Genomic DNA, 60,948 nt, shown 5'->3' with positions numbered 1-60,948 from the left:
TGGATGGATGTTTTCTACTTTTTTGGTTATATGCCTAGAAGTAGAATTGCTGGGTCATAGGGTAACTCTATGGTTTAACTTTTGAAGAACTGCCAAATTGTTTTTCGAAGCAGCTGTGACATGTTACATCCCCACTAGCAGTGTGTGAGAGGGTTCCAGTTTCTCCACATCTTTATCAACACTTGTTATTGTCTCTTTTTAGTATCGCCATGCAAGTGCCTGTGAATGGTACTTCATTACAGTTTTCATTTGCAGTACCCTGATGACTACTAATGCTGAGCATCTTTCCATATGCTTATTGGCCATGGTATACCTTCTTTAGAGGAATGTCTGTTCAAACCCTTTGTTCATTTTTAAATTGGTTTGTCTTTTTATTGTTGAGTTGTAAGGATTCTTTATGTATTCTAGATACAATTCCCTGATCAGATACACAATTCGTAAATATTTTCTTTGACTCTGTAGGTTTTTTTAATTTCTTACAGTATCATTTGGAACCCTGTGTTTATCATGAAAGGGTGTTGGAGTTTGTCAAAAGCTTTTTCTGTGTCTACTGAGATGATTGTGTAGGGTTTTTTCTTTTACTAATACAGTGTATTATGTTGATTATAAATGATTAATCAATAAAATATTGATTACTACATGGTGTGTTATATTGATCATTTTCAGATTTTGAACTGACCTTGCATTCCTGGAATAAATCCCACTTGGTCATAGTATATAATTCTTTTATATGGTGTTAGACTGAGTTTGCTAGTATTCTGTTAGGATTTTTGCATCTATATTTATAAGAAATATTGGTCTATAGTTTTCTTTCTTTCTTTTTTTTTTGAGATGGAGTCTCACTCTGTTGCCCAGGTTGGAGTGCAGGGGTGCAATCTCGGCTCACTGCAAGCTCCACCTTCCAGGTTCACGCCATTCTCCTGCCTCAGCCTCCTGAGTAGCTGGGACTACAGGTACCCGCCAACATGCCCAGCTAATTTTTTTGTATTTTTAGTAGAGACAGGGTTTTACCATTTTAGCCAGGATGGTCTCGATCTCCTGACCTCATGATCCACCCGCCTTGGCCTCCCAAAGTGCTGGGATTACAGGCATGAGCCACCGCACCGAGACCAGTGTTAATTTTTTAAAAAATGTTTGGTAGGATTCATCAGTGAATCCATCTGGTCTTGAGCTTTTTTTTTCTTTTTCTTTTTCTTTTTTTTTTTTGAGACAGAATCTTGCTCTCTTGCCCAGGCTGGAGTGCAGTGGCACGATCTCAGCTCACTGCAACCTCTGCCTCCTGGGTTCAAGCGATTCTCCTGCCTCAGCCTCCCAAGTAGCTGGGACTACAGGTGCGCACCACCATGCCTGGCTAATTTTTGTATTTTTAATAGCGATGGGGGTTTTACCATGTTGGCCAGGCTGGTCTTGAACTCCTGACCTCAGGTGGTCCCCCCCACCTCGGCCTCCCACAGTTCTGAGATTATAGGCATGAGCCACTGTGCCCAGCCTTTTCTTTTCTTTTGAGACAAGGCCTAGCTCTGTGTCAAAAGGCTGGAGTGCAGTGGTGTGATCTCAGTTGACTGCAACCTCCACATTCTGGGCTCAAGTGATCCTCCCACTTCAGCTTCCCGAGTAGCTGGGACTACAGGCGTGCCACCATGCCTGCTGATTTTTTTTTTTTTTTTTTTTTGGCTGGGAAGATTTGGTAGAGATGGGGTTTCTCCATGTTGCCCAGTCTGGTCGTGACCTTCTGGGCTCAAGTGATTCACTTGCCTCTGCCTCCCAAAGTGTTGGGATTACAGATGTAAGCCACCATGCCCAGTTTCTGGGCTTTTCTTTATGGGATGTTTTTGATTCCTAATTCAATCTCTTGTTACAGGTCTATTCAGATTTTCTATTTCTTCTTGAATCAGCTATTATAGCTTGTGCCTTTCTAGGAATCTGTCCATTTCATCTAGGTTCTCTAATTTTTTGACATAGAATTGTTTACAGTATGTCCTTATATGCTTTTTTTGGGGGGTAAAGTCAGTAGTAATATCCCTGTTTCATTACTGATTTTAGTTCTCTTAATCTTCTTGATCTTAATTTCTTTCTTTATTTTTAGTAAGACAGGGTCTTGCTCTGTCATCCAGGCTGGAGTGCAGCGGCATGATCATGGCTCACTGCAGCCTCCACCTCCCAGGCTCAAACTATCCTCCTACCTCAGCCTCCCTAGTAGCTGAGACTACAGGCATGCATCAATGCACCGAGCTAATTTTTAAAATTTTTTGTAGAGATGAGGTCTTGCTACGTTGCCCAGGCTGATCTGGAACACCCAGGCTCAAGTGATCCTCCCGCCTCAGCCTCAAAAAGTCCTGGGATTACAGGCATGTGCCACCATGCCTGGCCTAATTTATTTTTAATTCCCAAGGTTATGAATTAATACATTCTTGTAAAAATTCAAACATTCAGCCTGGGCAACATGGCAAAACCCTGTCTCTACAGAAAAAAAAAAAATAGTCCGGCATGGTGGCATGCGCCTTTAGTCCCAGCTACTTGGGAGGCTATGGTAGGAGGATTGCTTGAGCTGGGGAGGCGGAGGTTGCAGTGAACCAAGATTGCACCACTGCACTCCAGCCTGGGTGACAGAGTGAGACCCTAGCTCAAAAAAAAAAAAAAAAAAAATTCAAACTGCAGATAAAATGAAAGCCTTGATTGCCACCTGCAGCCTCAAACACTTCCACAGAGATAGCCCTATTATGGGTTTGGTGTAGCATGGTTACTATGTAGCATAATTAAATAGTTAAGCCAGTGCATTCATTTCTATTACTGCATAACAAATTACTATAAATTTAGCAGCCCAAAACACCAATTTATTTTCTCACATATTCCATGAGTCCAGGTACTGGTTGGCTGAGTCCTCAGCTCAGGGTCTTATCAGGCTGAAATCAAGGTGTTGGCTGGGTTAGCGATCTCATCTGAGGCTCTGTGTGTGTCCTTTCCCAAGTTCAGTGGTTGTTGCCAGAATTCAGTTACTTGCATTTGTAGGATTAAGGTGCCCACTTTCTTGTTGGCTGTCACCCAGGAGCCTTTCTCAGCTCCTAGAGTCCACCTGCCATTTCCTGCCATATGGCAGTTTGCTCCTTCAAGGTGAACAGGACAGCTGTGCTGTGGCTTCAAATCTCTTAGATTCTGTCTCTGACCTCTAGCCCTGATTTAAAGGGCTAGAGTGATAAGACGAAGCCCACCAGGATAAATCACCTCCTTTTTGACTGCCTTAAAGTTAATTGATTAGGGACTTTAATTACATCCTTGTCATATAAGCTAACCTAATTACAGGAGTGATGCTCTATCATATTCACAGTCGTGTTTTCTTTTAAGGGGAGAAATGTATACAGGATGTGTACACCATAGGGTACAAATCTTGGGATACATCTTAGAATTGGGCCTCTCACAGCCAGCCATAAGAACTGTCCAAGTAAGCAATAGAGGTAATTAATATGGCCTTTTATAATCAATATAGATTGTTTGAAAATGTGAGATGTCCATGGTTGGCCACTAATAACATTCGTTTCATGGTAAACATATATTCAAGTAGGAGAGATGGTGTTATAGGCAGAAAAATCAAATGATGCTAAACAAAAGAAAACTGTGCTTGATTTTGAAAGAATTCAACTTGCTGTATATCTTTTGCCTAAGCCTTCAGTCAGCCTTTGCTCTACATTTACCAGTGTGATCACTGCTTTTCCTTCTGACTTCTTTAGGTGGGTCAAGAGTTTGCTTTTCTCCCCATTCATGAGTGTAAAGTTTAATGCCTAACTGAACTTGCTTCCTTCTTTGACTCTTGTGTAGACTTGGGCACATGGGGCAACATTTTTTTGTGTTTTGCTCTACCAGGTCATCCCTATTCCGTGGGACTAGTGTCTAGCCCCATTTCTTCAGCGGTGGAGCCTAGGATGTAGAGCTGCATGTTACCATTAGAAGGCGCACCCTCAGGCCTCGGCTCCGCGTTCTTTATGTCTCTGGACCGCTCTCTCTCGCAGCTCATCTCTATGGTTTCCGCTGTGTGTGCGGGTTTTTTTTTTTGGGTCCGGAATAGGCGGAGCTTCCGGTTCCGGTGGGGGGCCGTCCCTGGCGGCGGAGATGGCGGCTACAGCGGCGGAGGCTGTGGCCTGTGGCTCTGGAGAGCCCCGGGAGGAGGCTGGAGCCCTCGGCCCCGCCTGGGATGAATCCCAGTTGCGCAGTTATAGCTTCCCGACTAGGCCCATTCCGCGTCTGAGTCAGAGCGACCCCCGGGCGGAGGAGCTTATTGAGAATGAGGTGGGGGGCGGGGCCGCGTCTAAAGGGAGAGGAGGAAGGTACCAGGTAGAGAGGTCAGAGGTGAATGGTGAAAGAGATGGGAGACTGGCAGGGCTCTAGACTAGGGCCTGTGGGAAGATGGAGAGAAAGGCGAGGAGATACGGAACTTGAGGGGTTCGTGCTGATTAACGGGAGAAATTATTCTTAAGTCGAGAAGTAGTTGGGATCATGGAGGCCAACTCACCGGCTCCTTGGCATTACTTCATTTGGTGTTTTTCACCTGTTGTTTTCATTTAGGAGCCTGTGGTACTGACCGACACAAATCTTGTGTATCCTGCCCTGAAATGGGACCTTGAATACCTGCAAGAGAATATTGGCAATGGAGACTTCTCTGTGTACAGTGCCAGCATTCACAAGTTCTTGTACTATGATGAGAAGAAGATGGCTAATTTCCAGAACTTTAAGCCGAGATCCAACAGGGAAGAAATGAAATTTCATGAGTTCGTTGAGAAACTGCAGGATATACAGCAGCGAGGAGGGGAAGAGAGGTAAATTCCCAAATCTTAATTTTTTGTTGGATTTAGGGCACTCATTTTTCTTTCCTATACTTGTTTGAAGGTGTGGCAGAGTTGGGTCAATTAGAAATTGGCCTCTCCCATCTCTGGATTCCTGTTGAAGGAGTAGTCTGGTCTTCCAGCCTTTAAGGAGTTTGAGTTCTTAGTGGTTCTTGGTGCTACAGCCAGCTAGTTCTGTAACTTGAGGGATGAGGGAATGATTAAACTTGAGCTAAGAATCTTTGGGTTCCCATCTTCCTCATAAAGAGTTGCCTGGAAGGGTCAGGCAGGTGAATGGAAGGAGTAATATCGTCTGTGTGAAATCAGTGATGAAGCTGAAGGCGTAAGCCCTGTTCAAAGTGAGAAGCCAAGGCAGGGTGGCGTAGCTCATGCCTGTAATCCCAGCACTTTGGGAGGCCGAGGTGGGAGGATTGCTTGAGCCCAGGAGTTCAAGACCAGCCTGGGAAACGTGGTGAGAGCTAGTCTCTACAAAATTAAAAACTAAAACAACCATGGTGAGAAGTCATTACTTGACTCTGCTTGCTTCAGTTTTGGAGTGCAGTTCTAGGGTTGCGAGATATTCCAGTTTTCAAGAGAAGTTCAAAATCAGGATTTTTATTTAAAATCTTTTGACTTTAAATGTGAGCAACTAAATCAGATTTAAAGAAAAAAAGTTGCAGGGGCCAAACAAAAATGTTTGTCACTGGATTTAGCTCTGAAAATGCCTTTGTTTGTAGCCATTGTCCTTAAGTATTGTGATGACTGAGGATAGTTCAACCTAAAAAGTTGTATAGTTTGTTGTGATTTTGCAGTTAAGAAGGTCAGGATTCTCTAGCTTAGGGAAGATCAGATTAAATTTGTTTTTCCTATCACAACAGCAACACAAGACACACAAGAGAGTGATTCTTCCTCTCTGCTTTTATTCCTGCCTATGAGGACAGCCTCTTATGTGGGTTCCAGACAGTATTCAGTCCCACACAATAACACTGCCTCTGGGGAACTGCTTTCGCTGAGTACTTCACGGTGAATGACCCTCTCGCATTTGGTGTCCAACCCTGGGTTTCTCTCTAGTCTCTTGCTTCACTCACTCCTGTTCCTGACTCCTTATTAGCAGTCTGTGGCTAAGTGAATGGATTTGAAATATCTTTTTTGCTTCTTCTTAACACTTAGCAGTTGTCATAATGATGGGATTTTTGACCAGAAGAGTTTCCAAGATATGAACTGTGGTCGATCTGTCCATGATGTCTTAATATATTGGTTCAGTTATCTCATGCATTAAGTTTCTAAAATTTAACACAGTGTGTGTGTGTGCACACTTCCATACACACACACCCAACATTGAGAGAAAGATTGATTTAAATGATGCTGTTGGATTGTGTAATTCCATCGAATGAACTTATACCCAAGAATAAGCGTAAGATATGTGAATCTTTTGGTTCTTCAGTCTCTTGAAGTTTCTTGCGTCCCATAGTGAGAGCATTTTGTGTAAGAATGAGTGTAATCTGTACTTTGTGGGTGATTAAAGAGTTTCCAGGAAAATCTTTAATTGTTTGGAAGTTTTGCCCTATCAGCTGACTTTAGCACTGACCAGCTTCACTGTATGATTGGACAGGTTGTTGTGATTATGGGGTGAAATGTATTAGGATCCTCTGAGCTATTTTGAGCATTTACCATTCTGGTGTAGTCATAATATTGTTTAGATTCATATTTGGGGAGTATCACTGATTCTTTCAAAGTTACTTGCATATTTTTTGGGTGAATATATAATTATTATCTTTGGGGAGAGTTGGATTGAGTCTTGAGGATTTCATGTTCCTACAAAGGTAGTGTTTACAACTCATCAGGATTTCCTATTAAGGCTGGGCATGGTAGCTTACACCTGTAATCTCAGCACTTTGGGAGGCAGATCACCTGCGGTCAGGAGTTCGAGACCAGCGTGGCTGACATGGTGAAACCCCGTCTCTACTAAAAATACAAAAATTAGCTGGGCATGGTGGCACGTGCCTGTAGTCTCAGCTACTTGGGAGACTGAGGCAGTAGAGTTGCTTGAATTCAGGAGGCAGAGGTTGCAGTGAGCCGAGATTGCACCACTGCACTCCAGCCTGGGTAACAGTGAGACTCCGTCTCAAAAAAAAAAAAAAAGATTTCTGATTAACATTGCCTTAAACATTGTGATTCTAGGCAGTGAGATGAAATGCCTTTGAACCTTTCTTTTTTTTTTTTTTTTTTTTTTGAGACAGGGTCTTGCTCTGTCATCCAGGCTGGAGTGCAGTGGCATGATCTCAGCTTAATGCAACCTTCACCTCCCAGGCTCAAGTGATCCTCCCACGTCAGCCTGTCAAGTAGCAGGGACCACAGGCATGTGCTGCCATCACCATGCCCAGCTAATTTTGTGTATTTTAAATAAACAATTTATTTATTTAAATATATAAGGTTTTGCCATGTTGCCCAGGCTGGTCTCGAACTCCTGAGCTTAGGCAATCCACCTCCCTTGGCCTCTCCAAGTGCTGGGATTACAGGCATGAGACACCGCACCTGGCCCCTTTGAGCCTTTTGAAGTAATGATCTCAGGACCAGGACAGAGATGCTTCTGTCTTTCTTTTAGGTTTGCACACTTATTAAATGTCTCTTGTGGGCTTGTTCAAGTGTGTCTGGGTTTTCATATCTCTTAAGTAACTTATGACCTTCCTCAGGTATGTTAGGAGCCTGAGGCCTTTACCTAATAAGCTGTCTTCCTTACTTTAGCTGTAGAAGGCTGCAACAGGATAGGTGGCTGAATCAGTTAAGATACAGTAGGCTTCAAGCCAGATCTCGGGCTAGAAACAACAGAGGCTTCTCACTTACTACATATTGATCATGGGTAATGTCATATTGTTCTTTACATCATCTTACTCGCTCTGGCACCCAGATTGCCCGAGCAGCTACTATCTGGAACTTTGGAGTTGCTGTGGCAGAGGGAAAGAGATGTGGTAGTGGTGACTTGTTCTTAAATTACAGTTGGAAACAACACAAGTCACTTCTGTGGACATTTCCTTGGCCAGAGCAGGTTAAATAAGCAAGCCTCGCTTCAAGGGGATGTGAAAGAAAACTCCCACACTGAGGGAACCAGGTGTTGGTGAACAGTAATACAGTTTACCACATGGTCATCAGGGGCCAAAGGAGATGTCTCAGACTCTGCGAGTCTCTGGAGTAAGACTGATTCATCATTCTACGGTCTATGGATAGGCTTCTAGGAGTCTGAAATTGTATGAAAGTTCTGGGTGTATGTGCATTTTTATGGGGACCCTCCGTGGATTCTTTTATTTTTATTTATTTATGTATTTATATTTTTTGAGATGGTGTCTTGCTCTTGTCACCCAGGCTGGAGTGCAATGGCACGATCTCAGCTCACTGCAACCTCTGCCTCCCAGGTTCAAGTGATTCTCCTGCCTCAGCCTCCTGAGTAGGTGGGACTTTTTCTCCAGGTTTTTTTTTTTTTTTTTTTTTTTTTTAATTTCATTTTTCATCTCACTCTCCTACTCTTTGGATTCTTAAAGGAGTCATTCTGTGACCCAAAAAAGGTTAAGCATCACTTCTTTAAAGAAAAAGTTTGGGGGCCAGATGCAGTGTCTCACACCTGTAATCCCAGCACTTTGGGAGGCAGAAGCAGGAGGATTGCTTGAGCCCAAGAGTTTAAGACCAACCTGGACAACATAGTGAGACCTTGTTTCTTTAAACAAAACCAAAAAAAAAAACCCAGTAAATTAAAAAGTTTGGTGTTGAACATAACTCAATGAAGGATAAGTAAGAATTCAGTTGTATGAGAATCCGTGTTGGCTAAAATTTGCCTGACTACATCTGTTCTCTGTGGGAGATGCTGGTATGGATTTGGGCTTGGATTTTCAGATGTGGAGAGGCCATGCCAGGGGCTGTGTTTGCATGCACTAATAGGATTTTCTTCTTGGGGAACGTAGGTTGTATCTGCAGCAAACGCTCAATGACACTGTGGGCAGGAAGATTGTCATGGACTTCTTGGGTTTTAACTGGAACTGGATTAATAAGCAACAGGGAAAGCGTGGCTGGGGGCAGCTTACCTCTAACCTGCTGCTCATTGGCATGGAAGGTAAGAAATCTTTCAAAAGCAGCATGGCTTGGAGTCATATGAACCTGATTTCTAATCCTGTCTCCACCGCTTATTAGCTCCATGACTTTGAACAAGCCACTTCACTTTCTTGAGCCTCAGCCTACTCAGCTCTAAAAGAAACATAATAGGGGCTGGACGCCGTGGCTCACGCCTGTAATCCCAGCAGTTTGGGAGGCCAAGGTGGGTGGATGATGAGGTCAGGAGATGGAGACCATCCCGGCCAACATCATGAAACCCCGTCTTTACTAAAATACAAAGAAAAAAATTAGCTGGGCATGGTGGCACGTGCCTGTAGTCCCAGCTACTTGGGAGGCTGAGAGGGGGGAATTGCTTGAACCCAGGCGGTGGGGGTTGCAGTGAGCCAAGTTCATGCCACTGCACTCCAGCCTGGCGACAGAGCAAGACTCTGTCTCAAAAAAAAGAAAAAGAAACATAATAGGGCCAGGCATGGTAGCTCATGCCTGTAATCCCAGCACTTTGGGAGGCTGAGGCAGGAGGATTGCTTGAGGCCAGAAGTTTGAGGCTGCAGTGAACTATGATTGCATCACTGCACTGCAGCCTGGGCAACAGAGTGAGATCCTATCGCTTAAAAAAAGAAAAATGGAAAGAAATGAAACATGATAATGTCTTGTAAATAGTTGTGAAGATTAAATGAAACAATGTATGTTGAGCCTTTTTTTTTTTTCCTGAGACGGAGTCTCACTGTGTTGCCCAGGCTGGAGTGCAGTTGTGCGGTCTCGGCTCACTGCAACCTCCGCCTCCTGTGTTCAAGTGATTCTCCTGCTTCAGCCTCCCGAGTAGCTGGCACTACAGGCGTGTGCCACCACACCCGGCTTATGTCCAGTTTTTAAGCTAGTTTCGTATATTCTAAAAAGTTCCCTTTTCCCTTCCTCAGCTGTTATGTGAGTGTGTATACTGAGATACTAGGGATCTCTCTGAAATACAGACATGTGATGCTTAATGTCAGGGATACGTTCTGAGAAATGTGTTGTTAGGTGACTTCATCATTGTGCGAACACCATAGAGTATAGTTACACAAACCTAGGTTGTGTAGCCTGCTATATGCCTAGGCTATATGGTGTAGCCTCTGACTAAACCATGTACTACGTGGTGTTAGCATATTACTGTACTGAATATTATAGTCAGTTCTAACACAATGGTATTTGTGTATGTAAACATACCTAAATATAGAAAAGGTATATAGTAAAAGTATGGTATCAAATACTGCAGGAAAAAGGTGACAAAAGAAAAAAATATATAAAGGATAAAAAGTGGTAGTTTGGGAATTTTTTTATTGACAAAAAAAAAAAAGATAAAAAATGGTATACCTGTATAGGGCTGCTCCATTATAATCTTATGGGAGCACTATCGTAGTTGCAGTCTGTTGTTGACTAAAATGTCATCATGTGGCACATGACTGTACCACTTTTCTCTCCTAGATCTGTCTATATTCAGAAAATTTTTATCCCTGTAAAAGAGGGGAAACTCATTTTTTTAGTATAAATTCAACTTTATTATTTTTATTTATTTATTTTTTTGAGACGGAGTCTCGCTCTGTCGCCCAGGCTGGAGTGCAGTGGCACAATCTCGGCTCACTACAAGCTCCGCCTCCTAAGTTCACGCCATTCTCCCACCTCAGCCTCCCAAGTAGCTGGGACTACAGGCGCCCGCCACCACAATTGGCTAATTTTTTTTGTACTTTTAGTAGAGACGGGGTTTCACTGTGTTAGCCAGGATGGTCTCGATCTCCTGACCTCGTGATCCACCTGCCTCGGCCTCCCAAAGTGCTGGGATTACAGGCGTGAGCCACCGCACCTGGCAAATTCAACTTTATCTTTTAAATAGATAATACATTTATGGAGTTCAAATTCAAAAGGTGTAAATAGGTACGTAGTGATAACCACCCCTGTCTCTTAGCCTCCCAATTTCCTCCCTGGAGGTACTGCATATTATTAGTTGCTTGTGTTTTCTTTTTTTTTTGAGACAGAATCTCGCTCTTTTGCCCAGGCCGGAGTGCAGTGGCGCTATCTCGGCTCACTGCAAGCTCTGCCTCCCGGGTTCACGCCATTTTCCTGCCTCAGCCTCCCTAGTAGCTTGGACTACAGGCGCCCGCCACTGCGCCCGGCTAATTTTTTGTATTTTTTTAGTAGAGACGGGGTTTCACCATGTTAGCCAGGATGGTATCGATCTCCTGACCTCATAATCCGCCCGCCTCAGCCTCCCAAAGTACTGGGATTACAGGCGTGAGCCACCGCGCCCGGCCAGTTGCTTGTGTTTTCTGCTAGAGAAATTTATGCATACACTAATAAATATGTGAATGTGTTTTTTTTGTTTTTTTTTTCCTTTTGAATGAAAGGAGAGGCCCTTAAACTCCACTCAGGAGAATGAGAGCTTTTTATGAGACGGGGTCATTGTCTCATTCTTATTTTTATTTCTCACAATAGCTCAATGCCAGGCCCATGGTAGGTACTTAGTAAATGGTGAATAACCTGGGTTGAACAAGGAAGCAGAGAAGTTGTTTATTGTCATTCGCCACTGAGCTCTTTGGTTTCTTCTCGTTTGATTGTCCGTTCTTCAGATTTGGATCCTTTGCTGCTGGTACTAATAAAGATTTCCAGCCATGTGGCTTGTGAATTCACACCACCTGCCTGTTTTTTTGTTTTTGTTTTTGTTTTTTATTGAGACAGTGTCTCACTCTGTCACCCATGCTGGAGTGCAGTGGCATGATCAGGGCTCACTGCAGCCTTGACGTCCCAGTCTCAAACGATCCTCCCACCTCAGCCTTCTAAGTAGCTAGGACTACAGGCGTAAGCCACCATGCTTGGCTAATTTTTAAAGTATTCTTCTGTTGAGATGAGGGTCTCCCTATGTTGCCCAGACTGGTCTCGAACTCCTGGCCCGCTCTCACCTTGGCCCCCTAAGTGGTCCTCTCACCTTGGCCCCCTAAAGTGTTGGGATTACAGACGTGAGCCACTGTGGCTGGTCTTACCTGCCCCTTTGAAACCAACTCTTGTTTGACCTGCCAAGAAAGAGCCAGTTCTGGTTTACTTGACTTTTTTTTGAGACAGAGTCTCGCTCTGTCGCCCAGGCTGGAGTGCGGTGGCGTGATCTCAGCTCACTGAGATCACCGGAAACCTCTGCCTTCTGGTTCACACCATTCTTCTGCCTCAGCCTCCCAAGTAGCTGGGACTATAGGTGCCGGCCACCACGCCCAGCTAATTTTTTTATAGTTTTAGTAGAGACGGGGTTTCCTGTGTTAGCCAGGATGGTCTCGATCTCCTGACTTTGTAATCCGCCCGCCTCGGCCTCCCAAAGTGCTGGCATTACAGGCGTGAGCCACTGTGCCCGGCAGTTTACTTGACTCTTACGTCTTTCTGTTGCCTGCATTTCCTATGGTAGGGTGCATGGAAGTGGATCCCTCTGATAGAGATGAGAGTAAGTCTCCTTTGAGGATGCACGTGGACTCTCATCACTTAAGAAAGCATCTGTCTTGGCATACCCAGACAGAGCTGGGGAAGATTTTCTAAATTCCACGCCCTGCAAAAGTGTGTGTTCAACTCATGGACTGTGCAAAGGCCAAACAACAGACATGGTCCTAGTTATAAAGGAGTAGATGGAACATACACCAGGGCACAACTAATTCAAGGTGGCATTTAAAATAATGTGCCATATTTAAATTATACAACACTCTCTTCAGTCATCTGATACTCTTTCCACCAATGAAAATCACTTGCACCAGTGAGCCCCAATGTTGCTCTAAGAAGTGTTGTCTTGGCTAGATGTGGTGGCTCACGCCTGTAATCCTAACACTTTGGGAGGCTGAGGCGGACAGGTCACTTGAGCCCAGAAGTTGGAGACCAGCCTGGGCAACGTGGTGAAACTCCGTCTCTTAAAAAAACAAGTATTGCATCCATTGGGTGTATTGAAGTGGGAGGAAAGGTTGAGAGTCTTTGAGTTCCACAGAGCTACCCAAAGTAAATACAGAGCTACATAATCATACAACTTAGAATGACTGGTTAACTCCTCATGTATATGTTGTTGATACCAGTCATTTCTGTTTTGCTTCCCTTGAATTCCTGCCATAGTCAGGAAGCGTACACGGTATACACAGTTGATTACCCTACCTGATTTTTGAGTATCATTTTGATGTGCTCTTGCTTCCAGTAAGGGCAGCAGCCTTCATTTAGGGAAGTTGACTTAGCTGATATTGGACCCTTAACCAGTGATGTTTGCTAGAGTTATTACCATACAAGCTTAACACCTAATTTTCTGAGAGTTGTAAATGGAATTTCCCTGATTCTGCCTAAATTTTGATTTGGAACTCTTAGCTGGGAGGGCAGGCTGGGTTTCTCTTTAGCACTGGGTCCTGTATTCCAGCTTGTGCAGTAGAACCACTGCCCTGCATAAGAAAATGCCTTTCTTCTTACAGGAAATGTGACACCTGCTCACTATGATGAGCAGCAGAACTTTTTTGCTCAGATAAAAGGTTACAAACGATGCATCTTATTCCCTCCGGATCAGTTCGAGTGCCTCTACCCATACCCTGTTCATCACCCATGTGACAGACAGAGCCAGGTGAGCTTGTGTGGTCTGAGAAGGGTATAGAACTCTAGATTCTAGAAATGCCTAGGCTGGAATGTCTTTCCCCCTTCCCCGTAGTGATATGCCAGGTTCGGATTACAGGCTGTTCTTGCCTTAACACACCAAGAGGATAATTTCATTGTAGCTCACATATTCCAGGCTCCCTGGAGTGGCCACCAGATGTTTGTAAGTATAACTAGCCCCACAGCCAATTCTCGGGACAGACCCTGTCATTGATGCTAATGGACTCTGGTTACTCTGTTTGATTGGCTTCTAAGTTCATGGAACAAAATGTGTATGTCTCCATTGGGTTTAATCATTGTTTGCTTTTGTCATGGATGCTATTTCTTTTTGATATGGAGAAGGGTGAATAAAACTGAGCTATGTTGTTTAATGTATTTCCTGGATCTAAGTGAGGTATGTGATTAACTGTGGCCAGCCAAAGATATCCTTTCCTTTCTTCAGAAAGCTGTCTAGCTACTTCATGTGGGAGTCTTTGCTGGTTAGAATATGTTTTTAGGAGAAAGTTTCTGAAGGTTTGGGTGGAGGATAATTCCTAATTCCTCATATCCTCAGCTGTGGAGTAGGTCGTCTGACCTCAGGAGCACTGAAGCCTAGGATTCTTTCTTTATCACTTAACATTCAAATGTGGACTGTGTTATATTGTTCTCTCTCAGAGTTTAATGTGCATTATGTCTTCTGCTGGATATAAATTCTAAAGACTTTTTTTTAAGGCATTTTTTTTGTTTGTTTTTTGTTTTGTTTTTACTGCCAAACTGGTACATAGTAGTTTTACTGGTGAGGATTTGGTGATTGACTGATATTTTTTTTCTTTCTCTTAAACCTCTTAGGTGGACTTTGACAATCCCGACTACGAGAGGTTCCCTAATTTCCAAAATGTGGTTGGTTACGAAACAGTGGTTGGCCCTGGTGATGTTCTTTACATCCCAATGTACTGGTGAGAAGGGGGCTAGGGCTGGGGAGCTTTCTTTTCCATTCCCTAGAAAGCCTTGTCTGTGTCCCTTCTGAGTTATGGCATGATTGGTTTTATGTGGTCTATAGGAAGGTTGGCATATCCAGACGTGAGCGTACTGAACCTGTGGGGGATAGTGGGGGGAATGATAGCCCTGTCTCTAGGACAGGATGACAATTCTTCAAGTCCATAGAGATTCCAGAGGCTTGAGCCTAGAAAACCTGTTCTTGGCTCTTTGGTATGTAGAGACTGAACACCAGTACCTCTAACCCCCCCAGTGTGTGTTTTTTCACAGGATGAGTGTAAAGATACTGTCTTCACTATTTTCCTTAACTGGACTCTATCTAGTTTTTCAGCTCCCCCCTGTCCCCCCTCCCCACCAAAAGTATCAGTAGTAAACAGGAGCCTGTTTGTTTTCTTGCAGGTGGCATCACATAGAGTCATTACTAAATGGGGGGATTACCATCACTGTGAACTTCTGGTATAAGGTGAATATGGTTTGCTTTTTTTGTTTTTTCCAGATGGAACTGGCTCTTGGGTAAGGTAGGTATAATAAATGATTTTCGATGGGATGGTTGACTATCCCTGGAAGTGATTGTCAGGTGTCTGGGGAGATGAAGAGGGACAGGACTGAATTGGGTTTCTTGTTTTTAAATATATTTTTTGAGACAGAGTCTTGCTCTGTTGCCCAGGCTGGAGTGTAGTGGCGTGATCTCGGCTCACTGCAACTTCTGCCTCCCGGGTTCAAGTGATTCTCCTGCCTCAGCCTCCCGAGTAGTTGGGATTATAGGCACACACCACTATGTCCAGCCAATTTTTGTATTTTTAGTAGAGATGGGGTTTCACCATGTTGGCCAGGCTGGTCTCAAACTCCTGACCTCAAGTGATCCACCCGCCTCGGCCTCCCAAAGTTCTGGGATTACGGGCCTGAGCCACTGCGCCTGGCAAGAGTTGGGTTTCTTAGAAGGGAGGATGGTACTAAGAATAGTAGAGTGACACTGATGCCTGCTGCTAAAGGCATTTCCTGAGCTACTGCTTCCTTTGTAGGGGGCTCCCACCCCTAAGAGAATTGAATATCCTCTCAAAGCTCATCAGAAAGTGGCCATAATGAGAAACATTGAGAAGATGCTTGGAGAGGCCTTGGGGAACCCACAAGAGGTATGTGACTGCCCCAAGGTGGCCTAGTGGGTGGGTTGACCAAGGAAAGTCAGGATCACAGCGACATTCTTTACAGCCTCTGTGTTTCAGTATCTGGTGTCCTCTCTCTCCATAGAGGTTATGGGTATGTTCAGAAAAATTCTTGTTTTCTGGTGATAGCTGGGCTTGACTGGCAGATCAATTATAATTAGTTCCATGCTAGTAGTGATGTTCCCCATGGGGCTTGTGTGCCATCTGGGGACCCCCTGAGGGGATTCTTCTGGAACAGGAAGCGAGCACTAACACATCTCCTTGCACTTTCCCAGCTGTGCCAGGGCTGCTGTAGGTAATGTTGAGAGACCTGCTTCCCACGCAGGTGTGCCAGTGGCCCATTGGGTAAATGGGGGAGGTTTGTATTTGTAGGGTTCTTGTCTGCCTCTTGCAGGTAACCTCAGCATCCACAGACACCTGTGGTTTTGGGGGATAGCATCAGCCCCAGTTGCAGGTGATCCTTTTTTGAGGATATGGAGGCAGTTAACATTCTGGAGAAACATGCAGACACTCTTGGGTGTTTGGGGATTATTAGCTTCTCTGACCATGTCTGTCCATTTGGGGCATATTACGGTAAGAGACAGGGTGTTGTGAGAGAGAAGAATAATAGTACAAGATGGACCCCTGAGGAAAAGGCTATGTCCCAGAATACTGGGTTGACCTTCGGGAAGATAGGTGATTAGAGGATTCACAAGACTATATGAAAACATTGTCTCTGTCCTTGGCTGGACATCTGATGTCTCCAGACACACACTGTCCAATTCCAGGGCCAGGGAACAGCCAGTTCTGATTGGCTCCTCATGTTTCTTTACAGGTGGGGCCCTTGTTGAACACAATGATCAAGGGCCGATACAACTAGCCTGCCAGGGGTCAAGGCCTCCTGCCAGGTGACTGCTATCCCGTCCACACCGCTTCATTGATGAGGACAGGAGACTGCAAGCGCTAGTATTGCACGCTGCACTTAATGGACTGGACTCTTGCCATGGCCCAGGAGGCAGGTGTTCGGGCGAGGCAGGGCAGTTGGCACTCCACTCCTATTTGGAGGGACTTCATACCCTTGCCTCTTGTGCCCCAGCACCTTCTCTCTTTGCCCCCCGCCTAAAGTCCTGCATTCAGTGTGTGGAGTCCCAGCTTTTGGTTGTCATCATGTCTGTGTGTATGTTAGTCTCTCAACTTTGGAATGTGTGCGTGTGTGTGCATGCACACGCATGTATGTATCTGTTCCCTGTTGCTTCTGGGTCAGGCTGTCACTTCCAGCTCTCAGCCGTATCTCCTGCAACCTCAGTGCCTCAGCCTGAGAGAGAGAGGAGATGCTCTTGGACTCCCCACTGCATCTGGGCTGCAGGGCCAGAGCTAGTCTGACCATTAGGTCAGTCTGCCTCCTGACAGTTTTTGCATAGTCAAGCTCTAGGCAGTATGGGAATGGCTACTGGGACTCTAATGGGGTGAAAGAGAGGGGAGGCTTGTCTTTGAGAGCCTAGATAGCCTTCCTGTGAGAGAGGATTAGATAGGGTTCCAACTGGGCCTACAAGCTCAAGCCATACATAAAAGGACCTTGGGACATAAGAACCAATGATTGTGCATAAGTTCCAAATTATACATACAATTTCTCTCAGCACCAGCTCTTGTCCCTATGCTGGGTACCAAGGGAGTTCTAGCTGTGGCTTCTCTAGGTTCTGGGGTGCAAGCCTCTGTGTGTGTGTGTGTGTGTGTGTGTGTGTGTGTGTGTCTGTGTGTGTGTATCTACACTGGGGTGCAAGCCTGTATGTGTGCGTGTGTGTATCCACACTGGCCAGCCTCCCTACTTACCAAGGTTCTCCACTGCTTACCTTTTCCAGTGGGACAGTACAGTGTGAGCCCCCGGGAAGTACTGCCTGACCTATCCTAGGCTTTTACACTTGGATTTTAGCCATCATATGTTGGCCAGGTCTCACTGCAGCCTGCCCGAGGCTAACTGGCTAGAGCCTCCAGGCCCTATGATGCTCCCTGCCCGGGCCATATCCTTTATTCCTGCTGAGCTTCCTGGCTGAATAGATGAAATGGGGTCAAGCCCAGGCAGCTCATTCACTACCTGTGATCCACCTCAGGGCACGGGCAAACACATAGGCTTGCCTCTTAAAGCCAGCTCCTCTGCCAGACCCCATTGTAATGTGCCACAACACCCTCAATAGTCAGGGCAACTGGTAGAGCATGGAAGTCGAATTTCCTTTTCTGTTAGGAGTTACTCATGGGAACCCCCCTCAGGGCTGCAGCTTACAGGTGGGCAGCTGTGATTGCACAACTTGAAGGGCCAACATTCACATCTGTTCAGTGGGAGTGGGGCCCCTGGGATTGGGCAGTGTGGTGGCCCTATGTCTCCTCACCTCTGCTCCTGTCTTCATCACCTTCTCTCTGGAAGGGAGGAGGAGTTGGAAGGTCTCTGGTTTTCTTTTCTTTTCTTTTTTTTTTTTTTTTTTTTGCCAAAGGTTTACTTCCAGCATCTGAGCTCTGGCTCTCACCCCCGAAGCTCAGTTTATAGTGCACTGATGAACTGAGAGGATGCGTGTGGATGCGTTTGCATGCCTGAGTATGTTTTTGGGGGAGGGGTGTTTATTTTTAGTACCCCATTCTGGGGTTCTCTGATGCAGTGTGGATGTGAAGACATGGTACCTTCTCAAGTGTAGCTCTTTCAAATATAGTCAATGCTGGGAAATGTGATTGCAGTGATCTCTGTCCCTCCACTTCTTTTGGCAAAGAGGAGCACAGGAGCGGAGGAAAAACTTGGCCACAGTCACACTTGGAAAGATAGTAGATGATTTTCGTTCTCAGCAGGTGTGCTGTATTCCTTGCTCAGCCCTGAAAGATGTGGGTGATGTGTCAAGGAGGCGTGCACTTAGCTGGTCCTTGCTGAGTTCTGTACTGACACAGGTCTCACTAAGGTGGCTGAGGGGTGGGAGGGAGAAGGCTAATCTTGGAACCTTCACAGGATTGGCCTTGATCCTTGAGTAACACAAGAGTGATCCCTGATTTTTAGACATCTAATATGTGCCTAGTGCTTTTATCTTTGTTCCTCACTATCCTGCAAGGTAGGTATTCTCACTTACAGATGAATAAATGGGCTCAGAGAGATTAGGTGATTAGTGACAATCAGTTGTAACTTAGCACTGTTTGGCTGCAAACCCCTTGTTCCTTCCTTTCCACCAAACTATGTTGATTTTCCTTCCTTACCTCCCTCCTTGTACCACAGGTTCTGTCCTCAAGATATCACCCCACTGGGCAGTATCTGAAGGCAGACCCAGCCCAAGATGGTGCAGAATATACAGCTCAGGGTAAAAGTTCTTCTGGGCTCCTGCTAACAACGTCTTGGAAAAACCTCCTGGAAAGCCATATGATGAATTAGTGCTAGAAGAAGCTGTGGGGGGAACTGAGTTCTATCTCTAATTGCATTACTTGTGTGTCCTTGAATAGGACCCGTAACTCCTTCCAGCATGCTTTGCATCTATAGAACTGAAGCTGCAGTTCTAGATGACACTAAGGGTCTTGGTTCATATTCAGCTGCTGCTTCCCCCCAAGGAAAAGATGAGGTTTTCCCCTTCAATTACCTTGTTGAGGGATGTTTAGGCTCAAATTTGCTTGCCACAGAGGAAATATTTCTGCTGTAATTGTTTACCTCCATCCTAGCTGGCAGTGTGGGGGACACACATACAGCAAGTGAAGGTGGGGGTTTGGGCCCGTATAGGGGTCAGCCGCACTGCAGGCTTATCTATTCACACCAGCAGGTACAGAGATAACTAGTGTTTTGTAAAGTCAAATATTTGTTGGGGGGTTGGAGTTCTGGGGATGGAGGAGGGGCTGTTCTGGGCATCAGTTGAACAGATGCCCAGGATGCCTGGGGGAGACCAGCTTCCCCTACAAATCAGAGCTCTAAATTACAAGGTTTTTACCAACGTGAACAGTTGGGGGAAGTCGTCTGCTGTCATTTGCGTAATGGTTTCTGTCACTGGTGATTAGACACAGGATGAAGGAAAAGAAATTTGACAATTAGGAATGAGTGATCATTAATCTGAATCTGTTAAGAGACAGAGGGGAAGGATCCTTATCAGTGGGCCAGCCCAGTATGGGGAGACACTCCCTCCCTCTGCCCCCAGAGACTCCTGGGCTACATCTTCTTTCAGTATTGCCACAAGTGGGCAGAGCTTGTATTTCTTAACAAAGACTAGGGACCCAGTCGCCAGCCTGAGATGGATATAGGAACAGACATCTTTGGGCATGAGCCAACAAAGAAATAGATGGGTGTCAAGTACAAGCTATAAGGCAAAGAATAACAGTGGAAAAGTTTTGACATGTGTTTGCCATTTGTGGAAAATGTTTTTGTAATAGTCAATACCCCTGATAGCCCACCTGTGACAAGTATTTATTACATTCCAGCACTGTAGGGTGTGAGGAAAATCTGGTCCTTATCAAATCCCAGGAGCTTCTGCTTAGTTGGGAAAGAAATTACATGAAGCAACCAGAGGTTATAAGGCCACACATGTATATCATGCACCCTGTGTGGACAAGATTAGGGACTGTTGAGAGAGGAGGAAACCAGTAGAGAGCAAAGCTCTACCCAGGCTCCTCGTAAGCCTCTGGGCTCACCCGAGAGGGCCTCGCTACTCTACACTTCCTAGCAACAATGATGTCCCCACAACCCCACATCAGTGCAGCTGTGGCTGTGTGGAGGGGCTCTGAGGCCAGATGTGTAAACAGTGCTGAGGTTCAGTAATAGGATGAGTCTTCAGGTGTGGAGCAGCCCACCTTGGCTCTTCCCATGTCTCTATGTTACTTCTTATCTTCTGCTGTCCTTTCAAACTTCAAGGACAGTATTAATTTATACTAGTATTTCTTCCTCAGTTTTGTGACTTGAATGCAGTGAGTGCCTTAGATGAGAGGATCCCTCAAGGATGAAGGAATGGGGGTTGGTGGTTCTCTCTTTCAGAACTTCCCAAAAATGGGGCTGTGTCTCACCTCTCAGTAGGTTCCCTACCTCTGGGTCTTCCACCCTTCAAAGTCGGGTACAGAATTTAGCAGGGGCTGCAGGGAATGACCCTCAGGGACCAGTTTCACCCAGATGGGGTAGATGATGAGGTATGCCTAGAAGTAGCTCAGGGCTCCAGAGTCTGGCCTTTCAGCTGGTGTCTTACTCTCCTTTGAGACCTTCAGCTGCTTGTCTTCCACTCCCTGCATACTTCTCTGATGTCTTCTCAAACTGCTGGCTCTAAAGGGATGTTCCAGCCTCCCTCTCCAGAGCTGCCTGCAGTTTCCCTTATTCAGCTGTCCCCTGCCTAGTCTCTCCAGCGGCCTCCTTACCAAGACCCTTTTTCCTAAACAGTTGTCCTTCCCTCAGAAACTCCATGGCTGCAAGTGTTGAATAGACTTGTCTTTAGGATCCCTCTCTCTGGTCATCACTGTTCATCTTAGGGCCATCTCCCTTTTCTGATTTTTGACAGCTCTGTTTATTTTGCCCATGGCTAGTCCTCTTGTTTTGTGTCTGCTGTGTGTTCTTGCCCTTCCATTGTCAGTTCTGTACATCCTGGTTCAGCTTGTCTCACCGTGGTAGCCCCTTCTTGTCTTCAGCCATCTTGGTTTAATCCTTATAGGTCATGGATGAATGGAGCCTTGCTGAGCACTTTGAGGGCATTTCTGTTGGGCAAAACCTCAGAAACTGGAAGTCTTGAGGCCTGGGAGCGTGTGGTCAGTGAGGCCTCCAGAGGTGGGTTAGGGGTGGGCACCTAGAGAGTAGTAGAGAGCCAGTTGAGGGGAGAGGTGCAGGGGTTGCTGAGGAGACTTTCTGAGAATGGTGTCAGGCCTGGGAAGCTGTTGCAGAAGAACTGAGCTGTCAGAAGGAGATACCAATATCCCCTTTGCAGGGTGGTGATGAACATCAAACATGACATGTAATATGCTCCCTTCATGGAGGGTTTCCATCTAAATGCATCTGTGTGCCTTAGGGACCAGTAGTTCAGGAGTGATGGACTTTTTTGAGTGTCTCCTAATTTCTCTCAGGTGTCTTTGGCTCTGTGTCAAATGTGCCTGACCTCTGCATCCCAGTGGTTGCTGAAAGGGAAACAGTATATTGTGTAGTCAGATGTCAGGAGTAGAGATCTTAATGAGAAAAGCCCTGGCAGCTGGAGAGATGAGAGGACCTGGTGGTCAGCTTATACCCAGACTATCTCTTCACTCCTCCAAGAGTTTGAGTCCCATAGCTGATTAAAGAATTTACATATGGGCTCCCCCCTGCTTTCCCACTTAAAATCTATTCTCATATTTTGGGAAGGAGCATGTGTCCTTTAACTTTCAACGGTAAACAATCTAGGATAGCGTTTAAAGGCATGGATTTTAGAGTCAGATATAGTTGGTTTGAATTTCTAGCTTCACTACTTACCAGCTTGGTTTGACCTTGGTTGATTTACTTAACCTCTCTGAGCCTCAGTTTCCTCAACTATAATAACGTGGGTGGAGGGAGGCATGTGGAAAATATCTACCTCAGGGTTGTTGGAGTAACTGAAACAATGTTTGTAAAGCTTTAGCACAGTGCCTGGCAAGCACTTAATAAATGGCTGTGGTGGTGGTGGTTATATTTATTATGTGATTTATTCAGAAATTTGGTTTCAGTGATCTCTAAACAGATTTCCAGTGGTTCTTTCTCTCTCAAGAAAAGCATAGGGAAAAACGAGAAACACCTCAGATAAACCATATTGAGTTGAGGGTAGACAGAAGAGTCTAGTACCTAAACTCACCCTAGAGGAAGAGAAACAGGAAGTGTCTGATGCCTCTTCTGCCTGGGCAGCCAGACTTTACCGCTGTACTACCAGCCCAGGGCCTTGGGTGAGAAGGTTTCAGGTCTCAGCTCCCCTTGCACTGTGTGAGAGGCCGTGGAGCCGAATGAGTCCTTATTACACCTGGAGAAGCTGTTGTCTCCTCACACCATGAAATGCAATAGCAGTCAAATCAGGCCCCTCTTGATTCAATTTTAGTCCATGCCTTTCCATGTATTTAAATTATGTAAGTGTTGGCCAGGTGTGGTGGCTCACGCCTGTAATCCCAGCACTTCGGGAGGCTGAGGCAGGAGGATCACTTGAGCCCAGGAGTTCGAACCAGCCTGGGCAGCATAGTGAGACCCCATCTCTTAATAATTTTTTTGAAAATAATTTTTTAAAAATTACAAGTACGGACCAGACACCTGGGAGGATTACCTCATGCTTGTAATCCCAGCACTTTGGGAGGCTGAGGCGGGTGGATCACCTGAGGTCAGGAGTTTGAGACCATCCTGGCCAACATAGTGAAACGCTGTCTCTACTAAAAATACAAAAATTAGCCAGATGTGGTGGTGGGTATCTGTAATCCCAGCTACTCGGGAGGCTGAGACAGGAGAATCACTTGAACCTGGGAGGCGGAGGTTGCAGTGAGCTGAGATCACATCACTGCACTCCAGCCTGGGTGACAACAGTGAGACTCCCTCTCAAAAAAAAAAAAAACATGTATGAGTATGTTAGGATTGTTGCAGGGGAGAAGGGCAATCAGAAAATTCAGAAAAATATGAGTGGGATGTTAATAGCTACCATTTGTTGAACACTTCTGTTCCAGGCACTGTATTAGTTCCTCCCCATGTGGTGCTCTCAGATCAGTGGGGGAGACAGGCAGGCAGTTAGAATTATGGTGTATAGAGGAGAAGCATTGCACCACGTCCAGTTTTTTATGATAGGCTTCCTGCAGAAAGTGATAAGTCCAAGCTGATATGTGGAAGATGAATAATTAACCAGGGGTTGGGGGGTTTGCCTCTTAGCTTCTCTTTCTTCCAGTCCAACAGTCCAAAACAAACACTGCTTCCCAATGCCTAAGGGTTTTGTTGTACCTTACTCCAGGGAATGGGTGAGACAGTAGATCCCAAGACGAAAACCCTTTGGTTAGTCACAGAAATCTGAAAGTCTTGGTTGCTGGCTTAGATTTGTCCTGGAGTGGACGTAGATTGGACTTGCTCATTTGTAGCCCTCTACCATTCTCATTTGTTTTCTGGCCTCTGGAGCCACCCTGCCATACCCTACTTGGAAGAAATGTTGAATCAAGCTACTCAGACTTCAGCCTGAGATGTATTATGGCTGGCTGGAATGCTCAGCCCTTTCCACATCATGATCCCATTAATCTGTTGGGTCCATCACCACCCCCAGCCACCTCTCCTCCTCACTATAAGCCAAGTCTCCCTGCAGTTCTCTATAAATATTCAGATCCTTTTGCCTCAGACCCTGGTCCCTAGCCTTGTGGGTGAAGAAGATACCTCTTTAGCTTGTGCCAACCCATCCCTCTGGGCTACAGGCCATTCTGTAATCACCTTGCAATCACCTCTTTCCTTCTAGGTAACTGGCTCTGGGCCTTGGAAACCTCTTTGGCTCTAGCTAATTTTGCTGTTTTATTCTGTTTACTTAAAACCTATTCACTTGGTCATTGAGGTCAGAACTATCAGGAAAGCTGTGCTCCTTAACCCATCATCTAAGCTAAGCTTGGGCCAGGTTTTTATTACCTCTTGAATATATATAGTGCAATATAGTGTAGTGGTTGAGAGTGGAGTCTGCATACCTGGATCTGCCATTCTGCATGACTTTGGGCAAATGACAAATTGCCCGAAACTTGACTTGTTTATATGTATGGGGAAGACATCATTTACATTGTCAGGGTAAGGCTTAGCAGAGTGACCGGTCCATAGCAGGGGCTCAGTCTTTCTGTGTCTCTCAGTCTTTACCTCTCGTCCCCATCTAGCCTTCTGACTAAGGTCCTGTTTCTAGTCTCAGGGCATATCTAGTTGTCAGCTCCTGAGCAGAGCAGAGGTATAAGCATCAACTCATGCTCATGTTACCAGTTCCTACCCCTGTCAGTAACCTCTGATGCTTACAAGGATACTATCACCTATGCCATCACTGGGGAATGACCTTCCAAAAATATTTTTAACAATACTAAAAATACCTGAAACATACTGGGTGAAAATAAGACATTGGAGCTGCTGCTCCCCAAGGAGATAAAAGGACAGTTCCTAAAGAGGCATTGAAGGTTTGTGTGAGCCAGCAGCACAGTCAGAAGGCACAAAGGAGACCCTGGGATGTGCACAGGGATGCAGGAGACGAGATTGTCACAGAGGCTGCCATGCTAGTAAGAGTCAGAGGTTACTGATGGGTAGAGATTGTCACAGAGGCTGCCTTGCTAGTCTAGAGGTAGGACCATGGGTTTAAGAACGTTGCCTCCAAGTTTTTGAATTGTGAATTTTTGATGATACTGCTTGAACAAAACCCCACCTACTTTACAGTCTGCATGGTCGTCGTTCTCACAAGGGTTTGTGTGGTGCACTGACAAGAACAGAGGCTTTGGTGGTGACTCCTGGGTTTGAATCACCATTTGCCACTTGCTAATTCTAACCTTAGGTAAGTCAGTGTCTCTGGGTCTCAACCTCTTCCTCTGTGAGGGGTAGGAAATAGCACATAGCTTGTAGCATTGTTATAAGGACTTGTGATAATGTTTTTAAAACACCTGGCTCAAGCACTCAGGAAAATGTTTTATTATAAAGACTAAGTGTCTCTGAAAAGTGTTTCTTTAGTGTCTGGAGAGAAACTACAGCAGCAAGGCTTTTCTGATCCTACTCTGACTCTCAAGATATGGTGCTTGAAGTGAAATCACAGAAGAGATGACTGGGGCAGGAAAAGCAAGATGGAAAAGATAAAGTTTTGGAAGGGACTGAAAGTCCATGAAGTGCTGGGCTGGGGACAGAAAGGGTTTAATAGAGCAGGGTCTTGAAGAGGAACAGAGACCTTGGTTCTGGGTTGCCATCTGATTCCCAGAAGAATAAAGGAAATGGGGCAGGAGGATGTCTGTGGAGGACACAGCGTGGCTGAGTGGAGAGAACACAAGCTTCTGGCCAGTGAACCTAAGTGGGAATGTCAATGGACTTTGCACAGGCTGGGTGCCTTTGGGAGTGTTCATCTCACTATACTTTGGTCCCCTCATTTAAAAAAATTGGTTAATAATATGACAACCTGCCAGTGTGTGTGGAAATACTATGTAAACTGAGCACTATATAATGCTAGTCGTTGAGATATTGGGAGTGGGGGTTTCGGGAGCTTTCTTTTTTTTTGAGACGGAGTTTCGCTCTTGTTGCCCAGGCTGGAGTGCAGTGGCGTGATCTTGTGTCACTGCAACCTCCATCCCCTCCAGGTTCAAGCAATTCTCCTGCCTCAGCCTCCCGAGTAGCTGGGACTCAGGCATGTGCCACCATGCCTGGCTAATTTTGTATTTTTAGTAGAGATAGGGTTTCTCCATGTTGGTCAGGCTGGTCTCGAACTCCCGACCTCAGGTGATCCACCCGCCTTGGCCTCCCAAAGTGCTGGGATTACAGGCGTGAGCTACCACACCCGGCCCTGGATTTCTTAATAGGTCCTCTTATGTGGCTATTGAGAATGAATGAGACAAGTGAAACAGTTAATTCAGAGCTTAGTGCCTAGTAAGTGCTCAGTAAATGTTTCTTTTCCTCCATTTCTTCTTAGGAAGCATCGTTTACCCAGCATAAACAGGAGGACTCAACTGTGCATGTCTTAGTGTGAACAAGTAACATCAGATTTCCCTTTTCTGAGGAGAGACCAGTTCTCTAAGAGGGAGCATGAGTGTGAATGGGGAAGAATCATGGAGAAGGGAGCAGGACTCCACAGTGCTGGAGACGGAGTAGGGACCTCTGGGAATCGTTGACATGGGGGTGCGGTGCAGAAACGGTGATGCCAAGAGGTGAGAGTCTCAAGAAAGAAGATGGGTGTTCTAGAGGGGAAAGCTAAATGATGATAGGCAATGAGGAGCAGAGGACAAAACCCTGAACTAAGGGTGAGGAGGCCAGCATTCTGTCAGGAGAACCTTAGGAATTGTGACCAGAAGTCAAAGTTGTTACAGCAATCCTGCATTCAACCAGGTTTCATCTTAAAAACGTAAGAGTTGCTGGGCACAGTGGTGCACACTTGTAATCCCAACACTGGGAGGCTTGAGTCAGGAGGATAGCTTGAGGCCAGGAGTTTGAGATCAGCCTAGGCAGCATAGTGACACCCCATCTCTTGAAAAAACAAAAACTCTTAAGAGCGGTGGTTCACCTAGAAATAAAAAGCAGAAATGATCAAGATGAGAAGACATTTTGTGTTTTGAGACCCAAGGAAATGTGCCACTGAGACAAGGTATCTGACAGCCTAGATGGGATTCTAGACTTCTGTGAGAAAGTGCAGTTAGGCCCTGAATAGCGTCAAACTCAGGGATGTGAGCTGACTGACTGCCTTTTTATGTAATGGAGGCCGTGTGACAGGGCTTTATGAGGCCGCAAATAGCGCTTTCTGGGTCCTTTCACAGTCTAGTCAGTGGCCCAACCAACATTTCTCGTTGTTCTGCAATCTCGGTCATCTGAGAAGATAACCTCCAAAATACATGCAGTGGCATCAGTTGTTTCCTTGGTAGGTGTGCATCTTTTAATGATGGAGGACTTAGGATGAAGAACAGGTGTGTTTAAAAACATCAAACCCCCACATCATTACTATTTGCTGTAAGGATCTATGCAGTTTGTATTTCAAGTCCTTGACATATGGAAGAGCATTTGTGAGAGTAACAGGTTTGCTTTGTAATGTCAACTAAAAAGTGTGTATTTATACTCGAATTTTAAGTTGAAATTTTGCTTTTTTTTTTTTTTTTTTTGAGACGGAGTCTCGCTCTGTCGCCCAGGCTGGAGTACAGTGGTACAATCATTGCTAAGTCTCTCTGTAGTTTTGGAACATTTCGAACGACTTAAGATTTCCTGTATTTATAAACTTAATTTATTGGAAATATAAGTACTTGATCAGGTTTTGTCTTGGTCAGATAAATAAGTACTTAAGGAAATCAAATACATGAATCATGTAAATGCCATTTAAGTGTTTAAAGGAGTTCAGTAAAATGTAAGTTGGATCAAACATTAAACTGTTTTGTTTTATAATGAAAATAATAAGATTTGTTAGCAGAACTTAAAAGCTTAGAAAAGAGATAGGATTTTGGATATGTAACTTTGAAGAGGTGAATAGTTTGCTCTTTTTTGAGACAGGGCATTGCTTTTTGACGCAGGCTGGAGTGCAGTGGGGCAAGCATGGCTCACTGCAGCCTCAACCTCCTGGACTCAAGTGATCCTCCTGCCTCAGCCTCCCATGTAGCTGGGATCACAGGCGCATGCCACCACACCTGGCTAATTTTTTATTTTTTGTAGAGACAGGGGCCTCACTTTATTGCCCAGGCTGATCTCGAATACATGGGCTCAAGCAGTCCTGCCTCAGCCTCCCAAAGTTCTGGGATTACAGGCATAAGCCACTGTGCCTGGCCTGAATATATTTTTTAACCAAAGTAATTTATGAATATAAATTGTTTCTATATAACCCAAAAGTCACTGTCATTGACATTAAGAAACTCAGTGGGTTCTAAATGTAATATTAACACATACCCAAGTCACTTAGCCTCTACAAGTACCAGGCAACTAGCAGCCGTTAAAAGATGGCCACCACTAGTCCAGTCAGGGCCACAGACATGGTTTGGTTTGGCCAATACAAGTTTTTGAAAGTTTTAAAAAATTGACAGCATTAAAGATCAGAAACTTGCACGTAAAAAGATTTCTTGCTTCTCTGGAAAATCAGATCTGGCAGTAATGAAATCGCCTTTCCCATATGACAGCAGTTGGCTGGAGCTGAAGAGCAACTGCCCCCTTGGCTGTGTTCCTTTCAGTTTGTCAATCTACACTCTTCACTGTTGTACCCTACATCTCACTCATGTGACCTGTCTGGCCCACATAGATATTTGAGTGTATGGACCTGAATTTGAGGCACTCTGGACTTGCTAACAACTTGTGCTGGGTAGCCTAGAATAAGGGCTCAGGAAAAGTGTAGGCCCTACCTCTCTCTGTTCACATCATTACCCCCTCCAGCCAGGCTGTCTTCCCAGCTGACCTGGCTCCAGGACTGATTCCAACCCCTATAGCAACTGTCTAAGAAGTCCCCAGGCTCAGGCTTCTCAGTGTTCACTGCTCTTGTCTGTGACCAGGCACTTTGCCTACGCTCTGACCTCATGTCTCAGTCCTTGTGAACATTCTGGTCACCTGCCTAGTTTGACCGCAGCCTGACTTTGGTCTGTGAGGGGTCTTGGACTCTGCTTTATGCAGCCCCCATATCTGATCTTTGTGATGTGGTTGTGAATCTTACGCTTCAATCTCCACCATCACTGCCCACTGCTTGGTGGTTGCTCAGCTGAGAGATTGGCAGCCCAGATTGCTAAAGGTTTAGGAGACATGAAAGGTGAGTTTGGAAGTGTTTGGATTTTCAAGAGAAGGACAGAGGCAGAAGCCAACCACAGTTTAAGGAGGCAGCTAGTAGAGGGCTTTTTAGGCAAAGGAGGCCACTGCACATTCATAGGCAGAGAAGGTGGCAGGAGAGAGAATTTAAGAGAATGAGGTCTCAGAGGAGGCATAGGATGATGGGATATGAAATAGCAAAGGCACACCCAAGGTGATCCTGAAGCTCAGAAATATGAAGTCATGCAGGAGGGGGCACCATTGGAAATCTAATCCCCTAAAGTTATGAGTAAACAAATGATAGTGGGGTGTGGAGGGTAGAAAGAAGGCCTAAGCTTGATGTGGGGGCCACAGCCTGGGCAAGAGAAATTTCCAGCAAAGCCTCTGACAAATTTCTGACAAAGCCTCTCATGTTATCTAGTTGTGGCAGAAGCATCTGAACCAAATGGCTAGGAAGCTTGGTGAAGAGCCAGACCCAGTGAGGGTTGATTAATGGATCCATGTTAGCCTAGACTAGAGGGAAGTCTCCAGCGTATGCCTTAGGGCTCAGTCTGGGCCTGTGTCCTCTCTGACATTTTTATTGACAACTGACCGAAGCAGCAGACTCATCAAGTTTGCAGGTGATAGAGCTAGGAGGGGCAGTTAATACTTTGCATGAAAGAGTCAGGATTCAAAACGATTTCAACCGGCTGGAACACTGGGCTGGAACCAACAAGATTAAACTTAACAGGGATAAATGTAGAGTCCTGCACTTAGGTTAAAACAAAATCAATGACATAAGTACCGGTTGTGGAGGCTGGCCCAGCTTGACAGCAGTTCATGAAGAAAAGACCTGGGGGGTTTAGTTGACTGCAAGCTCAATATGAGTCAACTGTGTGATGTGATTGCTAAAATCCTAACACAGTCATGAATTGCATTAACCAAACGGAGCAGCCAGATCAAGGGAGGTGTTACTCCACTGCTTTCTGAGATGGTCAGGCCACCTCTGAGCACTGGGTCCAATTCTGAGGCCTTTTTCCCCTGCGAAGGTCAGTGACAAATGAGAATATTTTTGATAGGAAGCCACCATGGCAGTGGGCCTGAATACTGCCCGAGACTTGCCAGTGATTCTATGGTGCTGAAATTTCTGGAATGAAGGACAGGAGTCTATAATCTGAACCCAGGCAAAGACTTTTATCTGGAGCATATTTCTAAGATTTAGGGGAAAATTTGGGGTCTGCATTTCCTCGCTTCGTATGGCTGCCCAGAGGCATTGGCCTGTGACTCTCATCCCTGGCCTTCCTGAGGTCAGGGCATTAGCGATTAGTTAGATAGGGTCTAGGGTAGAGGTCAGCCTGAGGGGGCGGCTATAAAACGAGTCATTGAGGTGGGAGGGAACCTGGAAATTGGGATCTCACGCACCATATTTCCCGCGCTCTCCCTTGGGACGTGCCGTCCCTGCTGCAGTCGCAGCGTGGCGCCCTCGCTCCACGCAGGGATCCTGAGCCAATGGCGGAAGCGAAGTGCGCGGCGAGGCCGCAGTTGCGTTTCTCGCACTCCCCACTGCGGGGAGCCCGTGGGTCCCGCTCTGCAGGGAAGCTGCCGGCCCAGGTCTCCTGGGTGGCAAGAAGACGCCTGTGGTGTGGAAGAACCTCGCCCGCAGCCCAGCACGCTTAGAATCCAGATGTGGCTTTTGCTGGAGCCACGTGTTCCGGCCTGAGCGACGTCGCACGTGGCCTCCGGCCACTCTTCTGACGCAAGGGTCTGTGGGGCCGCGGAAGAGCCTGGGGCCCCCGACCTTCCACCGACTGGCCGTGGGCTGGCCGTAGCCCAGCTCGGCTCTGTCTCGAGTTCCTTCGCTCCACAAAGCTGAGTGGCGGCCACGTTCGGGGGCACTGGGGCGAGGGGTAGGGCGTCGGAAGGGGCCCTGGGTCTGTACCGCGGCGGGCTCACCGGAGGGGCTGCAGGCAGGGCGGGTTTCGGGTTCCACCGCCAGAATAATTCGGCAGTTCTGGATGGGGCCCAGGAATTTGTATTTGTAACCAGTTTCCCAGGTGAGTCTGAGGTCCGTGGTCCTCTGACCTCTTTTAGAGATGAGATCTCATCCTCAGAGCCCGGGGCGGGGCTGCCGAGGACACGGGCTTGCTCTTCAGGCAGCTCTGGCCCGGGTGGCAGGAGGAGGCGGCCGGGGCTAGGATCCGGGTGCACCCTGGAAGCTCCAGATGGGCGTTGGAGACCTAGAGCGAGATGAACCGAGGACCGTCCACGTGTGTGGGTGCCGCTCAGGAGCGGGGTGGTGGGGGTGTGGGTGGATGGGCGTGTTGAGGGTGATGGATTGCTGCAGGGAGTGGACTCATCCTACTAGGAGGAGTGGGAGAGGGGAAAGAACTGGAGGAACGGCGGAGTCCATTGGCCTTTTCTTGGAGAGCTGGAGATGGAGGTTGGTTCTGTCCTGATGGGGGCAGGAGGACGGGTAATGGAGGCTGTCATGCTCAGTGAAGCCCCATGGGGGCAGCCATGCTTTGTGGTTTGTGGTGAGGCACTGAGCCCCAGGATACTGACTATTCCCTTTTTTGGAGAAACAGGGGAAGAGGATGCTCCTTAAGAGCTTCTAGGGGAACGTTTCTGCCTCCAGGGTGTTTAGGTGAACAGTGTGTGTGTGTGTGTGTGTGTGTGTGTATGTGTGTGTGTGTGTGTGTGTGTAGGAAGGTTAGCATATTGGAGATTTTCAAGGGAGTTGGTCTCCAGGACACGTCCCTCACCCCTACATCCACACACAGTATCTTATGATCCTCTTGGTTTCTCTTGGGCCTCAACTCCCCAAAAGGGGGGCACTCTTGTCAGCAGCTCACAAACGTGGATATCTGCTAACTGAAGACTTTCCCAGAGGAACGTTATAGAAGGAACCCTCAAATTCCAAATCCTTGAATATTGGAGCTGGAAGAGAACTTACATACCATCTGATGCCATCTTCCCCAGCTTGGTCTTGGAGAGTAGACACCTTAAGTGAAGGCCTAGCTTCATAAGCCTCTGAGGATCCCAGCACCTGGTATGGAGACAGGACTCATGCATTGCCTAGAGAAGGGAGAGACACAGCAGAGTCCAGCGGTGGGTGGTGAGCTTTGATGTTGAACACCTGGGAGCTCAGAGGTGGGTAGGAGCCTATAAAAGAAGGCCCCTTGAAGGAGGGAAGCTAGAGCTGCATCTTTAAATGGGGAAAATTTATCTTTTGTGTTTTTCCCCCGATTATGAATTTATGAAAATGAAGAAAAAATATATTGGGGCCAGGTGTGGTGGCTCACACCTGTAATCCCAGCACTGTGGGAGGCCAAGGCAGGCAGATCACTTGTGGCCAGGAGTTTGAGACCAGCCTGGCCAACATGGCGAAACGCTGTCTCTAGTGAAAATACAAAAATTAGGTAGGTGTGGTGATGCATGCCTGTAATCCCAGCTACTTGGGAGGCTGAGGCACGAGAATTGCTTGAACCCAGGAGGTGGAGGTTGCAGTGAGCCAAGATTGCACCACTGCACTTCAGCCTGGGCAACAGAGCAAGACTCTGTCTCCAATATATATATATATGGATGGAACACTGTGACATGTTGGTCTACAGGGGAGCAAAGCTACTGAGGCCTGAATTTCCTGAGGTTTGGAGGGCAGTGAAGAGATGAAGAGGACAGCTCTGACCATTGTTGGAGCACAGTGAGCGCATAGGGCAGAGGGGTCTGGCTGCAACAGGAAGTATCTGGCTACAACAGGAGGTATGAGGCTGGAACCCAGGGGAAAGAAACAGGGTTGGGCTCAGCTTCGTAGAGGTAGTGAGGATTGGGCAGATGAGAACACCCAAGAAGAAAAGGAGAGAAAAGAGGGTTTGCGGGGTGTAGGTGTGAACATGCCTGAGAGTCATTTCCCAGGTAAATAGGAGTGGAACTGAGGGCGGAGTTCAGTGAGAGGGAGGGAGGAAGAAGGACACAGGAGGGGTGGGAACCAGGGTCACCTCTGAAGAGGAGTTTGAGTGCAGGAGACAGGAGTGAGGCCCTAGTGAAGGTCATTAGAGTTGGAGATGAAGAGGTCAGCAGAATGGTAGGGGTTAGAGCGTGAGTTGGTGGAGAGGAAATGGGGGCAGAGCAAGTGTAAACAGCTATAGGTTATCCTTTGAGAAGTACACAGAGGACTGGAGACAGGTTGGTGTTTTGAAAAGGAAACTGCAGCAACGCTTTGTTAGCCAGGGGGAGAGGAGCAAATCTGTAGACAGAGGACATAGGAGAAGGGGCCACTGGAGAGGGGGAGATGGAAGCTACCAGAGAGAGCAGACACTTGAAGGAGCTGAGTTGCAGAAGGGGAAGGGCAGACAGGGCCTCGAGGAGGCTGAAGCCTCAGAGAAATGGGGAGAAGGAGGGGAAGTCACGGGGTTCAACCTGGACCCAGGTTTTGATCTCCTAAAAGTAAGAATAAAGGTTGAGGTTGGCTTCTTCAGGTAAGGGTGGCCAGAGTGAGGCTGGGCTGGACGGACACAGAGGGAGGGGTGGAAGTGCTGTTGTGAAGAATTTGTTTGGGAGTCAAAGGAGCAATCTAGGCATGTGATGTGCTGCCTGGTAGGGCTGAGGTGCAGCGCAGCCGGGCTGGGATTTGCCTTGGGTGAAGCTGATGCTGCATCTTGGGGCAGGATGGAGCAAGCAAGCCATGGTCTGACCTGATTACAAATGATAGGCTCAGTGCCAGGCTGAGGGGCCTAGGGGCCAGGACATGATGAGGACATTGAGGGGCCTCCCTGGGGAAGGGAGGGACAGCTGCCAGAGCCTGGCCCAGGAGGGCCTGATGGACGAGTGTGGGCAGCCATGCGGTGTGTGGGGTCAAGAGCCTGGATCCTGGACTCAAGGGCCTGAGTTCAAACGTGAGGCATTGTCATTGTCATGATTTTTAAGTATCTGAGGTAGGCTCTGAGTGGAGGGAAGAACAGGAGGAGGTACAGAAAGGGAGTGCTTGCTTCATGCTAAGGAGTGTTCTATATTCACGAGTCCTCTCTAAACCACCACGAACTAGGCACTGTTTTATTGTTTTACAAATGAGGAAATTGAGGTTCAGAGAGGGGAAGTAACTTGACCAAGGTCACACAGCCAGTTGGTGACAGTTGGTTTTCGAAAGGCTTTTTTTCTGTTGCTTTGATAACAGTCCCTTCTGAGAAGTGGCTCTAAAGTCTGACTTTCTGCTATGCCTTTTCATCAGCTACTTACTAGGTAGGTGACCTTGGGCAAGTTACTTAATTTCTCCCTCAATTTTCTCATCTGAAAAACAAGGATAATAGTAACACTATCTCATAGGATTGTAATGATAATGAACGAATATATGTAGAGGATTTGAAACAGTGTCTAATACATAGAAAGTGCTGCTTAAGAGGGTGCTGCCATTGCCAGCATCCTCCTCCTCCTCCTCCTCCTCATCATCATCATCATCACTCCTTACAGCCTCCAGCCAGAAGCTAAGGACTTAGAGGCAGGTGAAAGACAGTCCTGAGGCATATTAGTCATTTAGAGAAGGTCCCATGGGGAAAGACGAGAGAGTAGCATCCAACCAGTGGTTCTCAACAAGGGACATTTCTGCTGTAACAGTGGCCTGGAGGAACTACTGACTTTTTTTGTGGGGGTGGGGAGAGGGAGCAATGGGGTGGGGACAGCAGGGAGTTACTGACTTTTGGTGGCAGGAGACAGGAGTGTTAAAAATGGTCATTCGGCTCCATACCCAGTTGAGAGTGTGGAGAAGTTCAGCTGGAAAGGGTGCTTGGGATTTAACTCCTCAGAAGAGTTGCAGCTCCAGCTATTGGAGCAGCTAGAAAAGGTATGGAAATGAGCCTGGAGGTCTGCGAGGGGCTGGGAAGAATCAGACTTAGGAGGGGGCAAGTCTTCCTGGAGGGGAGGGTGGGAGTGAGGCAGGATCTGGACAGTAAGCAGGGGCAATGGAGAGCCATGGGGTTCTGGATGAGAGACATGATATATTTGGGGAGACCACTCATGCAGCCAGGGAAGAGGTTGGGTTAGAGAGGGAGAAAAAGGGGGCCCATTTGGAGATTGGGAACAAACCCTAAAGGCGGTAAAGACACCTGGGCTGGTCTGGGGTTTGGGGTTGGAGCGTGCAGATAAAAGGCCACACTGAGGCACATTTGAAAGAAAACTCCGTGTGAAGATGGAGTGGTGAGTGGGCTTGGCTGGCCCTAGCAGGTGCATGACCTGGGAAGGAATTCTGGGAGAGGTGGGCTGGTCGGGGACTCAAGGTAATCACAGTGAATTTCAGGTGATGCTGGGGAGTCTGGGAGCTGTCTAGTGAGGGGCTAGAGATGCCAGTTGGAAGTTAGGACTGAAGTACTGATTTGGGAGTCATTATTCCACATCTATTGAGTACCCCTGACACTCAATACACATATAAAATAGGGCCCCTTGGAGGGTCATTCCTATGGGATTGCTAGTTGATTTGAAGTCTTGTTTGTAGATAAATTTGTCATAGAAAAAGCGGAGGGGTAAAGCACTGGAAACCTGCATCCTAAGCCTGGCTGGGCCCCTTCTGCATAGGGAGGGAGTGAGGAGAGAGCTGCTGGGAGAGTCAGCGAGAGGTTGGAGAACTAGGAGAGGGCATTGCCAGCGCTGTCGGCTGCAGGGAAGAGGCCTAGGAGCTGGCAGAGTAGCAGGGTGGAAGCCAGGAACAGTGGAGCTGCTGAGGGTGAAGATGACTCAGGGGCATGAGGAATTTGGAAGTTCAAGGAGAGTGGAGCGAGCCATGGTTCAGGAAGCAAGTTGAAGAGGGTGTGTCCATGAGAGCAGGGCGGTGGTGGGGTGCGGAAACACTGAGGCCTGCAGAGGGGAAGGGAGCAGGAGAAGAGCGTTTCCCTGAACTAGGGTTCACAGGGAACCACCCCCAACCTCAGCCAACCTCAGGTCCAAAGTAGTGGATTTCTCCAGGCTCTATTCTCTGACTTCCCCCTCCCCGCAACACACACACTTGACTCCCAATTTGAGGCTATTTCCTCTGCCTTGGCCTCAAGGAACATGGAGAAAAATAGCCTGTGTCCTCACTCATCTGGCTCCAGGGGATTCCCTGCCTCCTCTGTCCTCAGCATTCCCTTCCCTAGGAGAAAGCTCTGCTCTCGTAAGGTGACCTGACTTTAGAGTTTTTCCTATTTGCCATCCTCAGTGCATATGGGCTTTCAAACAGTGTGTGGGCCACCCTGCATCTCCCACTTCCCCCAGTCATCATCTGCCACTGCTATTCAGGCCCGACTAGCCTTTTCTTGGCTGTTGCTTTGATCACAGTCCCTTCTGAGAACTGGCACCCCGACTCCCTCCCCCACCAGCTCCCTGGTCTCTTTGAGTCTGTCACCAGAGTTAGGAATCTGCATGGGATGTTGAAAACTCCTCTCCTCTGGGAATCCTCCTCCAATTGGGCTCATTCAATTCTTATTGCTCCTTTCCTCGGTTGAGTCTGCAGATATGGAGTCCACTTAGATAACTTTGCAGATAAAAAGCAGCTCATGCTCTGCTATCTGACTGGAAACCATTTTTGCCTCTATTGTATTGTAATATTCTGTAAGGGAACTAGAGCTCACCTAGTCCAGGAGTTTCCAAGGATATTTTTAATCTTAGAACCTTCAATTCTGAATGTACACACACACACAGAAAGAGAGAGAGAAGCAGAAATACGTTGGCTGAAATTTACCCTTGCTCTAACCTTTATCCATAGCAGCCTGAGACGCTCCTGAGAACACTTAGAACTCCACGGAGCACATTCTGAAAGCCCTATTTCTTCACTTACAGATGAGAAAGGCCCAGAGAAGTGAAGGGACTCTCCCAAGGTCACACAGCAGGAGCAAAAACTCAGGATTCCCCCAATTGCCAATTCTAGCATTCTAGGATTTATTAACATCCAGCCAAGCTCTCCCTCTAGTGTTTTTTAAAAATGTAATTTGTGTTTTTCATTCATTCACACAGCAGATATTTACTGAGCACCTACTATGTGCCCAGTACACAGTCTGCCCTTAAGACTATTAGGTACAAGTCCTAGAAGTCAATGGGAAGCAAAAACAGACACTGTCTGCCCTCATAGGGCTTTCAGTCTAGTGGTAGGGACTGAAAAACTTCGTGTGTGAGAAGTGCCACAAAGGAGAGATCAACAGTATGATAAAGAGGGCTCATTAATGGGGGATTTAACTTAGTTAGAAAGTGACCCACAGCTGAAAGCTAAAGGTAAACTAGAAGAGAGAAGAGTGTTCCAACAGATCCAGCAGCAGCACATGCAAAGCCCCTGTGGCAGCAGGGAGTGAGATGGGGTGAAGGGGTGAGAGAAGGCTGGTGTGGCTGGAGCTCCAGGAGCCATGGCCAGATGGGCAGGCAGGGGCCACATACCAGAAGGGCTGTGCAGGCTATTAAGTAGTGCTGGGGCTTTATTCTGGGATTAGATTTGTGTTTTAAAAAGATGTCTCCAGTTGCAAAGGGTAACTGAATGCCCTGTCCCCAACCCTGACGGAGGTGGGTTCCTTTCATTCCGTCTCCTTCTTTGGTCTGCTTCTCTGACTAGTCACGTTCTGCTTGGGACATTCTTAGCAGGGCTTGTTTCCACTTTTTGTGCTATATCTATTTCAGCTCTAAGGTACATATGTGTGTATCTTAGTCTGTGAATGTATTGCCACTGTATCATTCAATAAATACCTAAGTTATTAAGTGCCGCTATGAAGCAGATACTGTCAAATTATCATTATGGGCAGCGAACATCATGAGTGATTGTGTGTCTGTGTATGCAACGTTGGTGAATTGTGTCGTGTGGGAATGTGTTAACCATGTGCTCTAAGTGACTGACCGCATGGGTAGCTGTGTTCTTGTATGGTTGTTGGTGTAAGTCTGTTGTAGGTGTCATTACGTGTGACTGTCATAGTGGGTTTTGTGTGTGACTTGATATCACAGCATCACGTGGCTGAGGTGGTCAGTGGTTGTGTGTGTTACTGTGCAGTGTGAATGTACGACTGTCAGCATGTGTGCCCTGACTGGGTGATGCTTGGTGAGTGTGAAGCGTCTGTGGGTGGCACCGGAGACCCCATCTCCTGCTGTAAATCCAGAGCCAAATGAGCTTCCCCCGGACTGTTGGGGGCGCTCTTCATGGCCCCTGGGATGATTAATGCAGGCAGTGGAGCCTCTCTGCATGGGATGTTGGAGAGTAGGAACCTCCCCCGGAAAGCTGGAGGGGAGAGGGGAGATGGGGGCAACCTGGGGGGCCAGGGCTGGCCAGACAGGGCCAGATTAATAAAGAGGGACCTGGGGGAGGGAAGGCCAGGGTGGGCCGCTGCGGCGGGAGGCGGCTGAGATCAAAGTGGCCCGGCTGGCGGGCAGGCAGGTGGCCTCTTCTGGCCCTGTCAGCACTTTTTAATGTCCCCTTGGTTAGAATGCGTGAGAGGAGTGGGGCGAGGGAAGCGAGAGCTCACCTTTCCCAGGCCCTGGAGGAGCGGGCCGGGTCAGCTGCTAGAAGTGGGTTTTTTTGGTGGGGCGTGAGGCACACGTAGGTGTAACTGAGAGGAAGAGCCTGGGCCATGCCACCTCCCTCTCCCACTAAAACGTCACCTTAGCTCAGTCTGTCTTGGACAGGCAGGATAGGGCAGCAGCTGGGGAAACAGAAAAGAAGAAGGGACATAGAAAGGGATGGCTCTGTGTGTGTGTGTATTACTGTCCAGGGTGTGGACTGGACCTGCGTAAATTAATGCATGTGAGGCCGAGTGCCTAAGAATGTGTGAGCAAGGCAGTGTGTGTGTGTGTGTGTGTGTGTGTGTATGTGTGTGTGTGTGTGTGTGTGTATTCAGCTCTCTGCGTGTGGTAAAGCAGGAGACTGGGCCCTGGCTTGGCCTGCTGCTCATGTGTGGCTTCGGGTAGGGCCTTTACCCGCCCTGCGCTGTTGCTTGTCTCTAAGTAGAGATAAGGGTGTCTGTTTCACAGGATGAGTGTGAGGCTTCAGTCGGTGGAAATGTCTGACTGTAAGTCTCTAAGTATGCAATGTCATTCTTAATAATTGAATGCGGGTGTGTTGGGTGACTGTGTGTGATGATGTGGATGTGTCTGGGGGCCTGGGGCTCTTTGTGGGTCGGTCACAGTGGGTGTCTGGGTGAGAGGACAAGGCTGTTAGTGTGAGCTCTGTCTGCCGTGAGTCCATTGTGAGTGGAGAGGTGTGTAGATGTGTGTTTGGCAGTTGTATTGAATTATGTGGATGTATTGGTGTGGATCCAGAAGTGGTGAGTGTCAGTCTTTGTGTGCTTGTGAATGTCTGTGTCCTTATCATTGTGTGTAACTATTTGCACTGGATTCCTTTGTGTCTCTTGGGGTACATCCGAGTTGCCCTGGAGACTGAGATGGAGTGTGTGCTGGCTGTGTGGGGGATGTGTAGGGATGGGGTTGGTGTGTCTTTGTGCCCTGTGTGTGTCCCAACATGAGTGTGGCTGAATGTGCCTTTGTCTCAGTGTTGTGAGTGTGATGGCATGTGTGGTGCCTTGGTGTGGCTGTCTGTGACTGTGTGTGACTGTGTGTGACAGCGTGTGTGTGCATGTGTGTGTTTGGTGAGCGGCTCTGCTGCCTTAAGCACCTTTCGAATACATTGGCCACAGCTCATTGAATCCTTTAACAATCTGACTCTGCTCTTCCTTCCCCGTTTTTTCTAATTCAGTTCCTCTTATTACAAAAATAAAAAATAAAGCGCTGCCCCTTTCCAGTGGCTGGCCCTACGGAGCCCCCGCCTCAGGACCAGCCTCGTTTCACTCCATTTCGGAGAAAACGGGAAGTCGGTAATTTTAAAAAATATTTTCTACTTTATTTGGGATTTAATGTTCTTACAGAATCCTGCTGCCTCCCTCTGCCCCCCTACCCATCCACCCCCAGCCCCTCATGCAAGAGGCGTAATGGCCCGTTCAGCATATTAGGGGAGCCGAGCGCGCACGTGTGTGCACACTTGGATAAAAACACACAGAGACCCACAGCAGACACACATACAAATACACAGCAGCTCAAACGTATACTCAGACACAAACTCAAGCACTCTACCCTTGTGCCACTCAATATTCACACTGAAACACCATACAAAGACAGAAACCCATTCCCAGATACTCCAAAGGGAAAGAGAACCAGGAGCACTGTCAAAGGAGAACCTCTGGAGACATGAAGGAGGCAGGTGGTCAGAGATAGGAGGAAGGAGAGAGACATGTTCACGGTGAGAGACAGTTTGGAAGCAACTTTTATGCTGTAAAGAAATGTGAATTGAGTAGTCCAGGGGAATGAGTCGGGGGGTTGATCCCTGGGCCAGGTGTGCCCCATTTTGTACAAGGGAACACTGTATGGTCAAGAAATGATTACTCAAGGTCATGCAGGGAGTCAAGAGAAGACATGGGGCTGGGTGCGGTGGCTCACACCTGTAATCCCATCACTTTGGGAGGCCAAGGAGGGCGGATCACCTGAGACCAGGAGTGTGAGACCAGCCTTGCCAACATGGTGAAACCCCGTCTCTACTAAAAATACAAAAATTAGCTGGGCGTGGTGGCGGGGGCCTGTAATTCCAACTACTCAGGAGGCTGAGGCAGGAGAATTGCTTGAGCCCAGGAGGCGGAGGTTGCAGTGAGCCAAGATGTGCCACTGCACTCCAGCCTGGGCGACAAGAGCGAAACTCTGTCTCAGAAAAAAAAAAAAAAAAATGTCAGGTGCAGTGGCTCACGCCTGTAGTCCCAGCACTTTGGGAGGCCGAGGTGGGTGGATCACAAGGTCAAGAGTTTGAGACCAGCCTGGCCAACATGGTGAAATCCCGTCTCTACTAAAAATACAATTAGCTGGGCATGGTGGCACGTGCTTGTAGTCCCAGCTACTCAGGAGGCTGAGGCAGGAGGATCACTTGAACCTGGGAGGCAGAGGTTGCAGTGAGCAGAGATCGTGCCACTGCACTCCAGTCTGGGTGACAGAGTGAGACTCCGTCCCCCCCAAAAAAAAAAAAAAAAGAGTAGATGTGGGAACAGAAATAAGGAATCCTGTGCCCTCCTATGGGGGCCTCAGGGCACTAAACACTGTGTGTGTGTGTGTGTGTGTAAGATGTGCTTTTGAACGATGCTGGCTTAAGTGCCATCCACATACTAGAATCAACAAATGTTTGCAAAGGCTGGCAGTACCTGACGCAGCAGTGTGTGTCTGCAAATGTATATTTGAGGACTTGTGTGTGCACACGCATGGGGGGATCATGCTTGTCCTATTCACTTCCGTATCCTCATCACTTAACAAAGGGCTTGGCACATAGTAATCAATATTTGTCCAAGCATGAATGAATGAATGAATAGAATCCCTCAGAGATCTCAGGTATAGGAGGGCCTGATCACCACTGGTAGAGACCATGGCAGCTCAGCCTCTGGGTGGGGCCTGGGAAGGTGAGACATAGTAACTCTGGCCAACTTGCTGCCATCGCTGTTGCTATGAGGGGCCCTGTGGTCTGTGCTCTGTCTAAGGTAATGAGTTTCATGAGTTATTTCAGACCATTCTGTGCGGCGGGCATGGGGGCAGGGAAGGAAACAAAAGACCTGTCCACTTGTTAAACGTGGGACAGGTAAGGGAGAGAAGGGCAGTAGTGGACGGAAACTGAAGGTGGATAGATAGTGACAGATAGGCATACTGACGAAACACACCAACTGGTGGATATATTTATTTCTAGATAGACCAAAAGACAAATAGAGACATAGATAAATAGATGTACAGATAGACACACAGACTTACATGAATAGGCAGGCAGGCAGACAGTCCTGAGGAGTGACTGACAGACCAACAGGCAGACAAATCGATAGACAGACAAATGGACAGCTGGTTGCACAGAGAAGATGGATGCGTAGCTCAGGACACAGAATGGAGCCAGCTCTGCTGATGGCCTACCCTGCAGCCAGGCCCCACATGCCATCGTTCTTTGTTAAGGAACCCACTTTTGTGGGTTTGAAGTCCAAAGCTTTGGAGAAAGTTGAACCCTTCACTTGCCCAAGAGGTGACTCTTAATTGTTCTAGGAAAATCATGGTAACTCCATTCATCTTGGATGGATGATTTGGGAATGGACATATGATACAATTTTTTTTTTATACAAAATTTTGCTCTTGTTGCTCAGGCTGTTGTGCAATGGTGCGATCTTGGCTCACTGCAACCTCTGCCTCCTGGGTTCAAGTGATTCTCCTGCCTCAGCCTCCTGATAGCTGGGATTACAGGCATGCACCACCACACCCAGCTAATTTTGTATTTTTAGTAGAAACGCGCATTCTCCATGTTGGTCAGGCTGGTCTTGAACTCCCGACCTCAGGTGATCCGCCTGCCTCGGCCTCCCGAAGTGCTGGGATTACAGGTGTGAGCCAGCACGCCTGGCCTATGATGCAATTCTGACCATTGATATGTGGGAGGTAGTCTATTACAGAGCCTTTTGGGAAATTTTACCTCAGTCTTCAAAAGGGATAGATGGAAGGGATGTGCCCCTTCCCTCCTTCTAGATTCTCGACTTTGCTTTGTGAAGATGTAATGTGTTGGGTTGCTCCAGCCTTTTTGACACCCTGAGGTTCAGCCTGAGTTCAAAAGCTGACATGCCAAGGATGACAGAGAAGAGATGTGAAAGGAATCTAGGTGCTGGTGATGCCATGGGGCCACATTAATCAGAGAGATAAACAGGTAAACTGAGGAGCTGAGAGTTGGAAAGATCACCACTCTGAGCCCCTGATGTTTATGTTTAGCACCTGTTACATACTTGTTTCTATTGACTATGTGATTTTCTAGTTTGGGAAAATCATTCTGTCTTTGTCTCTGTCCCTTCCTCCCTCTCTCCTCTCTCTGCCCCCTTCTCTCCCTCTTCCCCTCTCTTTTCCTTTTCCCTCTCCCCTACCCTCCCTCTCTGCCTCCTCCTCCCCCATCTACCTGCTTCTGTCTCTAAGAGTCCCCATACCCATGGCTCAGCTCTGCCTCCCGTAATAAGGCATTTACTTGTGTGTCACAGGCTGCCACTGAGCAGGGCCTGGGTTTGGGATGATAAGGGGAGAGGCTGAGAACCATGGGAAGGCAGAGTACCTCCTTCCACCCCCTACCCCATGCCCGGCAAGCTCAAGCAGTCTTTCCCCCAAATCCATCAACTAAGTCCTGGCCTAGGGTTCTTTTCCTGACCACCCCCTCTTCCTTCCTACCAGGATTCCAAGGACCTGGGGTTACACCTCTGAAGTAAGTCATCTTTGAGACCTGTTCACTTTTCAGGCTTGAGTCCAGCCTTTGGACTTGCTTTTTTTTTTTTTTTTTTTTTTGTGATGGAGCCTCGCTCTGTCGCCAGGCTGGAGTGCAGTGGCGCGATCTTGGCTCACTGCAACCTCTGTCTCCCGGGTTCAAGCGATTCTCCTGCCTCAGCCTCCCGAGTAGCTGGGACTACAGGCACCTGCCACTGCACCCAACTAATTTTTGTATTTTTAGTAGAGACAGGATTTCACCATATTGGCCAAGGTGGTCTGGAACTCCTGACCTCAGGTGATCCACCCACCTTGGCCTCCCAAAGTGCTGGGATTATAAGCATGAGCCACTGTGCCTGGCCAGGACTTGCATGTTTGTTATGGGGCATGGAAATGATGGCAAACAGATGGCTGCAAGGTCAGGGAGGACCACCAACCCCCCACAAAAAAACTTGGCTCTCCCCGTTTTTGTGTTCATCTCAGTTGTTGGCCACTTTATGAATCTCTGAGTCTCTTAATTCAACAAATAAATGTCAAGCTTTTACTCCGTACAAGGCACTGGCTGGTGCCATGGGAGACAAATGAGAAATAAGACACATTCCTCTTCTGGAGGTATCTTCTCTTTTTCTTCTTCCCTTTGTATGTATCTCTCTTTGGGTGTTTCTGTCTTTCTCTTAGTCAATTGATCAAGAAATATTCATAGGATAGGCACTGTATGCCATGCATTTGGGCTCGCTTTCCTCCTCTAACTCCACCCTCTCTCCATGCCATCAGCACTCTGCCTGCACTGTCCATCTCCAGGTCCCACTTACACTGCAACAAGATGATGAGAGTTACCTGCTTTCCGAGAACAGGAAACCCCGAGGGATTGATGACTCTTTGATGGTCCCCTTCTCCTTTCACCCAGGATAATCTGTCAGGGGACCAGGGGAATGTAGGAGATGACTTCACAAGCATGCAGGCAAAGGGTGACCCCAGGGTATTCCTCCTGGCCGTTATGGCTTCCCTCCTCATCTTTGCCCCCCATCTCCTATTGCCTGGCTATTCTTTCTGAAGCATTATTCCAAGCAAGTGCCCCACTGGCAAAGATGGTTCAGTGTGGCATTCCAAGCTCTGCACCATATGGGCCCAACTCACCCCTTCCAATTCCCCTACTCCCATCCCCCACAAGACCTTCAAGACTGGCCACCTTCCCTGACAGCCAGAAGTTTCCTGCTTCACCACCATCCACGTTATATTAATACAGCTTTTAAAACCACGTTTAGAAGTCACCTGTTCCAAGAAGTCTTCCTTGATGCCCCTACAAGAGGCTCCAACTCGGACCCACAGGCACCAAACATGCCCTTTTATACATGCATACTGACCTGCCGACAACCAAGGTTGACATCAGTACCAACAAGTTCATGGCCATGTCTTGTGCTTTCCACCCTGCCCTGGTCAGAGTTCCAGGCTCCTCCGGGCTCATGGACAGCTCACCCCCAAGACTCATTCTGAGTTCCACACTCCCCTGGGCCCCAGTGTGTCCAAGCAAGCCCTGGAGTGTCCTTTGGGTCATGGCCCCAACCTGTTCCCTCAACCTTCTTCATTACCTGCCTAGACAGTGGCATCTTCCATCCTCCCCTGCCCTGCCCTTCCTCCTCCTCCTCCTCAACATCAACAAGTTTCCTTATAACCTACTATGTGCAGGGTATAGTAAATAACAGTAGTGGATCTTCACTGAGGACTTATCACATGCCAGCCTGACCTATACAATCTCACTTCGTTCTTACAACAACCCTAAGAGGCAGGCACTATTATTCCCATTTACAGAGGAAGTGATCCCATTTGACAGATGAGGCCCCTCCCACACCTAGATAACAGACTCTGGAGCCAGGCTACCCAAGTTCTAATTTGACCTCTTTCTAGCTGTGTGACCTCAGGCAAACTACTGAGTTCTGTGATTCACAAATATTCCTCTTGCTCCAGGCTCCCATTCTTTGCCTTCTTCAGCTCCCTGGACAGGCTTTCGGCTGATGTTTAGCAGACCTTTGAGACCCTTAAATGATGCTTCCTCGGGGTCTTGACCCCTAGACAGCTCCTTGAATGTGGCTCTCAAGGCTACATCCTACTTAACTTCTCTGTGTCCCATTTCCTCAAGTGGAAAATGAGGTTAATACTAGTATGTACCTTGCAGGATTGTTGGGGACTGAGTTAGAATAGAGTGCTTAGAACAATCCCTGGCATAAAGTCAGTACTATACAAGTAAGAGTTGCCATTTTATTATCATTTTGGCTCTGTGGACTCAGGATTCTCAAGTTTAGAGGAAAAGAACTAACAGGTACCAAGTGGCCTCTGTGTGCTGAGGGTCTTACAGATGATATCTTAATGAAAAACAAACCAAACCCTCATGAGAAGGGATTGTCATGGCATCTCTTCCACAAATGAGGAGATGAAGGCTTCAGGTAGTTAAAGTTTCTTTCTTTTCTTTCTTTCTTTCTTTCTTTCTTTCTTTCTTTCTTTCTTTCTTTCTTTTCCTTCCTTCCTTCCTTCCTTCCTTCCTTCCTTCCTTCCTTCCTTCCTTCCTTCCTTCTTTTTCTTTCTTTCTTTTCTTTCTTTCTTTCTTTTTTTTTTTTTGAGACAGAGTCTCACTCTGTTGCCCAGGCTGGAAAGCAGTGGCCCGATCTTGGTTCACTGCAGCCTCTGCCTCCCAAATAGCTGGGACAACAGATGTGCGCCACTATGCCTGGCTAATTTTTGTATTTTTAGTAGATGGAGTTTCACCATGTTGGTCAGGCTGGTCCCGAACTCCTCACCTCAGGTGATCTGCCCGCCTCAGCCTTCCAAAGTGCTAGGATTAAGGTGTGAGCCTGTACATGCCCAGCCAGGTAGCTAAAGTTTCTTACCCAAGGTCTCCACCAATAAGGGGAAGATCCAGGAATTGAACTCAGATTCATTTGCTTCTAAAGTCATGCCTTTTCTAAGACACAGTGCTATTTCTTTGATATGAGGATCAGGGATTGGGATTTGGAATTTGGAATTCAAGGATGTGAGGTCCGAGAGTACTCATGCTTTGGGTGTTCGTATTATCACAGCTGAAAGCGGTGTTAGTGTGAGTAACTTGTTTTCAGAGTGGTCCCAGTGTGTGACAGGGTGTTGAAACCTCACAGATTCAAGGCTCTGGCCTCACAGTCTAGTTTGGGGGTTACTGGGGGTGGGGCTTGGGAGTACTGGAGGACAGCAAGAGTCACCAAATTAATGACTCACCTGGGGACAGGAAGTCCAAGGCCACCTGGAGATGAATTATCTGATTAAGAAGCTGTGAGCAGGTGAATCGATGAAGGCAGAAGTTTTGTCATGTATTGCCCCGTGTTTAAAGAGCTACCCCTGGGGCTAGGGCTCATGGGGGACTGCGCCTTTCTCCAGTAGCACCCCAGCCCTTTATCAGAGTCTGCAGGGAGCTCAGAGCCTAGCTGGGGGGACGTGAGCACTGGGGGCTTCACGGAAGCAGATTCTGAGACGGAGATTAATGTGCAGGGAGCTCTGGAGATAAGAACCTGTGGAAGGGAGAGGAGGGAGTCAGGTTGGGCCAAGGCCTGCCCTCTGGGGTACTCTGGAGCTGGAATGGCCCTTCAGCTTTTTCCCAAGTTGTGGCCAGAGGGCTCAGCTTTTATACTCTGACACTGATGGGTCAGGGATAAGGGTGGGCCCAGGAAGTGGGTGTAACCTTGGGCCAGGGAGCTTTCTTCCGCTGAAGCCAGTCTCCTATGGGAGCTGACAGCTGAGGCCTGTCTGCTAGCACTCCCAGGAACTGGTGATAAGTCCGTCATTGAAGGGGATCTGAGTGGCACGTTGTAGTGTTCACCATAGGCACCGACCCAAACTGGAGAGAGCAGAGCATCAGAGAAGATTTCAGAGTGAGACAATGCCTGGGCTGAGGTTGGAAGAATGAGTAGGGGTTACACAGGCCACAAAAAGTCAGGAGGGGAGACAGAGAAAAGGGAGTTTCTGGCAGAAAGACCAGTATGTACTAAAACCCAGAGGTAAAGATGGCACAGGAGAGGTGGATAGGTCTGCTGGGCTAAAGAATTTGAGTCGTTGTATTAAGGGGATGGGGAGCCCAGAAAGGATTTTAGGACAATATATGACATAATTAAGATTTGCATTATGGAATAAGCCTGGCACTGCCACTTACTTACTAGCTGTGTTGCTAACAAGTTGCTTAACCTCTCTGTGCCTTGATCGGCTCATCCGTGAAATGGGAATAATAATAGTGCCTGCCTCTTAGGGTTGTTGCAAGAATGAAGTGAGATTGTATAGGTCAGGCTGGCATGTGAAAACGCCCTTAGTGAAGATTCGTTGCTGTTATTCACTGTAACAGACTGGACTGGGGTGAGACGAGACCACTGGAAGGCAGAGTTTGAAGGCTACTGCTGGGTACTGCAGAGACAATGAAAGCCACAGCTAAGGCAGAAGCAGTAGACAAGGCCAGTTGAAAAGCTCTCAAGAGGGGAAACTCACAAGACTTAGCAATTGCTTAGATGAAAGAGGTGATGAAAAGATGGCATTCACAATGACCCCGGGTTTCCAGTTTCGGTGGCTGCCTCTGGGAATACACAAATAGATGTGGGGCAGGGAGATTTGGTGAGTTCATTGTAGATGAGTTGAGATTGAGATTCTTCAGGAACTTCCAGCAGGAGATGCAGATATTCCAAGCTGACCTCTGAGGTCTGAATGGAAAAAAGAAGTGCCAGTGTGGTAAAGGGAGTATTGGGCCTGGATGAGGTCGCCAGGGTGAGTGTGTGGGAAGGAGGAGGTGTGGGCTGCGGATGGAGCTGTGGCAACACGGTCATTAAGGGGGCATGTGAGTGAAATAGAAGAGTCCCTAGAGAAGAGGAGGAAACCTGGAGCTGCTGTTGGCATGAAAGCCAAGGGAAGAAGGAGATCTGAGGAGGTGCCAGCCAGCACGGCTCAATGCTACAGAAAGCAAGAAAGAGAAAGGTGGCAGAGCCTGCCAAAAAGGGCAACAGGTTCCTGGTAGCTGACTTTGAGATGAGCACTTCATCAAAGTAGTTGGTGGTAGGCAGGTTGTGACGGTTTGAAGAATGAAGCTGAAGCTGAAGGTTGCCCATTTCTGAATGGACAGACCTGTGGATAGAGAGATTCCCAGGGGTCCATGTTGCGAGCAGTCCAAATATGGTCTTCCCAAATGACCTTTACTTGTGCTCCTTCTCTCATGTTTCTGGCCACAGGCTGCCTTTTATCTCTGTTCCTGCCCTAACTCCTCTACTGGTCTGTAAGCTCCTTCAAAGGAGGATCTTCATCTGCCTTTCCCCTGTGCCAGTGTAGAACTGGTGATCAGCAGTTGCTTGGGGAGTGAATGAATGATCTGTGTTGAGACCATGAAGCAAGTTCCCTGGTTTGCAGACTGGTCAGTCAGCAGAGAGGGAGTGAAACTACGTTCTGGAAGAAGATGTATGATAGGAAGATGGGTGGCTGAGAATATGGGAAGGTGTGAATCAAGAAACTTAGGGAAAAATAAACACAGCTGACCTCTGAGCAGAAGTTCTTAACCTTTTTAGATCCTGGCCCTCTTGGAGATGCCATTGTGGATAATGGACACTCGCTCAGAAAATACGTCACATTCTTACTCAGTCTGCACATGACTTTAGGAGTTTCACAGAACCTGCAAGACCCACCATGGACCTGCCCAGTTGGTTCATGGATTCCAAGTCAAGAATGTGCTTTCAAACACAGAGTGCCTACCAGTCCTCTGACCTTGGGTACATCAATTACCCCCACTGGGCCTCTGTTTCTTTATGTGTAAGATGAGGAATCATGAGGTTGAGGTGGAGGTGGAGAGCGTAAAGACACTAACAACTTTACCAGTATCTGGTGCAGGAATTTTACATACCATAAAGATTCTACCCTGTTAGTGGGTAGAATTTATCTCCATTTTGAACATAGAGAAAGAGAGACTCAGTTCAAGAAACTTGACAAAATGTACACACGAGTAAGTAAAGGAGCCAGATTCCACCTAGGTCTCTCTGACTCCTAATCCTGGCTCTTTCTTGTTGACTGTGGGGCCTACCAGGCACGACATTTTCCATGTTTGTCTGCTCACTTTGACATGGTTAATGCACTAATGAACATGAAAACTATTTGGAAACTAGAAAGCAGTTATGCAAATAGAAGGTATCCCATTGGTATCATCACTGTTGGTCACTCTGTATCTTGAAGTCCCTTCTTTGGCATCTGTTACATTCCTTCCCCTAACCCCAGCCTGCTTCTTCCTTGTTTCTGTCACCTGTTCCTCCTTCTCCTCCGATCTCCTGAGGGTGGATTTTCTCTAAGTCTCCACCTCTTGCTTTCTGTTCTTTACTCTCTAAATCCCCTCTTCCTACAACTTCAACCTTTGACCTCCAACCAGGTAACTCTCAAGTTTGTGCTCTAGTCCAGAGCCTTATTTCAACCACCTGCTGGGAGTCTGTGGTTCTCAGACTTTACTGTGTATCAGAATCACCTGGAGTGTTTGTCAAAACACAGATTGCTGGGCCCTAATTGCAGAGTGATTCAGTAGACCTAGGGCAGGGTCAAGGAGTATTTTTTTACAGCATTATTAACATATCGTTGATATATAATGAACTGCATATCTTTAAAATAAGCAATTTGATAAGTTTTGACACATGAATTCATCCATGAAAACACCACCACAATCCAAATAGTGAACACTACCACCATCCCCACGGAATCTCCTTGTTCTCCTTTGTAATCCCTTCTTTCCTCCCCTCAACATCCAAACCCATCTCCAGGCAACCATTAACCTGTTTCTGTCACTATAGGTTAATTTATATTTTCTAGGATGTTATGTAAATGAATCCTACGTATACTATTTGTTGTCCCTGGCTTATTCTATTCAGTATAGTTATTTTGAGATTAATCCACATTGTTGCATGTATCAATAGTTCATTCCTTTTTATTACTAAGTAGTTATCTATTGTATGAATATACAACAATTTGTATTACTGTTCACCTGTTGATGGACACTTGAGTTGTTTCCAGTTTGGGGCTATTACAAATAAAGTTGCTAAGAATATTCATGTCAAAATCTTTGTACTTTTATTTCTCTTGGGAGGGGAATGGCTAGGTCATACAGTCAGTATATGTTTAGCTCTATGAGCATCTGCCAGACTGTTTTCCAAACTGGTTGTACCATTTATACACTGAAATTTCAATTGCTCCACATTCTTGCCAACATCTAGTATGGTCAGTCTTAAACTTTAGCCATTCCAGTGGGGATGTGGTGGTATATCTTTTGCTTTGCATTTTCTTAATGAGCAATAATATTGAGTAGCTTTTCAGGTGCTTATTTGCCATTCATTTGTCTTCTTAGGTTAAATATCTATTCATATCTTTTGCTTATTTAAAAAATTGGATTGTTGTCTTTGTACTTTTTTAATGTGTTCCTTATGTATTCTAGAACACAAGTGCTTCATTGGCTATATGTTTTGCAAATAATTTCTCCCTGTATGTGGCTTACTTTTTCTTTCTTTTCTTTTCTCTTTCTTTCTTTCTTTCTTTCTTTCTTTCTTTCTTTCTTTCTTTCTTTTTCTTTCTTTCTTTCTTTCTTTTTCTTTCTTTCTTTTTTTTTTTTTTGACAGAGTCTCCCCCTGTTGCCCAGGCTGGAGTACAGTGGCACAATCTCAGCTCACAGCAACCTCCGCCTCCTGGGTTCAAGTGATTCTCTTGCTTCAGCCTCCTGAGTAGTTGGGACTATAGCCATGTGCCACCACCCCCAGCTAATTTTTATATTTTTAGTAGAGATGAGTTTTTACCTTCTTGGCCAGGATGGTCTCAAACTCCAGACCTCAAGCAATCCACCTACCTTGGCCTCCCAAAGTGCTGGGATTATAAGTGTGAGCCACTGTGCTCAGCCACCTTTTCATTTTTTAAAACAATATCTTTTGAAGAGCAAACATTTTAAAATTTAAGTCCACTTTATTGATTGTTTTTTTAAGTTTGTGCTTTTTGGGGTCACTTTTCTTTTCTTTTCTTTTCTTTTCTCTTCTTTTCTTTTCTTTTCTTTTCTTTTTTTGAGACAGAGTCTCAAATGCACCAGGCTGGAGTGCATTGGCGTGATCTTGGCTCACTGCAGCCACTGCCTCCCAGGTTCAAGCGATTCTCCTGCCTCAGCCTCCTAGGTAGCTGGAACTACAAGCATGTGCCACCACATCTGGCTTTTTTTTTTTTTTTTTTTTTTTTTTGTATTTTTAGAAGAGGTAGGGTTTCCCCATGTTGGCCAGGCTGGTCTCAAACTCCTGGCCTCAAGTGATAGACCTGTCTCAGCTTCCCAAAGTGCTGAGATTACAGGCCTGAACCACTGCACCCAGCCTGGGGTCACATTTAAGAAATCTTTGCCAAGCCCATCATTAAGATTTTCTCCTATGTTTTCTTATAGAAGTTTAATGGTTTTAGCTCTTATATTAGGTCTATGATACTTTTCTAGTTAATTTTAGTATACAGTGTGAGGTAAGGGTTGAGGTTTATATGTGTGTGTGTGTGTGTGTTTGCACATGTCTATTCAGTTGTTCCAGCACCATTTGTTGAAAAGACTATCCTTTCTTCATTGAATTGCCTTGGTACTTTTTCAAGAATCAATTGATCATCTATGTGTGATTTTCTTTCTGGCCTCTATTCTGTTCTGCTGATCTGTTTTTCTGTCCTTATACCAATATCATACTGCATTGCAGTATCTCTATAATCTTAAAATTAGGTAATGTAAGCCTTCCAACTTTATTTTTCAAAGTTGTTTTTGCATTTCCATATACATTTTAGAATCCATTTGTCAAGTTCTATAAATAAAAAAAAAAAGCCTGCTGGGATTTTGAGATTGCATTGAATCTGTAGATCAACTTAGCGATTATCGGCACCTTAACAATATTGAGTCTTCCAATGCATGAACATATTTCTCCATTTATTTGGGTCGTCTTATACTTTCTCTCAGCAATGTTTTATGGTTTTCAGGATACAGGTCTTGTACATTATTGATTAAATTAATCCCTAAATACTTAATTTTTTCTTTTTTTGAGACAGAGTCTTGTTCTGTCACCCAGACTGGAGTGCAGTGGCCCGTTCTTGGCTCACTGCAACCTCTGCCTCCCAGGCTGAAGCGACTCTCCTGTCTCAGCCTCCTGAGTAGTTGGGATTATAGGCACCTGCCACCACACCCAGCTAATTTTTGTATTTTCAGTAGAGACAGGTTTCACCATGTTGGCCAGGCTGGTCTCGAACTCCTGGGCTCAAGTGACCCACCCGTCTCGGCCTCCCAAAGTGCTGGGATTACAGGCATGAGCCACTGTGCCTGGCCAATATTCAATATTTTTGATGCTGTTGTAAATGGAATGTTTAAAACATCTCTATTTAATATCCTATTGTTTATTGCTTTAATATATGGATATACAATCTGTACTTGTTAAAACACACTGATTGCTGGGCCCCAACCCCACAGTTTCTGATTCAGTAGGTCTGGCATCTAATCTATGAATTTTCATTTTTAACAAATCCCCAGGTGATGTTGATGCTGTTTGTCTGGGGATCACATTTTGAGAACCATGGACATAAATGTTTTGCCTAAGCCTTTTGTTCCAAACCAAGCTCATTGCCTTACCTCAAATAAGCTCTTCTACTGGTTTCCCTCTTTCCAGAAATGGCCATACCATTCAATTCCATGTCCATTGGTCAACTGTCTGAAGTTTTCCATTGAAAAATCAATCTATGGTTTATTTTAATACTCTCACATCCAATCAGCTGCCAATCTAACAATACACTCCTGAAATATGTCTCCCCTCTGTCCCTTTCACTTTCTATTGCATATCTTCATCACTTCCCTCCTTGACCAGTGACATTGCCTTCTAACTGATCTCTCTGCCTCTAATCTTTCTACTGCAATCTGTTTTCCACACTCCAAGACTAATCTTTCAAGTCAACAACTTGCATCGTACCTGTCTTCTGCTAAACAATCCACCACAGGGCTCCCACTTCCTACTGAATTAAGTCTAAACTCCTTACTCTGATGTTGCAGAACTTTCCAGTTGCCAATTCAGTATCCATTCTCCTTTTCATCTTTGGTAATAGAACTCATATCTTATCTAAAGCAATATGCCCAGATTTTTAAGAACTTTATTTCTCAGCATCCCTTGCAGATAAGTGCCCATGTGGTTAAGTTCCAGCCAATAAGATATAAATATAAGTTGTTAGGTACCACTTCCTGGAGGATTCTATAAAAGTTCCATAAAGAAGGTAGATAGTTGGACAGATTGCCTGTCTTTCCTTTCTTTTTCCTGCCTGCCTGGTGCGCTGGAGCTCCAGCTCCATCTTGGACTATGGGCCAGCCTTAAAGATGGAAGCACTTGCTGAGGATTACAGAGTCTGGGTTCCTGGTGACAGTAGAACTGCCATATGAATCCCATGTTGTCAAAGTCTGAACTTATTATACCGGAGAAACATAAACCCTTATGTGTCTAAGCTATTGTAATTTGACTGCTTGTAGTCAACTCTAATCCTGACTTATACACCTTATATCCAAAGCTCTAAATAGTAGCCCCAGCATACTTTCCAGCCTCTTCTCATTCTATCCCTTACAAATACACATATAGCCAAACTTAACTATTTGTTTTCTAAGGAGACAACTTTTGCTTTTCTGTCTCTAAGTTTTTGCTCCTCTCATGCCCATTCTCCATGTCTATCTATTGAAGTGCAACTCAGATGCCCCTTTCTCCAAGAATCCTTCCTTGATTCTTCTACTCAAATGTGATTTCTCCTCTTTCTGAGCTCAGAGTATTTTGATTGTATCCTTCTTGGCACTTAGAGTCTGCCAGAATTATCATTACTTTGCTGCCTATTCTGCTAAATTTTAAGTTCCCCTTATGGTGCCAAGCACAGGGTTAGTGTTCTATCATGATTTGATGCAGTAATGCATGAATAAATAAAGGAATGAATGAATAAAAACACAAAGTGAACATTCTTTTGCCCCTCATCCTGTGTACCCATTCATCTTAACCCCTCTAAAGAGACAGGTGGAAAAAGTTCCCACAATTGATTAAAGAGAAGAGAGAAGCAGTAGGCACAGAGTAAGTCATGGGGACACCTCTGTCTGCAATGGACAAGGCTGAAAAAAAAATTATTACAGTTGGCCCAGCCTGCCTTTTAAGAGCAACAACTAATATTTACTAAGCACTTGCCATGTGCTGACACCATGCAAAGTGATTTAAATGCACTATTTCATTTAATTTAATCCACCAACAATCTATGAAATTGGACTAATCAGGCCACACGCGATGGCTCATGCCTGTAATCCCAGCACTTTGGGTGGCTGAGGCGGGCAGATCACAAGGTCAAGAGATTGAGACCATCCTGGCCAACATGGTGAAACCCCATCTCTACTAAAAATACACAAATTAGCCAGGTGTGGTAGTGCATGCCTGTAGTCCCAGCTACTCAGGAGGCTGCGGCAGGAGAATCACTTGAACCCGGGAGGCGGAGGTTTCAGTGAGCCGAGATTGTGCTTCCGCACCCTAGCCTGGCCACAGAGTGAGAATCTGTCTAAAAAAAAAAAAAAAGAAAAGAAAAGAAAAACATAAAGAAATTGGACTAATCTCTCCCATATTTTGTAAGTTAGGAGACTGAAGTTCAGAGGGATTAACTAACTTATTCAGGGTCACAGAGCTTGAAAGTGTCAGAGCTAGAATTGGGACTCAGTCCTGTCTGATTGAAGCCATGCTCTTAATTGTGATCGAGTGTCAAGCTATATGAGACACAGCTGTCTGTCCCACTGAGTAGTGAGGTCCTGGCTTACAGGAGCCATGACCTGTTTATTTCTGCTCACCCTGCAGAGCCTACACAGTGCCTGCTATGTCCTGAAGGATCAGCAGAATGATTGGCATGAAAATGATCAAAAAGAGGTTTCCATCCTGGGAAGATGGAGTAGACATACTTTCTCTAGTCTTTCCACTAAGTACAACTAAAAACCCTGGACAATATATATAAAGCAAACACAAGAAGACTCTGAAACATGTAGAGAAGAAGGCAGACCAGCCAGAGACCCTGGAATCTAAGGAACAACATGGTGGTGAGTTTCCTGGATTTTGTTTTTGCCTCACCTCATGTATCCCAGACTTGGATCAAAATAAGCCAACAACCTGGAAAAGCTGAGTACAGACCCCACCCCACCCCTGCAAAATAAAAGCCTCAACAAAAAGCCTTCTCCCTCTAGTCAAAGGGCTAGAAAGTGGGTAGCCTAGAGAGAGTATTTTTAGACAATAACCACTCTACTCCAGTCAAACACCACAGAAAAACCTGTAGTCCCATCCCCATTCAGCCCAGCAAAGGCTGAGTGATTAAGTGGTGAGCCTTAACTTCTACCCTCACCAGGCTGTAGTAAGGCATGCCAACTCCCTGCGGGGTATTCAGGGAAGGCCAGGTAGAGAGCCTGGATATTCATCTCCGCTTGTGGGAACAAAAGTCAGTGAAAACCATGTGAGAAGCCTGGACTCTACCCCACCTAGCAGTGATGAGGCACCCCTTCCTCTACATCACCAAGGAGGCCTAGTAGAGTCAGGAATTTACACACACACCCTTGGTGTCAATGGAGGCCATATGGGTAGCAGTAACAAGGCACTGCTATCCCTCGCAGCTAGGGAGGTATCAGTGGAGACATTGGTGGGGAGCTGGAACTCTTACCTTTGTCCAGCAGCAACAAGAAGAGAGGCCAAATGGGAAATCTGAACTTCTACCCTACTGTGATCAGCCCCCTCACCTGTTAGAGCAATGTCAGAGGAACCCAGCTAAAAAAGAAAGTTTAAATAAGATCAAGAGTCTCATAACATACCCCAAACATCCAAGTTTCAATAAAAAAACCACTCCTCATACCAAGAACCAGGAAGATCTCAAAATGAATGGAAAAAGACAATCAATAGATGCCAAAGATGTTAGAATTATCTGACAAACATTTTGAAACAATCACCACAAAAATGCTTATAAAACAATTATGAACACCTTTGAAACAAATGAAAAAGTAGTCTCATCAAATAAACAGAATATATAAAGGATAAACAATAGAAAAATTAAATTGAAAAATATAATAACAGAAGTAAAAACTTCGATGGATGGACTCAAAAGCAGAATGAAAAGGAAAGAAGAAAGAATCAGAAAACTGGAAAATGGAACAATATAAATTACCATATCTGGACAACAGAGAGAAAATACACTGAAAATAGACTGCAGGACTATGATAAAAGATCTAACAGTTGTGTCATTGGAGTTTCAGAAGAAATGAGAAAGAGAGCAGGGCTGAAAAAGGACTAAAAGAAAGAATGGCAAAATTTCCCCCAATTTGGCAAAAGATGTGAATCAATAGATTCAAGAAGTTGTGTGAACCCCAAACAAGACAAATGCAAATCTGTACTAAGACCATCTTGTCCAACTTCTGACAATGAAGATGCAGAAAAAAATCTTGAAAGCAGCAAAAATGAAATGACACCTTACCTACAGGAAAAAGACAATCTTAGCAATAGTGGATTTCTCATCAGAAACCACAGAGGCCAGAAGAACACAGTGGTGACACATTTTTCTGAAATAAAAGAACTGTCAACCTAAAATATTCAGCAAAAATATCTTTCAGAAATGAAGGAGATAGAGCCACTTTGGAAGATAGTTTGGCAGTTTCTTACAAAATTGAACACACCAATACCATACAATCCAGCAATCACATGCCTTGCTGTGTACCCAAAGGAGTTGAAATATACAAAACCTGTATCAAATGTTTATGGCAGTTTTATTCATAGTTGACAAAACTTGGAAGTAAACAAGATGTACTTCCGTAGGTGAATGGATAACCTGTGGTACATCTAGACAATGAAATATTATTCAGCACTAAAAAGAAACAATTGATCAAGCTATGAAAAGATATGAAGAAAACTTAAATTCATATTACTAAGTGAAAGAAGTCAGTTTGAAAAGGATACATACTATGAAATTTCAACTATATGACATTCTGGAAAAGGCAAATCTGTGGAAAGAGTAGAAAGATCACTGGTTGCCAAGGGTTTGGGGGAGGGAAGGATAAATAGGCAGACCACAGAGGATTTTGAGGGCAGTGAAAATACTCTATATGATACTATAATGGTAGATACGTGTCATTATATATTTCTTCAAGCCCATAGAATGCACAATACTAAGACTGAACCCTAATGTAAATGATGGACTTTGGGTGATAATGATGAATCCATGTAGGTTCATCCATTAGAAAGAAAAAAAGGGAAACGAGGGGAAAATGAAGACATTCTCAGATGAAGGAAAACTAAGAGAATGCATTACCAGCAGATTCACCCTAAAAAATGGCTAAAGGAAGTTTTCTAAATAGAAAGGAAATGATAAAAAAAAATATTGGAACATCAGGAAGGAAGAAGGAACACAGTAAGCTAAAACTGGATAAATACAATAAACTTTCCTTCTCCTCTTAAATTTTCTAAATTTTGTTTGACTATTGAAGCAAAAGTTATAACACTATCTGATGTATGTAGGGGCAATATGTAAGGCAATTATAAATAGATGAGGATAAAGGGATGTAAAGGGAGATAAAGTTTCTACAGTTCACTTGAACTGGTAAAATTATAATGACCAATAGACTGCGATAAGCTATATATATATATATATATATATATATATATATGTTACAAAAGCTATACGAAGTGATACACTCAAAAACAATACAGAAAAATAAAAGTAGAATTCTAAAATATGTTCAAGTTACCCCAGAAAGGCAGGAAAACGAAAACAAAAAGCAGAAAGAACAACAAACAGAAAATAAAGTGGCAGACTTAGGCCCTAACATACTGATAATTACATTAAATATAAATGGCCTATGTACATAAACTAAAAAACATAGATTGGCAGAATTGATTGATATTTATGATCCAACTATATGCTGCCTATAAGAAACTCACTTCAAATATAACTATATAAGCAGACTGAAAGAAAAAGGATGGAAAAAGATATATCATACAAATGTGAATCAAAATAGGAATGGCTACATTAATATCAGATAAAGTCTATCTTAGAGCAAAGAAAATTATCTGAGATGGAGAGGAACATGATGTAATTATAACAGTGTCAATCCATCAAGAAGACATAATAATCCTAAATGTCTATGCACCAAACAACAGAGTTGCAAAATATGTGAAGCAAAACCTGATAGAACCGAAGGAAGAAACAGACAAAAACATAGTTGAGGACTTCAACACACCCTCAACAATTGATAGAACTAAATAGATAGAAAACCAAAATAACTCAACAATACCATCAACTATTAGGGTCTCATTGGCATTTATAAAGCACTCCATTCAACAACAGCAAAATACATATTTTTTTCAAGTGCCCATAGGACATATGCCAAGGTAGAGCATATGCTGAGCCATTAAACAAACTCAGCAAATTTAAAAGAATTGAAATCATATAGAGTGTGTTCTTTGACCACAAATGGAATTTTTAAAAAATTGAATTGATAATAGAAAGATAACAAGAAAATCTTCAAACACTTGGAAACAAAACAACGCACTTGTAAATAATCCATGGGTCAAAGAGGTAGTCACAAAGATACACTGAATTGAACAAAAATGATAACACAACATCTTAAAATTTGTGAGTCGTAGCTAAAGCAGTGGTGACAGGAAAATTTATAGCACCAAATTTATGCATTAGAAAAGAAGAAAATTTCAAATCAACCATCTAAGCTTCTACTTCATGAATCTAGAAAAAGAAGAGCAAAGGAAATCCAAAGCAAGTGGAGGAAGGAAACAATAAAGACAAGAGCAAAAGCCAACAAAACTAGAAATGTGAAAATGATAGAGAAAATCAGTGAAACAAAGAGCTGGTTCTTTGAAAGATTAATAAAACTAATAATCCTCTAGCAAGACTGACAAAGAAATAAAGAATGAAGACACAAATTACCCATACAGAGAATAAAACAAGTGATATCACTACAGACCCTGCAGACATCAAATAGATAATGGAATACTATGAAAAACTACACATACAAATATTGACAATTTAGACGAACTGGACAAATTTCTTTAAAAATACAAACTACCCCAACTTTCCCAATAGGAAATAGATAATTTGAATAGCCCTCTATCAAGGAAATTGAATTCATAATTTAAAAACTCCCCAAAAAGGAAATCTCCAGGCCTATATTGTTTTACTGGAGAATTCTAACAAATGTTTAAAGAAGAAGGAACAACATTATGTAATCTCTTCCAGAAAATAGAAGAAGAGGGAACACTTTCCAATTAATTTTATAAAACTAATATTACCCAGATACCATCAGACAAAGATGGTATGAAAAAAAGAAAATTACAGACCAATATTCTTCATGAAAATAAATGTGGAAACACTCAAGAAAATACTAGCAAACAGAATCCAGCAATATATAACAAAAATTAGATACCATGAGTAGTTGGAGTTTATTCCAAGGATGAAAGGCTGATCCAATATTCAAAAATCAACTAATGTACTTTACCCTATTAGCAGACTAAAGAAGAAGAATCACATAATCATATCAGTTGATGCAGAAAAAGCATTTGAAAAAATCAAATTGGAACATCTAAACCAGTGCCATAATACAAGAAAAGGAAATAAAAAGCATACAGATCAGGCCAGGCACAGTGGCTCACACCTGTAATTTCAGAACTTGGGGAGGCCGAGGCGAGTAGATCACTTGAGGCCAGGAATTCAAGACCAACCTGGCCAACATGACAAAACCCTGTCTCTACCAAAAATACAAAAATTAGCCAGGCGTGATGGCAAATGTCTGTAGTCCTAGCTACTCAAAAAAAAAAAAAAAAAAAAAAAGAAGAAGACTCAAAGCCAATGTTCTCGAGGGGAGCTCGGAAAGGTCTTAGAGTCAATAATATGTCATAAGAGCTAGACTTGAACAGTCATGAAGACAGAAGAGCAGTCCCCAGGACTCTGTATGTTGGGGAGCTGGAACTGAGCTCCCTTCATTAACTTAGGAGCCATGGGTATTGCCTATCCATGTAACAGGAATCAGCAAACTTAACCCACAAATGCAGATTCAGTAGAGTAGCTTGTCATCTTTCTGGGCCTAAGGGTGAAAAAAGAGTCTTCTTTGAGAAATTACAACCCCAAGCCTGTGACAAACATGGGTATAAAGTGCAAGTTTGCACTACTTACAAGCTGTAGGAACCTTAATTCAAGAAAATAATAAATAAACTGGTCCAGAAATGGTGACCAGTTTATTTATTGGTCACCAGTTTATTTAGTTGTGAACGCCTGAGGTCTCAGCAGAGGCAAACTGCTCATTATAATGGCTCCTCCATAGCTAAGGGCATGCAAGTGTCCCTCAGAAATCAAGTCCTGCTGGAGATGAGTTCATAAACACTACAAACAAGAAGAAGAAATAAGCCACTATAAGAAAGAGAGTTGGCTAGGCATAGTGGCTCACACCTGTAATCCCAGCGCTTTGTGAGGCTGAGGCAGGAGGATTGCTTGAGCCCAGGAGTTCAAGACCAGCCTGGGCAACATGGTGAGTCCCTCTCTCTACAAATCATTTAAAAATTAGCCAGGCATAGTGGCACATGCCTGTGGTCCTAGCTACTCGGGAGGCTGAGTTGGCAGGATCACTCGAGCCAGGGGAGGTTAAGGCTATAGTGAACCATGATTGCCCCACTGCACTCCAGCC

At 45.5% G+C, this 60,948-nt stretch overlaps 1 protein-coding gene across 2 annotated transcripts; it reads left to right on the top strand.

The window, feature by feature from the left end:
* Positions 1-4,059: 4,059 nt before the first annotated feature.
* On the top strand, positions 4,060-32,844 carry HIF1AN (hypoxia inducible factor 1 subunit alpha inhibitor). 2 transcript variants are annotated; one of them, XM_055251995.2, is made up of 8 exons: positions 4,060-4,281; positions 4,558-4,808; positions 8,768-8,916; positions 13,367-13,512; positions 14,370-14,476; positions 14,916-14,979; positions 15,539-15,649; positions 26,224-32,844. In XM_055251995.2, exons 1-8 carry the CDS (start codon positions 4,105-4,107, stop codon positions 26,278-26,280), a joined length of 1,062 nt encoding a protein of 353 aa, XP_055107970.1. In that variant the 5' UTR covers positions 4,060-4,104; the 3' UTR covers positions 26,281-32,844. The 2 variants fall into 2 exon arrangements, with proteins under 2 accessions (XP_055107970.1, XP_055107977.1); XM_055252002.2 differs by lacking the exon at positions 26,224-32,844 and adding an exon at positions 16,494-22,275.
* The last annotated feature ends 28,104 nt before the right edge of the window (positions 32,845-60,948 follow it).

Source organism: Symphalangus syndactylus, chromosome 2 (assembly GCF_028878055.3).
Source record: "Symphalangus syndactylus isolate Jambi chromosome 2, NHGRI_mSymSyn1-v2.1_pri, whole genome shotgun sequence".
Lineage (NCBI taxonomy): Eukaryota > Metazoa > Chordata > Mammalia > Primates > Hylobatidae > Symphalangus > Symphalangus syndactylus.
Note: the sequence above shows the minus strand (reverse complement) of the source record. Positions and strands in the feature narration are given on the sequence as shown.

Bases quoted from the DNA above. Each gene is read 5' to 3' on its own strand.
- HIF1AN (XM_055251995.2), top strand. From the start codon at position 4,105: ATGGCGGCTACAGCGGCGGAGGCTGTGGCCTGTGGCTCTGGAGAGCCC. The intron at 8,917-13,366 runs GTAAGAAATCTT...TTCTTCTTACAG, and splicing joins GCTGCTCATTGGCATGGAAG to GAAATGTGACACCTGCTCAC. The intron at 14,477-14,915 runs GTGAGAAGGGGG...GTTTTCTTGCAG, and splicing joins CTTTACATCCCAATGTACTG to GTGGCATCACATAGAGTCAT.